Below are 71136 nucleotides of genomic sequence, written 5' to 3'. Positions count from 1 at the left end.
CGCAGGTGCCCGGGATCGAGGCGGCGTCGCCGGGCCACGCGGCTGCCACGGCGGCTAAGGCAGAAGGGGGTGACGCGCGGCCCAGTCTGGCCGAGCGGCTGCGGCTGGGGAGCCTCCTGGAGGACGGGCTCTCGTACAAGGAGAGCTTCATCGTGCGCTGCTACGAGGTGGGCATCAACAAGACGGCCACCGTCGAGACCATCGCCAATCTCCTCCAGGTACGCTCGCGAGCTGGCGCCGTGCTTCCGAAAGTCCGGATTTCTGCTCTCCGGAGGCCAGATTTGTGGCGTGAAACTTATTTATTGGATTCCGGTTATGCCTGGATTCAAGAGGTCGAATGTCTGGATCTGAATTTAGAACGCTCCAAACTTGTGGTACGATCGGAGCTCCTCTTCTGTGCTAGGATCGAATTGTGAAAGAGGAATATTGTTACTCCACAATTCCGTGCCATGTCTTTTGCTTAAGTTAGAGCTAGGGTGTAGCTTAGTTCGTGTTTGGTGGATTAAAATGCTAACTGTCCCGGTCTTGTTAGTGTTGCTAAGTGACAAGTTGCTCACAGAAATTAGCCCCTAGTGTGCATGCAAGTATGCAACAAATTGGGCACTGCAATGCTAAAACCTAGTGCAACTTTCTTTGTTCAGCTCTGGGAGAAGCGATAAGAGCCTTGAATTAGTGTGCCGAAATATCTCATAGGCAATGCCTATGCCTGTAGGCAACTACGAATTAAGTCATGAGGGCTGACTACTGAGAAGAACAGGTGGTTGTCGCCTACTTGCTGTCACCAATTTCCTGGATGTGTTTGCTTTGGCATGCACAAATGAAGTTTCATATAGGGTTCAGATCGCTGGAGTTAGTGGTGGTGAAATTGGTTTGTGATCCAAGTTTAAAATTTTAAATCACACCGAATGGGACAAGGGCAACTCCACGTGTACCCATTTTATCAACTGATTTAAGTAACAATATTACTGCCATTTATATAAGGCATATACTATAAACGAGTGTATCTTTATTATTCATTATTCCCTGTAATTTTCGATATCTTTAATGGTAAGCATTTTCGTAAATTCAGGAGGTAGGATGTAACCATGCACAAAGTGTTGGGTTCTCCACTGATGGCTTCGCCACAACTACTACAATGAGAAAACTTGGACTTATTTGGGTGACGAACCGAATGCACATTGAGATCTACAAGTACCCAGCTTGGTAGTTTTTCAAGCTTACATTGAACCTTTTTTTCCTCACTTTTTCCCTTTTTGGTAAGATTCGATCCTGACTGGTAACTCTGCTACTGGTAGGGGTGATGTTGTTGAGATTGAAACATGGTGCCAAGAAGATGGAAGAATTGGTACTCGTCGTGATTGGATCCTCAAGGACCTGGCTAATGGTGAAGTTATTGGCAGAGCTACCAGGTACTTGCTGAGTGCTTCTTGAGTGTAATGGAGGACCTAGAATTTGTCTGTCACTGTGTCATATTTTTTAGTCTGATAGCATGTTAGCCATCACTTTTCACACCCATTTCTATCTCCTGGCAAAAAACAGAAAAAATCATTCTCACCTCCTTAGGTGGGTGGTGTAGACCTTTAGGTGATCGGTGTGAATCGTAAACTTCTGCCAATATTATCATGCATGTTCCTCTCGGTTGCACTTACCATTCACTTGAATATGCTGGGCATATCTGTCTTGTTGTCTCTACTGAAAGCCTCCTTGATATTTAAGAAGTGGGATCAATTTATGCTGCTTTAGCAGTGCAGCGATGTTGGGACTATCAGATTCTTTATTTGTTATCTTTTAGTTCAAATTTTTGCATATCTTTTATCACGGTGTACAGTACAAGTAACTGAGTCATATTGCTTATTCTGTAGCAAATGGGTCATGATGAACCAAAATACACGGAGACTTCAGCGAGTCAGTGATGACGTGAGGGATGAGGTGTTTATACATTGTCCAAAGACTCCAAGGTAAAGCGACTCACTTTTGTTCTCGACATTCTGCATGGACGTGCACTCTTGTTATTTTCATACAATCCATGCATCGAAAGTGCCCAAGTAGCTCTCTGCCCTTTTGGAACCCAAGTCTATTTGAAGTTTTACACTCAGCTGGGTCATTTAAGTGTTGTTACCTGTAGTTCATTGGATGAATGCATGCTAATCTGAATATATATTCTTTTAGAAGGGACGGCAAAAGCTTTGCCGTGATTTTTATTAGATGAAAAAAAAGAAAACAAGTGTCAGCCCAGTTTTTTTAGTGCAAACCGGGCCCAGAAACTACACTATTAGGGAGAGTGCATCACTCATCCCACCCAACTTTGGCACAACCGCCGAACAACTAACAACTTCATCCACTACTTGCTCAGGTATACTACACCTAGTCGACGTGCCAATAACTACTAAAACTAGCAACAACTACTAAGCTAGCAACTCAACTGAGACCCAGCTAAACTGAGCCAACTTGGTCGGAAAAAAAACGACCCAACTAGCAACTCCACGACATAACAACTATAACAACTCTAGGGTGCCACAACCCTGGAGCACCACCCTGGCCAAATGACAAGAGCGGAACGGCAGAGCGGAGCTGGAAATAAGCCTCACGATGCCTTCAGGAAGGAAACGACGCCAAAGACGCCGACGTCATGAGCCCATCATAGGAAGGTTTTCACCCTCAAAAACCAGTTGGGTAGAAGAGGAAAGGACGCCTCCAAGAGGAAGCGGCGTCCACAGATGTCGCCGTCCAGGCTTTCGCCTCGATCCCTCCCACCCGTCCACAGCGGCCCACCATTGCCCACCGCAGGGGGGACTTCCTTGCAGCAAGGCACCGGTGGCGATCTGCGAGCGTCCCCGTCGACACCTGACACCACCACACGTGCTGTGAGCGTCCCCGTTGCATGCGCAGACACAAGGAGACATCCCCGACCCGTCCAGGGGACCAGACACGGAGAGCCAAGGGAGCCTACCACCACATAGCCACCACGACGACTGGAGCCGCCACGAGGGTCCCGCCGCTATCTCGAGAAAGGACGACAGGCAGCATCAGCCACCTGCCGGCCAGCAGAAGCGCCACAAGCCTGCCGTAGAGGCTGCCCACTACCAGATCGTGCCGAAACTGGCCAACAGCAAGCAGATCTGGCCAACTCCACCATGGCACCGGCCAGAGCAAGGGAGAAGGAAGATGGCAGGGCAGGGAGGAGAGGGCCGGGGAAAGAAAAAGCCCCAGCCGCCTAACCAGCCACCATCCTCACAGCACCGGCCACCAAACCAGCGGATCCGGCCGCCAGCGACGTGGATGTAGTGCCCACGCCGGTCCTGGCCTCACCATGCCCGACAAGGGTGGCGCCGTCGACTGGCCCGCCATCATCGACGCGGGTGAAGGCCAGAACACCTCCACTGAAGATACTCCAGCAAAACGCGTGGGGACGACATATCTAGGCGAGGGGAAGCCGGATCCACCCGCCCAGGCGCCGGATGCACCGCCAGCCGACGCTCCCGCAAAGAACACACCTGATCTGCCCGCACAGGAGTCCCACGGGAGAGAGGGAGGGAGGAAGAAGAACCCAGACGCCGCCATCCTTGCCCTCTGCCAGACCTCTGGCGTCGAGCTCCGGCGGCGGCCGGTTAGAGGGTGCGCGAGGGAGGGTCTGATGGCAGCGGTGTAGGAGAGCCACCCGGGTCGCCCCCTAGGGGAGAGCGACGCGTGGGCTGTGGGAAATGTTAATCTGAATATTTGAAATAGGTTGAACAACTTTTACGGATAACAGTCTAACAGCAATTGTTTTGGTTTTTGAGTTTGTGTAATGATTGTCATGGTATTCTAATACTGTAGTTATGAGTTGTAACAAGTTCTCGTTGTGCAGATTAGCATTCCCAGAGGAAAACAATGGCAGTTTGAAGAAGATTCCGAATCTTTCAGATCCTGCACAATATTCAAGACTTGGACTAGTGGTCAGTTCTCCCCTTCGTGTATCATCCAGTTCTTAGGGCACCAATACTACTATTTCAGTGCTGACAGACGTTGATTTCCAAACTGCAGCCAAGAAGAGCTGATCTGGACATGAACCAACATGTCAATAATGTTACTTACATTGGTTGGGTCCTCGAAGTAAGTGTTTACTAGACTTTTCTTACTTCTGATCCCACTTTTGAAACTTTGGTTTTTGTGGGGATATCTAATCTGAGTAGAGTTTGCAATGACTAGTTCCTTACTATTACTGTTTTCCTTCTAGATGGAAATTAGCATCTTTGTTGATTTGGGGTGATTTCTAATAGTTCTTTGTCTACCTTTCAAATTGCAGAGTATACCTCAAGATATAATTGATACACACGAGTTACAAACAATCACTCTCGACTATAGAAGAGAATGTCAACATGATGACATAGTTGATTCGCTTACTTACATAGAGGAAGGAGAGGAGAAAAGCATGAACGGATCTGCTTCTGCAGCGCCTCACAAAGAGGAGCGGCAGCAGTTCCTGCATTGCTTAAGATTTGCAGCCAATGGGGACGAGATCAACCGTGGCCGTACCGTGTGGAGGAAGCTAGCTAGATAAGAAGTGGTTTTTGGTCATCAATATTCAGCTCCATTTTGCTTCTCACGGCTGGCGACCCTTGTACCACAATTTTGTGATGTATTGTTGCCCTTTGGAATGTACTCTGCCATGTAACAGTGCCGATTTGTGACATTTCTTGCAGTTGTAACGGTCTGTCCGATTTGTACCAGTGAACAATGTTTGTGATATGGAATAATCTGCGTTTCTCCGGCAACTCCCAACTTTGCGTCGACATGAGATGCGATCCATTTATGGTTGCCAATGGGTGTAGACCACACATTCGAGTAATAGATTCAAGTTGCCAATAATCTGTCTTCCCATGAGATGGACCAGTTTTCCTTCCTTTTTTTTCCCGCTTCAACCCCCACCCACCATGTCATGAAAAAGTGCGAGCTTGCAGAATAAAGTATATTAGGGTTGCAATCCTTAGTCTAATATGCAACAAGAAATAAATAAAATGAGTAAGCTTTCCAAACAGACGACAGTGGTATTCTGAGTAAAAGCAGCCATGCAAGTAAAGCAAATTAGAATTTGTTTCACCAAATCAATCATTGAACTCTGTAAGTATCAAATCAAGAACAGTTCGAGCAGTCCCATCTATAGTGCTGGTAATTGGTTTGGTTTATCTCTTTCATTGGTTTATAGCGATCAACATACTCTTCTTTCATGTCCAGCTTAGAAATGTCATGGTCCCCCCACAAAGAATATACTTTACAAAGATTCCCAAACATCATCTCTAATCCGCTGAAATCATAGTGCTTAGTCACGCCTGTTATCTATTTAAACTATCATTAGTGTAGTCGAGTAGCTCTTGTGCATTGTTCAAGTAGTGCCTAGTTCTAGTGTGTAGCTTAGTTATTTTACCATTGCTCATTAGTCTTGACCAAGCGCACAATCTAACAAACTATATTTTATTGATGATAGAAATCAACAAGAAAAATAACAAAAATCAGCCAAAGCCCCTAATTCTGAAGGCAAACCATCTTTCATTCTTTCTATTGAGGCCAACAGCATGACATAATTGCATTATGTTTTCGGCAGCTAAATCATGGGTGATTACAATATGGAGTTATCAGAGGCTGGCAAGGCAAACTAGAAGAAATAATGTAGCAATGCATGGGACTGATAAAAACAGACCTTCGTTTCAGGGTGCTGAACGTGATGTTCAGTTTTGTGCTTCAATGATGCACCGAAACACACAGGTTAAGCAACTGATGCATAAATAGCATGTGCTCTACTACAGCACGGTCATCATCTAGAATGGATTATATATCGAGCATTTCAGCTGAATTATGTTGTCGCAACCTCACAGATAAGTAGCACACATGAAACTGAAATTAAATTAACCCATCCAGGTTCGCATAGAAGTTTAACTAAATTCATAAAATTGGAAATAACTGATCCCAGATTACATGAAAGCTATTGCTGAAAACCCCAGTTTATATGGATCCAAATATAGCTGCACTTCCATGTAAAAATTGGAGAAAGTTCCAAAGATATCAGAAGGAATGGATGTTTAATTATTAAACCAGCTGCAGCAGTTCCATGTCCAAAGGATATCTAGATGGCTTAGCAAAGCTTAGAAGTAATAACTTAACCTGAAATGCAAGGGAGTTACTTTAGTTTATGCCAGAGCAGCATGCAAAGTGAATCATTTACAGTTTATGAATCAGAATGTGAAGGTCACAAGTACTATGAATTGCTGAAGTACCTGTAGAAAGCTATGCCACCACAAAATATAACAAATCAACAGCCACCTGAAACTCGCACAATACAAAAATGCATCAGCATTCAGTACTAAATACATTAAGATGAAAGATCTCATGGTTAAACATATGCTAAAGTGAAGGAGTCAACATAAACTAAGCAGTTGACCTTACTTGGTGAATTTTGCACAAATGTTTTGTTAATACAAAACAAGGGACACTTCATCGAGATAACTAGACATAATATATAAAGTTCAAATCACAGGACAGATAGTTATGATCAAATACTAACAGTTAAAACTTCCATATAGATTAATCTCCTGAAAGCCATCTGAACTAAAGTGCATCTATTTGCAGAGAATAAAGTGGCAGCTAATGGCAGATAGTAAGCTGAACTTTCAAATGACTGAAGCCATCTATCTGGCGGTGTACTAACAACAAAAGCCAATTATTTCTCATATAGCACTTGAATAATCAAGAAGTAATTAATTCTCACCTAGAAAATTTATTGTGTTTGACTGGAGCATCAGATTTGCAATAAGTTTGAAAAATGAACTAAAGACAAACAACAGAGTATTTCTTACTGAAATCTACCAACATTATCAATGACTCAAAATTCAAGATAGTAGCTACAACTTGAGCCCAGTCATTTTGGTACAAAGTCACGATTAGAGAAACTAAACAGCCTAGTTTGTTTACATAAGGGTGAGGTATTAGGAAATATAATTTGCCTCCTGTAAGAAGTAAACATATTTATACCAACATTTGTGGAATTCACAAAGATTTAATATAGTGACTAAATGTATGTTAATATTTAAATAGCATGATCAATAGATTAGAACAGAAGAAAAAACAAAGATAATGAAGAGATCGAAGATTACCCACTAAGTTGCATCAAACACCGTTAAGATGGACATTCTGACCCTCATCTGGTCCAAGCAGAGGCTCCAAGCGCATGAAGAATGGAAACGCAGGACCTCTATGAGGGTCTTCTGGGTTGTTACGGAACACTGTCATCTTCCTGTTTCTCAGATTAAACACAAGAAAGTAGGAATTAGGCTTCCTTATTGACCAGAATTCCATGTAGACATAGCTGACTCTCACTGCCAGTATGCGCAGCCTTTTCATCCATTCATCACGGCGTATCATCTTCATCCAGTCATTCAACAAAGAGATGTTTTTCATGAGCACCCATTCACCTATGCTGTTGCGGCTGCAAGCATTGCTCCTTGCTGGACACGAGGCACAGCCCGCCATGCTCCGGCATGTCAGCCACACAGTAGGACTCCCCTAAGGGAATGGAGCATTGATGATAGACCATTCCATGGTGGTCGTGTCCAGCACCAGGATCCTCTCTACGAGATTATGGTATCTTTCTTTCTTCGTGTTGGATCGCCAGTGCAAGAACCGCCCAGCACGCACGCCGTCACTGTACAACGGGTAAAAACTACGCAGCTCGCGGGATTCCAATCTAGTCCATTTGCTAGTGCGGGAGGAAAAGATGGCTGCGTGATCGTCTATCCCGATGTTCAGGAACGAGCCGTCGGACTCGTCGACAACAATGGCATAACGGACCACGTGCGTCGAATAGCGGAACACATCGAAAACGTGGAGGAAGACGGCTGTCCGCGCGATGGGGTCGTAGACGGCGAGGTCGAGCCCGTCCCGGCCACGGGAGAGGAGTTGAGACCGCCGTCACAGCCGCGAAGGCGCCACTCGTCCCAGTCGTACCCTTCCTCCTCGGCGTCCGAATCGACAGCAGGGAGGTCCTCGAAGAGGAAATCCCCGTCTACGGCCGCCGCGGCCAGATTGGGGTTGCGGGTGCCCCACACGAAGAGCATGTTGGGGGAACGGAGGGGGAAGGGCATATCACCGCGGTCGGTTAGGAGGAACCCGACAAATGGGGGGCGGCGGAGGGCGTCGAAGCGACGGAAGACGGTGGGGTCGGAGGCCACGCCGTGTCAGAGCTTGCAGGTGAGAGCGGCGCTGGCGAGCGACGCCATGTCGGGGAGCCGGAAGAGGATCTCACGGAGGAGGTCGACGCCGAGGGAGGCTACCGGCGGCGCCGGCGACGTCTTAGTCCTCTTGGCGCCAGAGGCACTTGGATTAGGGATTTGGGGCATTGGGGGTCAATTGCCCGGTGGCCGATACTCTATACAGGAGAATTTTTGTAACCATTCGCACCAAAATATTTTTGGTTGGCGCCAAGAAGTAAAGATATTGGATCTTGTATTCCTACCGGGTTGACGCCAAAGTATTCGTATCGAGTTTGCGTCGGCACGATAATGCCCGGCCAACAAATATGAGAGTTTTAGCTTTGTACCGTTAAAAAAGATAGTCTTTTTTATACGCTACTAAAAAGTTCAGGCGCATCAGATGTCATGACACATTTTTTTCCTCTCAAGACATTCCGCCCACCTTTTCATCTAACGGCGTTAATCTACGTTGGAAAAAGTCGCAAATGCCCTCACCTCGCTGACCAAACGAGATGTGTAAAGTTTAACAGGGGGCTATCGGGAAGATTCACATGACACATTATACAGTGAATTTATAAGATAGAAAGGGAAGGGCTAAACTGTAAAGAGATTTTCTTCAACATTCAGCCATGGCCGATTGTGCACTCGTGCAGTAGAGGTGATGCTCCGGCCAGGTAGGGGTGGGCTTGGCTTCGACGACTGGTGGTGCTTGGCCCTGCAGGGGTAGGCAGGCGGTGCGCGGGCGAGCTCCGTCCCGTCCACCGTAGGCGGTCGCGCGAGCGAGCTCCGCCCCGGCCACCACGGGCGGCGCGTACCGGGTGGCTGCCGAGGCGCCCCTCGGCGGGTCGAGGCCCCAGCACGTGAGCACCCCCATCATGGACGGTGCGCACACACGGCCACGACGTCGAAGCTCCCGTCCATGGGCGCGCTAGCAACGACCGGGGTCACCGTGTCGTTCCTGAAGCAACGGATGGAGGCCGACGTCCCTTTGAGGATGTCGCAGACAAAGCCATGGGTGCCGCGCTCGGGATGAAGTACGTGGCGCTCGCCATGGCGCCGGCCCAGGAGCATCGTCTCCGTCGCTAGTGTCGTGGCGCGTGCTCTGCGGCATGGGCCTGCACGCCTACACCGCCTCCAAGCACGCCATCGTGGGTCTCACCAAGAACGTCGCATGCGAGCTCGGCGCGCATGGCATCCGCATCAACTACGTGCCGCCCTTCAAATTTGGACCAAGGGAGACCACGGCGCAGAGGAAGTCTAGACCAAGGCGCAGAGGATGTCGTCCTCGCCGGCTAGTGTGGCGAAGGGGTGTGTCGGGTTTATAAACCCGGGGTCCCTCGAGGACCGGCTTCTGCGTCAAGGCTCGGCCTAAGAGTCTAAAAACAACAAGGCAAAGGGGCGGTCCAGCAACCGACCGGAAGGCCAGGCCTAAGAAGAGCAGCGCCCGCTCGTCAGCTACTTCAGCCCACCTATCCGACCGGAGCGCTCGATTCAGGCTCCAGCCATCTTCGGACGGCCTCTCCGATCAAAAGGCCTGCCCCGAGCCCTACTTCTGACTCCGACCCCGCATCCCTTCGACCGAGGCTCGTAAGAACCATGCTCACCGCTCTTCTCCGACCGGTGCACTCAGAGCCGACTGGAGCCATCCGACCAGGGACGCCCATTCGGTAGGAACCAGAAGGCGTGTGGAGAAAGGTAAGGCAAGGCTCATAAGTCAAAACCACTATACCAGGGACTATACCCTACACGGAACAGTACTCTGTAGCCACCCTGACACAAACAGTATTGTAGGCGCCGACATCTCCCTCTATAGTATTGTAAGGGCCGCTAAAACTTCCATACGATAAGGCCCCCCGCGTGTCTCTGGACATCGATAGCGATATGGGCACCAAGATTTACCGTACCGGGTGAACATAGCGAGACTCCTCACATGACTCTAGGCATCAAACAGTTTTTGTAGGTACCGACGTCCACCATCCCTGAAAAAGGCAGCATGACCTCCTGTGTGCATCTGACATTCTACAGCGACAGCAACAATGTTGTAGGCGCCTATCACTATCTTGTACTCATCGGTGTGGGCAACAAGGCTCAGTAGGTGTGGGCAACAAGGCTCGGCAGCATACGTACCCTCACCCTCTCGCTTGTAAAGCCATCCCCTTCATCTATAAAAGGGGGTGCGCTTCCTCCAACAAAAAGACCGGTCGATCCAAGCTTAGTTCCTTTAGATTCATTAGTCCACCACTGAACTGCCAAGTTCAGACCTCAAGCTCATAGTGGAGTCCCCATCACTATTGGCCCTTCCGACCAGAGCCAATCGGGCCTCTTGTATACCCCATCTTTCTCCTTCTTGTTTATAACCCCACAGCAAACTTTGAGCACCTGGGCTCAGAAATAAAGTCATCGACCGACCCCGACTAGACATAGGGCATGTTGCTTGAACCAGTATAAATCATGTGTCATTGAGTGCTAGGCCACCTCCGATCACAACGTACAGCAAAACTACAAATATTCACTAGTTGGTCACTTTCTGCACTGACAGTTGGCGTCGTCCGTGGGGAAGACGTTGTACGTTCAAAACATTTTTGGTCATCAGATATCCCATTCTTCCGCCACCCCCGCCGTGGTAGGCTCGGGCGATACGATTCACTTCGGCTCGTTGGAGTTCCCCGCACTCTCGGCCGCCGGAATGTGGGTTCCACCCATCTTCAAGACATCCTAGGCCTTCCTCTTCAGAAGCCTGGACTTCGTCGCCGATCGACTCGACGTACTCCACCTCCGCGAGGAGACTCGTGACCCAGCACCCATCGAGGAGACGTCCTCCATCGACTCCGGGACGCATGACTTCGACGGCACGGCATCTGCGCTTCATTCTGAGCAAACTCTCTGCTCAAACCCCGCTGTGAGTAATATACATGCTGTTATTCACTTACTACGTTCTATCCTCCACCAAATACCCGGCAGAACCCCATTATCCCTAATGCAACCACCATATGACCGGTTCCCCTATGGCCTCGCGTCTTCCACATCGTCTATCCCGATGTTCAGGAACGAGCCGTCGGACTCGTCGACAACAATGGCATAACGGACCACGTGCGTCGAATAGCGGAACACATCGAAAACGTGGAGGAAGACGGCTGTCCGCGCGATGGGGTCGTAGACGGCGAGGTCGAGCCCGTCCCGGCCACGGGAGAGGAGTTGAGACCGCCGTCACAGCCGCGAAGGCGCCACTCGTCCCAGTCGTACCCTTCCTCCTCGGCGTCCGAATCGACAGCAGGGAGGTCCTCGAAGAGGAAATCCCCGTCTACGGCCGCCGCGGCCAGATTGGGGTTGCGGGTGCCCCACACGAAGAGCATGTTGGGGGAACGGAGGGGGAAGGGCATATCACCGCGGTCGGTTAGGAGGAACCCGACAAATGGGGGGCGGCGGAGGGCGTCGAAGCGACGGAAGACGGTGGGGTCGGAGGCCACGCCGTGTCAGAGCTTGCAGGTGAGAGCGGCGCTGGCGAGCGACGCCATGTCGGGGAGCCGGAAGAGGATCTCACGGAGGAGGTCGACGCCGAGGGAGGCTACCGGCGGCGCCGGCGACGTCTTAGTCCTCTTGGCGCCAGAGGCACTTGGATTAGGGATTTGGGGCATTGGGGGTCAATTGCCCGGTGGCCGATACTCTATACAGGAGAATTTTTGTAACCATTCGCACCAAAATATTTTTGGTTGGCGCCAAGAAGTAAAGATATTGGATCTTGTATTCCTACCGGGTTGACGCCAAAGTATTCGTATCGAGTTTGCGTCGGCACGATAATGCCCGGCCAACAAATATGAGAGTTTTAGCTTTGTACCGTTAAAAAAGATAGTCTTTTTTATACGCTACTAAAAAGTTCAGGCGCATCAGATGTCATGACACATTTTTTTCCTCTCAAGACATTCCGCCCACCTTTTCATCTAACGGCGTTAATCTACGTTGGAAAAAGTCGCAAATGCCCTCACCTCGCTGACCAAACGAGATGTGTAAAGTTTAACAGGGGGCTATCGGGAAGATTCACATGACACATTATACAGTGAATTTATAAGATAGAAAGGGAAGGGCTAAACTGTAAAGAGATTTTCTTCAACATTCAGCCATGGCCGATTGTGCACTCGTGCAGTAGAGGTGATGCTCCGGCCAGGTAGGGGTGGGCTTGGCTTCGACGACTGGTGGTGCTTGGCCCTGCAGGGGTAGGCAGGCGGTGCGCGGGCGAGCTCCGTCCCGTCCACCGTAGGCGGTCGCGCGAGCGAGCTCCGCCCCGGCCACCACGGGCGGCGCGTACCGGGTGGCTGCCGAGGCGCCCCTCGGCGGGTCGAGGCCCCAGCACGTGAGCACCCCCATCATGGACGGTGCGCACACACGGCCACGACGTCGAAGCTCCCGTCCATGGGCGCGCTAGCAACGACCGGGGTCACCGTGTCGTTCCTGAAGCAACGGATGGAGGCCGACGTCCCTTTGAGGATGTCGCAGACAAAGCCATGGGTGCCGCGCTCGGGATGAAGTACGTGGCGCTCGCCATGGCGCCGGCCCAGGAGCATCGTCTCCGTCGCTAGTGTCGTGGCGCGTGCTCTGCGGCATGGGCCTGCACGCCTACACCGCCTCCAAGCACGCCATCGTGGGTCTCACCAAGAACGTCGCATGCGAGCTCGGCGCGCATGGCATCCGCATCAACTACGTGCCGCCCTTCAAATTTGGACCAAGGGAGACCACGGCGCAGAGGAAGTCTAGACCAAGGCGCAGAGGATGTCGTCCTCGCCGGCTAGTGTGGCGAAGGGGTGTGTCGGGTTTATAAACCCGGGGTCCCTCGAGGACCGGCTTCTGCGTCAAGGCTCGGCCTAAGAGTCTAAAAACAACAAGGCAAAGGGGCGGTCCAGCAACCGACCGGAAGGCCAGGCCTAAGAAGAGCAGCGCCCGCTCGTCAGCTACTTCAGCCCACCTATCCGACCGGAGCGCTCGATTCAGGCTCCAGCCATCTTCGGACGGCCTCTCCGATCAAAAGGCCTGCCCCGAGCCCTACTTCTGACTCCGACCCCGCATCCCTTCGACCGAGGCTCGTAAGAACCATGCTCACCGCTCTTCTCCGACCGGTGCACTCAGAGCCGACTGGAGCCATCCGACCAGGGACGCCCATTCGGTAGGAACCAGAAGGCGTGTGGAGAAAGGTAAGGCAAGGCTCATAAGTCAAAACCACTATACCAGGGACTATACCCTACACGGAACAGTACTCTGTAGCCACCCTGACACAAACAGTATTGTAGGCGCCGACATCTCCCTCTATAGTATTGTAAGGGCCGCTAAAACTTCCATACGATAAGGCCCCCCGCGTGTCTCTGGACATCGATAGCGATATGGGCACCAAGATTTACCGTACCGGGTGAACATAGCGAGACTCCTCACATGACTCTAGGCATCAAACAGTTTTTGTAGGTACCGACGTCCACCATCCCTGAAAAAGGCAGCATGACCTCCTGTGTGCATCTGACATTCTACAGCGACAGCAACAATGTTGTAGGCGCCTATCACTATCTTGTACTCATCGGTGTGGGCAACAAGGCTCAGTAGGTGTGGGCAACAAGGCTCGGCAGCATACGTACCCTCACCCTCTCGCTTGTAAAGCCATCCCCTTCATCTATAAAAGGGGGTGCGCTTCCTCCAACAAAAAGACCGGTCGATCCAAGCTTAGTTCCTTTAGATTCATTAGTCCACCACTGAACTGCCAAGTTCAGACCTCAAGCTCATAGTGGAGTCCCCATCACTATTGGCCCTTCCGACCAGAGCCAATCGGGCCTCTTGTATACCCCATCTTTCTCCTTCTTGTTTATAACCCCACAGCAAACTTTGAGCACCTGGGCTCAGAAATAAAGTCATCGACCGACCCCGACTAGACATAGGGCATGTTGCTTGAACCAGTATAAATCATGTGTCATTGAGTGCTAGGCCACCTCCGATCACAACGTACAGCAAAACTACAAATATTCACTAGTTGGTCACTTTCTGCACTGACAGTTGGCGTCGTCCGTGGGGAAGACGTTGTACGTTCAAAACATTTTTGGTCATCAGATATCCCATTCTTCCGCCACCCCCGCCGTGGTAGGCTCGGGCGATACGATTCACTTCGGCTCGTTGGAGTTCCCCGCACTCTCGGCCGCCGGAATGTGGGTTCCACCCATCTTCAAGACATCCTAGGCCTTCCTCTTCAGAAGCCTGGACTTCGTCGCCGATCGACTCGACGTACTCCACCTCCGCGAGGAGACTCGTGACCCAGCACCCATCGAGGAGACGTCCTCCATCGACTCCGGGACGCATGACTTCGACGGCACGGCATCTGCGCTTCATTCTGAGCAAACTCTCTGCTCAAACCCCGCTGTGAGTAATATACATGCTGTTATTCACTTACTACGTTCTATCCTCCACCAAATACCCGGCAGAACCCCATTATCCCTAATGCAACCACCATATGACCGGTTCCCCTATGGCCTCGCGTCTTCCACGGACGCATATGCCCGAGGACTCCAAAAGGTGCTGGCACCATACCCTCTCATGTCTGAGTTTGTGGGGATGGCGAGATATGCTCCCACCTGTTTCCATGACATCATGGATGACGACATCGGGAGTGATGGCTCCAGCATCGACGACATGGCACCTAGCCACCGTCTATCCTGGGAGTACGCTGTGGCGGACGCTTCGGAACAGCGCCCAGGGGTAACGGAGTCCTTCCGGACCCACGCGCCCGTTGGGCCCTCACGTGCTTGAGCACGGGGATGAACTACGATAACAGTGGCTGCATCAGCCACCGACTGCACTAGCGCGCTCGGTGCACCACACTGCGCTCCGTGCGCATCGACTGACGAACGGCGCTTGGGGTCGCGCCCGCCAGGTCCAGCACAACACCCTGGTTAGGGGGACTGATCCCCCATAGTTTGCTTGAGCCAGTCAGAATATTGCCGCCGCGGGAATGCTCCTATGCGACCTGTCCGAGCCGAACGACCCTCATAAACGGGCGATCCACCATAACCTCCGAGCACTGCTGGAGAATGCCGCCATTCAACAAGCGGAGTGCTTCATATCACAACGCCGACTCGTGACCTCACTCCCCGTCCGGGGAACAGGGACGCAGTAGATGGGGCACTACCCCTATTACCGCAACAGCCATAGAGTGCGGCCCAGGAAGCCATAATGGCACCTCACCTCAACTTGATGATTGCTCCATGACGACCGCCTGTCCACATGTGGCTCGGGCCGAACCGAGATACGCACAGCATCGACCGGAGTCCTAGCCCTGACAGCCTAGGACCACATACCTTTGTCCAACACCTCCAGCAAGCATTGTTCCCACCGCGCTTGAACAGAGGCCACGACAAAGGTAAGGCCAAGCGCCAAGATCAAGAAAAGGGCCCCTCCATGTAGAGGGGAAAAAGAACAGAAAGGATCACTGCCAACCGGCCAACTTCACGTCGGTCGCCGCGGCCGATCACGCGGGCATGTGGCCCCAGCAAGACCCTCCGGGCCACTTCCACGATATCATGGAGAACCCATGCACCAACCATGACTACCTCATCAAACACCTCTACAAGGACTGCCAGCTCCTCAAGTGCCTACTGAGGTAAGCTGGCAGGCCAAAGGAAGAAAAAGGTGAGGAAGCAGCAACCGAAGAAGGGGGCACAACAGACAAGGATCCAGACGACTGAAGGATGAAATGATCCAACCAGACGCCTACTGACTGAAGGACAACAACGATGACGCTCTCTCCGAGCACCTTGGAACAGCTATGTCATTTCTTCTTTTCCTAAGTTTCAGTCTTACCTTTGTTTACTTAGCGAACGCTCCTATAAAAGCACCCCGACCTGAACACTTTTCGCCTCGAGGCACTCGGGGGCTCCACTAGGGGGCTCTACTACCCCTCTGTTTTGTTTTTACTTTAAGTACTCTTTTACTTTCATATGGAGAAACTCCTTCCTACCTGAACAAAAGGGCAGTTCGTTTCTTTGATTTACCTTACGTAGCTTTGCTTTAAAATATTCCGACTGATCGCACCCCCCTTTTCCTACGATTACGACTGGCCGAGCCTCATGGGCCACGCCCTAGACTCACAAAGTTGCAGCCTATGGGACAAACGGGTAGGTACGAGAAAGAAAGAAATAAAAAACAAAATTATGCTAAGGGAAAACTAAGGAATGAAAGGGAACAAGCTTCCCCGAACGGAGCAACTCCATCACAAAAATAAAAACCGATTGCAGTCATTAAAACACACATGAACATTTTACACAGGGGCTCCCCCACAAATTTAAACTTTTTATGTTTACTAACTACTTATATTCTGCAAGCTATGAAACTGGCCCGGCAGCATCTGCTGACGGCGCGACCAACGAAGGCGCAGGGTGCTCACTCCCCGGCAGCACGATGTTTGGCTTGATCAGGGCCAAGGCAATGTTCCCCCCTGAACCAGGCTCCATGCTATCTACAGGCTCAGAGGCATCCTCCCCACGCATGCTTTGGGCCATGTTTTCATGGTGAACATCCATCACCCACTCAGCGGAGACTTGCTCAAACACCAACCGCGCATGCGACAGCAAGCTCTCCCCGATTGACTGGATGTCCTCCATGCTCAGGCCTTCAGCATACCCGCCATAGATAGTGGCAAAGTCTAGATTTGGGTGGTACGTCGCCACCGAGGTCAGCCCCCCGATGCCCCGTAAAACAACCCACTCTTGACAAAGGTCCTTGACCACGTCCAGGACCTCTGCCAGCTAGACAGCAGGCGCGCTAATGCTTGGCACCGACCCGAAGACTTTTGAGACGACGAGCTAGGCAATGTTGCGGATCTGGTCAAGGTCCCCCTCAAGAGCACATCGCTCTTCATGGGACTTGGCTAGCTCCTCCGCATTCCGGCTGAGGGTCACCTTGGTCGTCTCCAGGCCCTGCTCTAGCGTCTTCACCTTTCCATCTAGCTCTAAAGGAGGGGCGACAAGCTCTGGAACAGGCTGAAGAAAGAAACCAACACAACAAAAAAAGAAAGGGGATGTACCAGCATGAGAGTTCTCAAGGGCAGAGAATTCCTCCGCCTGTCGAGTCACCTGCGCGCATAGACGGCCGTTCGCCTCCTCCGTCCCCATCACTCGGCCTTAGAGCATGAGCACCTCCTGGTCCACCTCCGACTGGGCCCTCTGCTTTGCCTCTAGGGCCATCCGCGCTGACTCTAGGGTGACCCGCTCTGACGCCAAAGCGCTCTGCTCCAGCTCAAGGGCCACCAAGGCCTCTTGAAGTGCCGTCTCGATGCTCACCAAAGATGCCCGCAACTCCACCTCAGTCTCTGCCTAGCGGGCTTTAGTCGCCTCGAGCCCTTGCTCGGCGGCAGTCGCCCACTCTGCTGCACGCTGCCCCTCCGCCTGCGCCATGGCCACCTCGGCCACCTAGTCCTAGGACTCACAGCGAGCAGACTCTACCCAATGCTCAAGCTCAGCCATCCGGGCGTGTTCTGCTCGGAGGAAGTAAGACTTGTGGGACGACATCTTCCTTATATCCTACGAAAAACAAGCATGCTAAAGACATGTGACGAAAGATTCAAAGGGCAAGGATGAGTACCAGAAACTCACCTCCACGGTGAGCTGTAGGTCGCCCTCAACCAACTGCCGAGCGAACCAAGACTGCTTCCAGGCGCTTTCAAGCTTCGCGGATAGCTTGGTGAGCTCGGACACCATGACATGCCCTTGCCCCCCAAAAATGTCCTAGAGCTAATGCTCTTAGGAATCCTAGAGGATGAACCGTGCCTTCGATGGGTCCTTAGGGTAGGGCCACTCTAGGTCACCCTTCGGCGAACCGCCAGAGGGCCTAGCCTCCAACTGGACCACCGCTAGCTCCTGCGACGACACTGCCAGCTCCCACAGCGACACCGCCAGCTCCTGAGGCGACACTAGTGGCTTTGCCACGACGTCCACCTCGTCGTCAGATGGGATGTCCACCACCTCATCTGCGTGGAACACCGCCAGGCGTCCCAACTCTGTCTCGACCGCCCTTCCCTTCGACGCCTTCGGCTCCGACGACAAGGTTAAGCCATGCGGTCCTCCACCCGAAGAGATAAGAAGCTCGCCCTCCCTTGTCTCTTCCACCGCGATCAGTGGAGGAGGGGCCACGAGAGTTACCTCTGAGGCAACCCCCGCCATCAGCACTAGGATCACCACCAACACCGATGCCACCACTGCTGCCTTATCAGCAGTCGCCCTAAGGGGCACCATCCCTAGGAGGGAACACTATAGGGTAGGCCTCCAAGTCTCCTGCATGAGGATCGGAGCAACGCTCAACCTTGGCATCCCCCGGTCGCTAAATAGAAAGTACGGGTAAGTCACCCTTCGAAAAAGACTCAACCGGCAAAAGATCGAAGAGCAACAAAGGGAAACATACTGGGAGGTGAGCGGCACGACCCTGAAGGCAGGCCCCGATGACAATGGACCTACGAGATGAGGGCCGCTCCTAGACTATGACTCGTGACCCCTCGCTTCAGACGGGGGTGGAGTCATCCTGACCAGCTCCTGCCCGGCCTACGGGTCACTACGACCTCCGGCTCGGGACTCCCCGACTAGAGCAACGGGTGGAGCGTCCTCCAACTACAAGTCGCGCATCGTCTGGACGCCAGTCTGCTCCTTAGACCACCCAAACTACTCGACAGCACCCACGGTAGGCAGGGCCTCCTCTGGCTATGAGCTAGGGATTGGCACCGGTCCCATCGGCGCACAAATGCCAGTCCGCTCCTCAGACCGCCCGGCTCGCTTAGCCACGTCTGCCACAGGCGACGACGCAATCGACGACGCCACCGAGGGGCACGGTGACCGTGTCTGCTTTGCCACCCATTCGCCGATGATGTCCACACTTGCTGCGCGCTTCCTTGACACAGGAACCTCTACACGCTGCGTGGCCTCCTGCTCCTCACCAACGGACGTCACCGTAGGGTCACGACGCTCCACTGAGGTCACAGTGACCCCCTGACTCTCCTCCTCATCGGAGAAGACCATGTCATCGAAATCTGTAGGATCATCCGACGCGAGTTCTGACTCAACGTCGCTCCTACGTTCTCCGGCCCTCATGCACCGGGTGACCTCCTTCTTCTTCTCTTCCTTCCGCTGAACCTTCCTAGTTCTCTTCTTTTTCCAGGCATCTACTGCCTCCTTCTGGGCGGCCTACCGGGCCCTGCCCTCCGGTCCCTTAGGAAGGTGTGGCCAGGACTTGTACCTTTCAAGCCCCTACAGAACGGATGGCCTAGGATCAAGAAACAAGAAAAGCAGAGGAACAAAACATGAACAAAATAAAGGATCATACCAGGTTAGACATGACCGAGGCATTAAACGGTATGGGTTTCCCCACAACCGTATCCCTGGGCCTCAGCTGCAGCACCTGGCCAAGGCGACTCCAGACCTCGTCGTCTGATAGGTCCTTCGGTGACGCACGGTCTAGGTCTGACCGACCACCATACATCCACATCGGTCACGTCCGCTCCACCAACAGCGCAACCCAGCGGCGGAAGAGGGTGTGGAACACCTGCACCCCATCAAGGCCAAGCCTTATGAGCTTCCGTAGCTCCTCCTCAATGACATCCACCTTGTGCCTCTCCGTGTAGGTGCAACCCCACAACCAACTTTTCTGCTTCACCGGCCTCCCACCAGTGAACGCCGGAAACGGCGCCTCCACCGGATTTTGGATGTAAAACCACTCCCCATGCCATCCCTGGTTGGAGTCACATGGGGAGTACACAAGATACACACCTCCTACACTTGGCTTCTTCTATAGGGTGAACCCCCCCCCCCCACCGGTGCGGTCTCGATTGAATTCCCCGCCGTCATAGCTCTCTTGGAGAAGAAAAGCTAGAAGAGATCCGCGTGCGGCTCCATCCTGAGGAAAGCCTCATAGATGGTGATGAAACTAGCGATGTGCAGCACCCCCATCGGATTGAGGTGCTACAGCTCCAGACCCCACTCGTTGAGGAGCCCACGTAGGAACCAGTGCACAGGGTATCCTAACCACGCTCATGAAAGGTAAGGAAAGAAACACCTCATCAGGGCGAGGTTGCGAGAACTCCTCCCTCCTAGGGACCCACCAGTGCGCCACCTCCCGCGGTGGCAGAAACTCCTTCATGACGAAAGCCTCTAGCATCGACACCCTCATGGTGGACGACCTCCAGTTCGACATTTCAGTGAGTTCCTCTCTTGTCCCTCGCTCTCTCCCCTTCCTTCCCTAGAAACCTCCGCGGCTCTCAGGAACACTCACGGCAAAAAAAGGAAGAGAGAAGGCGACAGTAGATGAAGAACAGATAAAAGAACGAAACTAAAACCCTCTCCCTTCTCCTACTTAAGGAAAAGGGAACAATGGTTAGGGATGGACGCGCCGATCGGGGAAGCCAGAACAACGGAGCGAGAATTTCTCTCTTTTCCATTTAATGCAGATAAGACGTGCCCTGACCGATGAGACGTGCTCTTCCTGATAGAACGGCTCCTGATCAGAAGGGACATGGCCTGGCCATGGCCCACCACTACCGCACAATCAACCACTACCACATGATGGGCATAGGAACCAAAGCGCCACTGCTTGTGGGTGGCTCCCCGCTTCCCTAGGCCAGACCTAGAAGAACCCAAAGCGAAATCTTATGCTAGAAGAAACCATCCAGCCCCCTAAGTCGATCAAATCACTCAATATAGACACCAAATGACAGGTAAGGAAGTGAAGGGGCGCCCCATGTAGGCCATGCCAACTCTGTCACGAACGATGAGCATGGGTCCCAGTCAGACATTTTCGACTGAAGCTCTCTGAACCCCGTCACTTAGGTCATCAAGGTTCTGGTCGGACATTTCTGACCAAAGCTTTCCAAAACCCCATCACTCAGGTTATCAAGGTGAGCATGTGTTCATTAATACAAAAACTATTCACACAAGGACTCACCCATGATTAACAAGCATAGGTCCCGGTCAGACATTTTTGACTGAGGCTCTCTAAGCCCCGTCACTCCAGTCATCAAGGTAAACACTATCAAACCCCCTCTATTTCATTACAATCATTTCATATATCCATACGCGCATTTCATTCCATATGCCCACACCTCCCGGATGATTCGGGCCCTAAACCGCCTGGGGGCTCAGGAACTAAGCATCGCACGTGCAGCAAAATACACTAGAACGCTCCATGTTGCGTCATGAAGCAGCGGTTGCCTCATTCGACATGAGCAAACAATAGAGCCAGGGGAGAAAACCGTAGATGAGCATCGTGCGGCCTTCGCCCGGTCCGGCAAACTGGGTCATCTCAACCTTCTCATTTGATCCTAAACCTCTCGCCAGGCCCACAGAGTCTCCATCGAGGGGAGGCCATTAGGCCACCTGTGTCGGTCTCCAGAATGACCTAGGCATCTGTCGGGTTATAGGTAAAGGAGTAGTGGAATGTCACAAGAGGGCTATGCCGACTCCGTCATGAACGATGGACTCAGATTCTGCTCGATCACATCCATTAGCGAACTCACCGAGCTAGTTTTTGAGCCCGAGCGATTGGGACAAGCGATGAAACTCAGCCCCTCCGGTTGTGAGGAACCAGATGGGGTAACACACACAAACTCACATCGACCCCCATGAAGGCCCAATAGGGCTCGGGGGCACAAGCCAACACCTTGGGACCATGACTCTGAACTTGCGTCGATAGGATCTATGACATCTGGCTATGGCTTGGGACCATGACTCTGAACTCACATCGACAGGATCTATGACATCCGGCTATAGCTTGGGATCATGACTCCAAACTCGCGTAATGGCTTCACTTCTGACTGCGCTCCAAAAATCTAGGGATCATGACTTCGAACTCGCGTAACAGCTTCACTTCCGACTGCGCTCCAAAAAATCTGGGGACCGTGACTCTGAACTCGCATAACAGCTTCACTTCTGACTATGCTCCAAAGTCCAGGGACCGTGACTCTGAACTCACATGAAAACTAACTGAACTAACTACCTCGGTTGCCCAGGCTACACCAAGGCCAAGGATCCACGACACTAGGACCCACGGGCTCGGTCTCGTCCATCCCCTGAACTAACCATTTCAAAACCATGGTGCGCATAGACACTGGGATCAGTGTCGATAGAATATCGTATGTTGATCAGTAGAGGAGCGTGTAATCAAGAACAAGAAGGCAACAGAGACACACAAGTTATACAGGTTCAGGCCATCGGTACGACGTAATACCTTACTCTTATGGTCTATTGGTTTGCATTAGCTATCGTATGATTTGTCATGAATTCATAGGGGGTCCCTGCCCGCCTTATATAGTCTGGGGGTAAGGTTACAAGTCGGTTAGATCTGAGAGATAACCGGAAAGTAATAATAGATTACAAGAAACATGGGATCGTACATATCATATCAGATCTCGTAACATCTTCAGGATATCCTCTTTGTGCCTTGCGGGGTCGCCGAGCAGAATCGTGCCCCACAAGTCTCCTTCTTGTAGGCTGGGCCACCCCTAGAGGCATAGCCCATGTAACCTGCCATGGGTATCCGGGGTTGTACCCCCCACAGCTAGTCCTCGAGCGCCTTGTACCCGTTGTGCAACATCGTCTTTAGACTTACCGAGCAGGTGCGAACCAAAACTGAGTTGTCCAAATCATGATCCGACCACCATAAGGAATTGCCAAGCAGTTGTGAGAAACTGCCGAGCAGCATACAACATCGCTGATGTATGTTCTAAACACGGCTTGTCATAAGGGTGTAAGGAGCTCAAATCCAAAATTAAAAATTCCTGCATGGTTAAGTGAAGTGTGCCCACTTAGAATCCGAAAACAATGGTAAAGATACCTAGTTTATCCTTTGGATGCTCGGAGTCTTTCAGAAAAACAAACACACTCACCACAAGGTAAAGTGTGCCCACTTAGTCCTCGAGCCTGACAGTAGGTGATGTAGTCACATGGTGCTAGGCTCAGAAATTAGTGAACCGTCCGAGCAGGTAGCCAATCCCTAAGCGTAGCCTCGAGACAAAAAATAAGCAGATTCACCGCAAGGTGAAGTGTGCCCACTTAGTCCCTGAGCCTGATAGTAGGTGACGTAGTCACATGGTGCCAGGCTCAGAAATTAGTGAACCATCCGAGCAGGTAGCCAGTCCCCGTGTTTCTAGCGTAGATATCGGATAAATCAAATTGCGGCGAGAAATTTAGAGTAATGGCCGTACAGTATCAGTTACTAAGCCTCATTAAAATGTAGAGAATTCGGAGAATGTGGCGGTGATAAATGAGCGGCGTGGGCTACTGTGATGTGATAACCCATGTTGCGGCCCATTAAACCATTTTGGAGGAATCGATGTAGCGCTGATCGCAGGAACGGTTTCCCAAAAACCCTCAAAGTCAAGGTAGAGTGGGGGAAGTGCTTTATAACCGCACCACCACACACATTGCCTCCTACCTTTGTCAAGCCACCCTGCTTCCTGCCTTCGCAATCCCTATGCTTCACCTTCCGCACCAATCGCGAGCATTCGCCTCCAACCCGAGGACAAACCATAGGAGATGGCGCCGAAAAAAGGAGCCGCAAAGCCAAAGAAAGTGGCCATCGGAGCCAGCCGCGACGAGGAGTGGGTGCCGTCGAAGACATCGGCGGCGGATCTCGATAAGATGGTGGTGGCGGGCGTTCTCCCCGACCGTCTTACTGCTGGATGGCGGCCAGCTAGTGGTGAGCCCTTCCCGACACCACATACTGATGAGGTAGTAGTATTTGAGGATTATTTCTGGCGAGGATTAAGGTTTCATGTCCACCCTTTTTTGAGGGATCTTATGGAGTTTTGGGCGATTAGCCTCTGTAATCTGCACCCCAACACCATTATGCATGTTTCTATCTTTATCCATTTCTACGAGGCATTTCTCGGTGTTCTGCCGCACTTCAACCTCTTCAGGCACTTGTTCTGTCTGAAGAAGAAGGGGGTAGCGGTTCCAAGGTGGTCAGCGGCGTGTACCTACAGCTCAGGGATGGGATGGCCAACGAATATATCAATGTTCCACTGAATACCTCCCTGAAAGGTTGGAACTCTAGATGGTTCTACATCAAACAAAGTCACCCATTGATTCGATGCGACGTCCACCACATCCCGGTTAACCATAGTAACTGGACGGAGAGACCCAACAACGCTGACATGGAGCAAGTAATGGAACTTCTGGAATTGAGTAAAGGCTTGGAGCTTAGGAGTGAACTGGTTGCAGCTAGTTTCATAGTTCGACGCATCCAACCCTACAAAGAGAGGGCCCACCTAGCATTTGACTATAAAGGTGACAACGATGGTACCCGTGAAAACATAGACCGTCTGACGAAGAAGGAAGTGATAGACCGTGCCATGGATCTATTTACTTTGAATGTCTCATTCAGCTGGCCAAAAGGAACGAAGGCTTTCAACTGCACCAACCCGCCTCCTCAGGTAACCATTTCGCTTCGCATCTATCAGGCATTAATTGCCAAGCATAGGACTGACTCACTTATGAAAAGATTCATTCGCAGGCTAGGGCAATATACTTTTCAAACATGCCGAGAGCTGATTGGCCAAAAGGAGTAGATCCTCGGCGGCACTGCAGCATGAAGAGAGTGAGCCAAGCTCCTTGTCGGATAGTCCATCCCTAGTGTCAGAGAAGGTCCGCGGGAAGAGACCAGCAGTAGACGAGTCGGTCCGTCGACATCCAGTCCATAGGTGGTGGGTTTGCTGATGGGCTGAGCGACGCGTAGACCCAGCAACTGGAGGATGACGTTGAGGATGTGGCGAAAGTGCTTGTCGGTGATATAGACCTGTTTGGCGAGACAGAAGCTGTTGGCGAAGCTTAAAGAACTGCTCGGATATTACCGCCTGTAATACTTGATTTGTCTGGCTATGAAAAATCTATGTATTATCAACCCGATGCACTTTTTCCCAATATAAGCTGTGGTCGATCATTTAGTTTTCACTGAACTAGATGCCTTAGTTAGGTCGTGATCCGTAACGCATAACGCGGAGCCCATGCATATGTTGGAGAAATAGGCGTTGTCATAAGACCGTGTCCTACCGCCCAACACGTAGAGCACCGAGCTCATGGTACGTTTGGTGGGATGTTAGAGCCTTGGTGTCCTCTAGAATTACTATTGCGAAAAAACGTTCTACCCAGCAGCCAACTTGAGTAACATGGCGAGAGAAATGGCTAAAGCGGCGTCCGAGCGGTTAGTTCATATCTGAAATCTAGGCCTTGACTAGACCATAGTCCATAACGTCGAGCGCAGAGGCGCTGACACGTGTAGGATGAATAGGCATGGCCAAGGAACCGTAGCCGACCAACCATAACGCAGAGGGTGGAGCCCCTTGAAAGCTCTAGTTTGGTTTTGGTGAATTGATGAAACCCTAAGTGCTAACCTAGTTTATCAAGTGATCATGACATAGGTAGCACACTTCAAGTAGAGAAGCTAATGAAGATCATAGCATGACAATGGTGATGGCATGGCAATGATCAAGGGCTTAAACTTGAAATGAAGAAAGAGAAAAATAAAAAGCTCAAGGCAAAGGTATAAACTATAGGAGCTATTTTTTGATGATCAAGACACTTAGAGAGTATGATCACATTTAGGTTTGATAGCCGTACTATTAAGAGGGGTGAAACTCATATCGGAATACGGTTATCAAAGTGCCACTAGATGCTCTAACTCATTGCATATGCATTTAGGATCTAGTGGAGTGCTAACACCCTTGATAATATTTGTGAAAATATGCTAACTCATGTGCACAAGGTGTTTGTAGGGTTGAGATGGGTTCGACGCTTTTGGAAAAATGAAATGTCTATTTTCTATTGCGCCGGATGCAAAATTCTTGGTGGTTGGCACATTGGAGCAAGGGTGAAGAAGTTAGAGTTAAAATGGAGTTGATCGAATTGATGCTGGCGTCGGTCTACTGACCGGACGCTGGGTCACTCAGCGACCGGACGCTGAAGGGCTGCGTCCGGTCGAGCTGTCAGACAGCACAGTGGGTAGGGTTGAGCACCAAACGCTGGTCTGCGTCCGGTCAAGGTGGATCGGACACGTCCGGTCAAAAAAACATGCCTCGGGGAGCTTACTGGAAATGACCGGACGCTGGGGCTTCAGCGTCCGGTTAGTTTTGATCGGAGTGTCCGGTTAGCTTCGTAGCCGTTGGAATCTGACAAACAACGTTTGAAGGCGATGACACGTGGCGTCCATCGGGCGACCGGACGCTGAGGGCCAGCGTCCGGTCAGTATGACCGGAGCGTCCGGTCAGAGCGCGTTTTGCCCAGTGAAGGGGTATAACGGCTCTATTTGATTGGGGCTCTATTTATAGTCCCATGGCCAGCTCAAGGGAGCTCTCTTGCACATTTTCATTGACATAGCAACCTTGTGAGCCTAGCCAAAGGACTCCCACTCATCTACATCATTGATTTATCATCATAGTGAGATTGGGAGTGATCCAAGTGCATTGCTTGAGTGATTGCATCTAGAGGCACTTAGTGATCATGTTTTGCTATGGGTTTCGCTTGTTACTCTTGGTGGTTGCCGCCACCTAGACGGCTTAGAGCAGCGAGGATCGTCGAGCGGAGGTGGTGATTGTCTCCGGCTCCGATCGTGGTGATTGTGAGGGGTTCTTGACCTTTCCCCGGCGGAGCGCCAAAAGGTACTCTAGTGGATTGCTCATGGCTTGTGTGATCCTCATCTTGTGTTGGTTGTGCGGCACCCTATTGAGGGTTTGGCGTGTGAAGCCAATTAGCGCGTGAACCTCCAAGTGAGTGAATCGCCACAACGAGGACTAGCTTGCCGACAAGCAAGTGAACCTCGGTAAAAATCATTGTGTTCATCATTGATTCCGAGGTGATTGGTCATCATTGTTATTCATCTTCGTGATTGATTGGTTCATTCATCTACACAGCGGTATAACCCTCTTGATCACTCTCTTTACTTTACCACAAACTAGTTGACAAGCTCTTTAGTGTAGCTAGTTGTGAGAGCTTGCATGCTTGGTTGGTGTGGCTCTTTAGTTAGCCTTTGAGAGCACACTAACATAGGGTAGTGTCATTGCTCTTGTGTGAATTGACACTATATAAACTAGAATTGTGGTAGGTGGCTTGCATTTTGAGTAGGCTAGCGCAACACTCGCTTCGCCTCATAATTATCTAACCATTTGGTTAAGTGTTGTTGTAGAAATTTTTATTAGGCTAATCACCCCCCCCTCTAGCCATTAGGACCTTTCACCCCTAAGCACGTGTAGGATGTAGTCTAGGACTGGGACGTTTCCATATAAAACAGAAGGAAAAAAGGTGTGCTATTTGATGATCGGCGGGCTATGTTGCGAAAATTGGAAGTGCAACACCGTCGTTGTTTTTGTAGAAAACCCTACACGACCCGGAGGAAGCATAGTAGGAGATTTTTGGAAAAATCGTGTTCAGTGATTGGGAGTTAATGTGTTCGTCGAATTGGAGATGTCGTGTTTGGCGAATTGGAGAGGTCGTGTTCAGCGAATTGGAGAGGTCGTGTTTGGCGATTTGGAGAAATCGTGCTCGGCGAATTGGACGAATCGTGCTCGGCGATTTGGAGAAATCGTGCTCGGCGAATTGGAGAAATCATGCTCGGCGAATTGGAGTAATCGTGCTCGGCGATTTGGAGAAATCATGCTCGGCGAATTGGAGAAATCGTGCTCGGTGAATTGGAGTAATCGTGCTCGGCGAATTGGAGTAATCGTGCTTGGCGAATTAGAGAAATTGTGCTCGGTGAATTGGAGTAATCGTGCTCGACGAATTGGAGTAATCGTGCTCGGCGAATTGGAGTAATCGTGCTCGGCGAATTGGAGTAATCGTGCTCGGCGATTTGGAGCTATCATGCTCGGCAATTTGGAGTTGCCGTACTAGTCGAGCGTATTGGAGGCCATCATGGAGTGGCTTATATCCCGCTAACGGTAGTTGAAGCTTATGATGAAGGAAAAAATGTAGAGAAATTATGGAGACCCGAACTTTATTAATATTAAAGTAAAGAATACATGTCTATGTTATTTCAGGGGTAGAAACGTATAAGGTGCTCTATGTGCCAGGAGTTGGGAACATCGAGTCCATCTAAGTCGCATAAGCGATAAGACCCTGGTCGAGTAACACCTTTTACGATGTAAGGGCCCTCCCATGGTGAAGACAGCTTGTGAAGCCCTTTGGTTTTTTGTTTCCGACGTAAGATGAGGTCGCCGATCGCGAACGAACGACCTTTGACGTTACGGTTGTAATACCTCCGCAGACCTTTGAGGTACTTGGGTTGTGCAAACGCAAGTAATCAGACGTTCTTGCTCGGCCTGATCAATGTCTTCTGTCCGAACAGCTATGGCTTGGTCTTCATCATAGTTTTCTACTCTGGGTGCTCGGAATGCAATATCTGCTGGAAGTATGGCCTCTGAGCCGTAGACCATAAAATATGGAGATATGCTGGTACTGCGACTAGCTTGAGTGCGCAGTCCCCAGACCACAGCTGGTAGTTCTTTGAGTCATCTGCCCGGGTGCTTTTCTTCTTTCTGATAGAGCCTTTTCTTGAGGGCGTCGAGGATCATACCATTAGCTCGCTCGACCTGACCGTTAGCTCTAGGATGAGCAATGGAAACGTATTTAACAGAGATGCACCTGTCCTCGTAGAAGTCCTAAAAATGATGGCCGGTAAAAGTTGTCCCGAGGTCAGTGATGATGCTGTTCGGGAGACCGAATCTGTGTATGATGTCTTCAAAGAGCCCGACTGCTTTCTTAGCAGTAGCTACGACGAGTGGTTTGTACTCGATCCACTTGGAGAACTTATCAATGGCGACGTACACGTACCGGAAACCTCCTGGCGTAGGTTTGAAAGGTCCAATCATATCCAGTCCCCAGCATGCGAACGGCCAGGAAGCTGGAATGGTCTGTAATTCTTGTGCTGGCATATGTATTTATTTGGCAAAAAATTGACACCCCTCACATCGTCGAACAAGATCTTCTGCATCGGTAATAGCCGTGGGCCAGTAAAAACCTGCCCGGAAAGCTTTGCCGACCAGTGTTCTTGAAGCCGCATGATTGCCACAGGAGCCAGAGTGAATTTCAGATAGTAGCTTCACGTCGTCGTCTTGGATGATGCACTTCTGCAGTATCCCTTCCTTGGCACTTTTCCTCATCAGGCTACCATCCACCAACACGTAGTGCTTACTTCGGCGAATTAATCATTCGGTTTTGATTTTGTCGACGGGTACTTCGCCGTTGGAGAGGTATTTGATGAACTGTTCCCTCCAATTGGTGACCTGCGAAGGTATCATGAGTACCAACTGCTCGGCAGGGGTTACTTCTACAACTTCCTTGTTTTCCTTAATGGATGGTGTCAAGAGGTCCTGAACGAAGACCCCCGGTGGAGCCGTGGTGCAAGAAGATCCTATCTTCGATAGCTGGTCGACTATTTGATTTTGATCCCGTACCACGTGATGGTACTTGATGTCATAGAATTTCCCTTCAATCTTCCTGATTTTGGCGCAGTAAGCATCCATTTTCTCACTGGAGCAGGATCAATCTTTATTAAGTTGATTGACAACCAGCGCGGAATCCCTGTATTCCATGAGGCGTTTTACGCCGAGCTCGATGGCTATTCGGAGGCCATGGAGACATGCTTCGTATTCCATGGCATTATTGGAGACCGCGAAGTGTATGCGAAGAACGTATCTGAGTTTATCCCTTGTCGGTGTAATGAACAGAATGCCTGCACCAGCCCCATTGATATTAAGGGCGCCGTCGAAGTACATCACCTAGTGCTCGGGGCAAGTGGCGGTGATGGGTTCTTGGATTTTGGTCCACTCAGCGATGAAATCAGTGAGCGCCTGTGACTTTACGGTCGGCCTGCTTCTAAAGTCAATGGAGTAGGTGCCAAGCTCAACAGCCCACTTGATGATACGACCATTGGCCTCTTTATTTCGGAGAATGTCTCCCAGAGGGAACTCAGTGACCACGGCGATCTTGTAGTATTTGAAGTAATGTCGGAGCTTGCGTGAGGTGATTAAAATTGTATATAACAGCTTTTGCACCTGAGGATAATGAGTTTTGGGCTCATTAAGTACCTCGCTGATGAAATAGACCGGATGTTGTACCTTGTAGGCGTGTCCAGTTTCCTCGCGTTCGATGACAATAGCCGTACTGACAACTCGAGAAGTGGCAGCGATGTAAACCAGCAGAGTTTCATCTGGTCGTGGCGCTGTCATGATTGGAGGTTTTGTTAAAAACAATTTGAGCTGCTCGAAAGTTGTGTCTACCTCCTTCGACCAAGAAAAAAGCTCGGAGGCCTTGAGGAGCTTGAAGAAAGGTAGCCCTTTTTCACCGAGGTGCGAGATAAATCGGCTTAACGCAGCCATGTAGCCTGTAAGCTTCTGTATATCCTTGACACACGTCGGCCATTTCATGTTGGTGATGGCGGAGACTTTGTCAGGGTTTGGTTCGATGCCCTGAGCGCTGATGATGTAGCCGAGCAGGATACCGGATGGAACTCCGAAGATGCACTTTGAAGGGTTTAGCTTCCATCAGTATTTGCTTAGGTTGGAGAAAGTTTCTTCAAGGTTGGTGATAAGATTGTCGGCGGTTCTAGTCTTGACGACCACGTCGTTGATGTAGGCTTCAATGTTGCGGCTGATCTGTTGGTCGAGGCACGTCTGGATAGCCCTTTGGTAGGTTGCGCCGGCATTCTTTAGTCTGAAGGACATAGTGGTGTAGCAGTATGCACCGAAAGGCATGATGAACGATGTTTTAACTTGGTCTTCCTCCTTGAGGGAGATCTGATGGTAGCCTAAGTAACAGTCGAGAAAGGAGAGCAACTCGTAGCCGGCGGTGGAGTCTACAACCTCGTCTATCCAAGGCAAACCGAAGGGGTCTTTAGGGCAGTGTTTGTTAAGATCAGTATAATCAACACACATTCTCCATTCTTTATTCTTTTTCTTAACAAGAATAGGATTAGCTAACCAATTTGAATGATACCCTTCTTTTATAAATCTGGTAGCTAAAAGCTGTTTTATTTCTACCCTAATAGCCTCCTTTTTGTTCGGCACGAATCGGTGAAGTTTCTGCTTGATTGGCTTAGCAGTCGGCGAGACATTCAAGGAGTGCTCGATCTTCTCCCATGGTACCCCCAGCATGTCTGCAGGTTTCCAAGCAAACACATCGGCATTGGCATGTAGGAAGGAGATGAGCGCACTTTCCTATTTGGGGTCAAGGTGAGCCCCGATTTTCAATGTCTTGGAAGGGTCGTCGAGGCCGAGGCCGATCTCCTTGACTTCCTTGGACTTGGTGGAGGCCCGAGGAGGCTCTGGGATCTCTATGTCATCAGTAGATGCGGTCTTGGCTTCAGCGACCACGCTGGCCATCTAGATGGAGAGGTCGGTGGCTTTGGCGAGGGTGAGACTTTCCGTCTCGTAGGCATAGGTGACGGAGAGGTTGGCCCGTAGAGACAGGACTCCTGCAGGCGAAGGCATCTTCAACACCAGATACGCATAGTGTGGAACGGCCATGAACTTGGTCAGAGCCGGACGCCCTAGTATGGCGTGGTAGACGGTGTCAAAGTTGGCGACATAAAAGTTTATATGCTCCACTCTATAGTTGGTTGCCATGCCGAACTGTACTGGTAGGGTAATTTCCCCAAGTGGTCTAGATGCCCTGACAGGTACCACGCCCTAGAAGGAGGAGTCTGAGGGCATGAGGTCTGTTGTCCTGAGTCTGAGCTCCCTTAAAGCCCCGGCGAAGAGTAGATTCAAAGCGCTCCCACCGTCGACGAGGACTTTTCTGAATAGCACCTTCTGGACAGTCGCGTCAAGGACGAGGGGAAAACGCCCTGTGTAGGGTATGTCTGCCCACTGGTCGGCTCTGCTGAAGGTGATGGAGATTTCAGACCATGTACGATAGCTGGGGTTGGCAGTAGTTTCTTCTAAGACTACGGCGAGCACTCGTCGGGCGGCGAGCTTCCATTCCCTTCTGCTTTCATTGGAGGCAAAACCCCCAAAGATGGTGGCGACCACCTTGTCGTGGTCCTGGAATGCGTTATTATTATCCCCTGGTGGTTGGTGTCCTCCGTTTCCACCATTGTCGTCGTTGTACTTTTTCTCCTGGAACTCCTTAGCCAAACCAAGGCAATCTTTCATCTTGTGTTTGGCGTTTTTGTGCAGGGGGCACGGGTCATCGAGGATCTTCTTGTACTGCTCATCGTAGTTACGCTTTGCGCGTGGCTCATTGACATTGGCAACAAAGTGATCTGGTCGGTGGCGGCGATTCTGACCAGGTTTGAATCCATCTGGCCGATCACGTCCACTGTCCTGGTGGAAACTACGGTCGTCGTAGCGGTGATCATTGTACTATCGGTTGTCATTGCGGTCGTCGTGGTGGCGAATGTTGTGCTATCGGTCGTCGTTCCGGTCGTCGTGGTGGCAAGGCGGGCGATTAGTGCCTGTATCTTCATTAAAACGCACCTTCGCTTCCTCGGCGTCGACGTACTAGTTGGCAGTTGTGATCATCTCGCCGATGCCGGTAGGTGGCTTTCTATTGAACTTAGAACGGAGTTCTCGATGATGAAGTCCTCGGACGAAGGCGGTGATGACTTCGGCTTCCGTGATGTTGGGAATAGAATTCCTCAACTCGGAAAAGCGTCTGATGTAGCTGCGGAGTAGTTCAGACGACTTTTGGTTGATGCGGTTGAGATCATGCTTGGTGCCTGGCCACCTACAAGTGGCCATGTAGTTGTCGGTGAAAACTCTCTTCAGATCTTCCCAAGAGCCGATGGAGTCCGGGGCAAGGCTTGTGAACCAGCTCATGGCGGCTAGCGTGAGCATAACAGGGAGATAGTTTGCCATGATGTTGGTGTCTCCTCCGGCGGCGTGGACGGCGGTGGCATAAGCCTACAGCCACTGAGTTGGGTTCATCCTTCCTTCATAGGGCTCGACTCTGGTGATTTTGAAACCACGAGGCCACTGGAGCATTTGGAGTGCCCTGGTGAACGCAGGGGGCCCTTCCGGGCTGCCGGGACTAACATCGGCAGTATTGTCGGCGATGATCGGCTCCAGAGCTGAGTCCGGGTTGCCGTATTCCTGCTCGTACTCCTGGCGACGTTGTACTTCATCTTCATGGCGCCCGAAACATCCTTGGTCGATACGTCGTCATGCGTCCCGAAGGTTGCTGAGGTGCACTCGGGCGTCCTATTCGACCTCTTGGTCGTGCTGGCAATGATGCTCAGCGCGGTGGCCTCCAACTCCCCCCTGGGGAGGTGGTGACTGGTCGGTGAAGCGGCTTTGACTGGGGCGGCGATTGGATCTAGGACCAACTAATCGATGGATCATGCTTGTGGAGCACGAATGTCTCTGAACTTCTCGGATCTCGTTAACTTGATAGTGTGCTGCTTTAAGCATAGCGGCGACCTTGGCGAGCTTGGGCATCTACGGGAGGTGAGCAAGTTTGTTGGCGGCCACGGCCAAATTAGCGCTCAGAGTCTTGAAAATGTCATGGCTATCAACGCGGAGGAATTCTTCGTTGAGGTTGCGATGGAGGGGCCTTCCTTGTGAATCAAACTGGTTATCACGAGCGGCCTCGGCCATCGCGATGGCGCGTTCGTTATCACGCTATTGTGTGCGGTTGGCGTTCCTATTTTCACGGGCGGCACGTTCCTCGTCTGTTTCGCCGTTCTGGGGGGCTATCGATACTGGCGTTGAAAATCACGCCACCCCGAAAAGGCAGGAGAGGAGGTTGCTTAGTGAAGGTCTCGGCGAGGGGCTCGGTGGATCCTTGAGATTCGGAGTCCAGATTTTCCTCAAGGATAGTTTGGAGAGATGCTCCAAGACCCCAGTCGGCGTGCAGCATGTTGACGGTTGGTGGAAATTGGTCGGCGAGCTGGTCGGCGAATTTGCCCCTCAGGGCGTCCTAATATGTAGTTGCGGTGTTGGCGAGCCCAAAAGGTAGGGCGGCGGGCCTTGGAGTCTGCCGAGCATTGAACGTTGACAGATCGGGATCAGAGGGTGCTTGGTGCTGAACAAGGGTGTCTAGAGCCGACTCAACAATGGAGAGGCAATCAGCGAGTTTTAGGCTGACCCGATCGATAGATTCGATCAGATCATTGTTGTTGACATGCCTCCTCTGGTAGCAAGGAAGCGAGTGGCGGGTGGCTGATGGAGTCGACCTCGGAAGTGGTTCCGAGATTGGATCTACAGTTGTAGGTGCGAGGGTGGTCGGTGCAGAACAGATCTGCACTGGCTCGAGAAGCTCTCCAACTCCGTCGGCGCTGATGACCCACGTGATGGATCCGACCGTGAAGATCTGGTCGGGCTGCGGGAGGGACGAAGAGCCTGCAGAAAAAACCATCTTGTTTGACAAGGAAACAGCACGCACACCCCTACCTGGTGTGCCAATTGTCGATAGAATATCATCGGCAGTCCACCGAGGGGCACCCCGTGATGGTAGATTGATCGGTAGAGGAGCGTGTAATCAAGAACAAGAAGGCAACAGAGACACACGAGTTATACAGGTTTAGGCCGTCGGTACGACGTAATACCTTACTCCTGTGGTCTGTTGGTTTGCATTAGCTCTCGTATGATTTGCCATGAATTCGTAGGGGGTCCTTGCCCGCCTTATATAGTCTAGGGGGGCAAGGTTACAAGTCGGTTAGATCCGAGAGATAACCAGAAAGTAATAACAGATTACAAGAAACATGGGATCGTACATATCCTATCAGATCTCGTAACATCTTTAGGATATCCTCTCCGTGCCTTGCGAGGGTCGCTGAGCAGAATCGTGCCCCACAAGTCTCCTTCTTGCAGGCTAGGCTGCCCCTGGAGGCATAGCCCATGTAACCTGTCGTGGGTATCCGGGGTTGTACCCCCCACAATCAGTAAGTTGAAAAATGCCTCGGCTGCACAACGACGCCTTGGTTGACACCTGCTAAAACAACACCCCCTAGACGGTTCTGCCTGAACCGCCCGGGGGCTCAGGGGCTACACCCACGGGTGCGCTCACGTGCACCCATCGGCAAGACAAAAATTCCCTAGACGATTCTACCCGAATCGCCTGGGGGCTCAGGGGCTTGGGGGCTCCTGTCGGGTTCATAAACCCGGGGTCCATCAGGGATCGGCTTCTGCGCCAAGGCTCGGCCCAAGAGTCTAAAAACAACAGGGCAAAGGAGCGGTCCAGCAACCGATCGAAAGGCCAGGCCCAAGAAGAGCAACGTCCGCTTATCAGCTAATTTGGCCCACCTAACCGACCGGAGCGCTCTATTTAGGTTCCAGCTGTCTTTGGACGGCCTCTCTGATCGAAAGGCCTGCCCTAAGCCCTACTTCCGACTTTGACCCCACGTCCCTCTGACCGAGGCTTGTAAGAACCCTGCTCACCACTCTTCTCCGACCAGCGCACTCAGAGCCGACTGGAGCCATTCGACCGAGGACGCCCGTTCGGTAGGAACCAGAAGGCATGTGGAGAAAGGCAAGGCAAGGCTCACAAGTCAAAACCTTTATACCAGGGACCATACCCTACACAGAACAGTACTCTGCAGCCACCCTGACGCAAACAGTATTGTAGGCGCCGACATCTCCCTCTACAATATTGTAAGGGCCGCTAAAACTCCCATACGATAAGGCCCCCCACGTGTCTCTAGACATCGATAGCGGTATGGGCATTAGGATTTACCATACCAGGTGAACATAGTAAGACTCCTCATATGACTCTAGGCATCAAACAGTATTTGCAGGTACCGATGTCCACCATCCCTGAAAAGGTAGCACGACCTCCCGTGTGCATCTGACATTCTATAGTGACAGCAACATTGTTGTAGGCGTCTATCACTATCTTGTACCCGTCGGTGTGGGCAACAAGGCTCGGTAGGCGTGGGCAACAAGGCTCGGCAGCATACGTACCCTCACCCTCTCACTTGTAAAGCCACCCCCTTCATCTATAAAAGGGGGTGCGCTTCCTCCAACAAAAAGACCGATCAATCCAAGCTCAGTTCCTTTAGATTTATTAGTCCACCACTGAACTGCCAAGTTCAGACCTCAAGCTCATAGTGGAATCCCCATCGCTCTCGGCCCTTCCGACCAGAGCCAACCGGGCCTCTTGTACACCCCATCTTTCTCCTTCTTGTTTGTAACCCCATAGCAAACTTCGAGGACCTAGGCTCAGGAATAAAGTCATTGACTAACCCCGACTAGACGTAGGGCACATTGCCTAAACCAGTATAAATCCTATGTCATTAAGTGCTAGGCCACCTCCGATCACAACGTACAACAAAACTATAAATATTCACTAGTTGGTCACTTTCTGCACCGACAGGGTGTGAGGACGGTTACATCTCCTTGCATGCGTGGTCACGAAGGTGGAGAGCATGGCCGCCGCCGCCGTGGGCCGCCATGTCATGAGCAGCAGGAAGATGAAGAAGGTGGATCTCCGGTGGGCTCAGCGGTACAGGTCTAGCGGGCGCGCGTGCAGGCAACCTCCGCCCCGGCCATGAAGATCTCGCTGGGCAGACCCTCAGCTCACGCTGCTCTTCTTGAGGAGGAAAAAGGTGTTGGGTCGCTGACAGCTTGGCCCCACCGAATAGAGAGGGGATAGGATTGTGAGAGAAGGGTATTTTGGACATTGTCACCGACCGGGTCCACATGTCAGAGCTGTCAAACGGTGGAAATCAAACAGAAGGTGGACGAAATGGCTTGGGAGGCAAAAAAAGTGTCATGTCACCTAGGTGCGTCTAAACTTTTAAATGATTTGTAGGAAAAGACCATCTTTTTTAATGGTACACAGGTAAAACTCTCAACAAACATGGATAACATGACCATATTTTGATGTATATACGAAGGATCTAATGGATCTAGGGCCACAACCACAGTGGAGGCGGATCTCGTCGATAGCAGCTGCCCTAGGGGGTGGCGGATGCTTGGGAGTCTGGGCGGAAGAGGTTATCCTCGACGGTAACAACAAAGAACTCCGACAGAGGCGATAGCCATATTCCAATGACGACGGATGTCCTATGGCGGCGGAGACCTTGGAACCCGACGAAGCGGAAGCGGATCCTATATAATATCCTTCGTGGCTAGCTAATCGGCGACACGTATAATATCCTTCGTGGCTAGCTAAAAATCAATTATCTAAAAAATATATAATATTTATATAAAGAATAGTAAATCAGCATAACAAACAAAATTAGCAAATAAAAAATTAGGAATAGTATCAATTAAACAAACAAGTACTTAATTTGGAAATAGAAACTATCGTTCTGTTCGCTTGAGCTTATAAGCCAGAATCAGCCCTACTTTTCAGCTATGAAATAATATTTTTCTCTCATAATAAATCAACAGCAGGAGCCTATGCTTTGCTTTGCTTGTGCGTCTAGCTAGCTTGCCGCATGTGGCTGCTCTTGCAGACTTGCGGCTACAGACGTGCAGACCTTCTGCTGGCCCGCTGGCCGCTCAGGGGCCGCGGCCCTAGCCCCCCTGATTCTGCCTCTGTGCCCGGGCCCTAAATTTTTTGGAGACATAGTTTTTTTTGGCCCATTAGCTTTCACGGCCCTCTGATTTCCTCCCTCATCACAAATATTGCTTTTCCTTTTTTTTAGCAATTTTTGCCATGTGGCACTATATCCGCTTTCAGGCTTTACATCAGCCACAAGACAGATAAATTGGGCTAATTTGAATGTTTAGGAAGGTAAATCGGACTAGAATTATTTTAAAAACTATCAAAAATAATTTATTTAAAAAATAAAATATTTTACATAAAAAATAATGCAATTAAAAATCCTAAAATCAGGTTTAATCTTATAAAAATAATAGGAATCTTATTTTAGCTCCTAAAATTATGAACTATTTTAAATTTCCCCCCTAAAATCATACTTTATCTAATGGTCTCTAGCTTGAAATTGTTTGAATCTTGATTGACTCATTTTGGTGCTTATTTGCTAGCACGTAGAAACTCTTGTTATCTATTACTCCCTTGGTCCTAAAATATATGCTATTTAAGCACTCAAAAATTATCCCAAATTATAGCACATTTTAGGTGAATTAACTACCCAAAATACCAATCACACGTGTGCCAGTGTCGGCCACCAAACTCAAAACATGGCAAGCACAAGACCTCTATATAGTTTAGTGAGGACTAAATGCGTCATTTGATTTACCAGTAATTTTTTCTAAAATTCCTAGGATTTCTTATATTTCAGGACCGAGAGAGTATAATTAGTCAATGTTGATCATCCAGACCGCATAGAAAGGCGTCATTAGGACCGTATTGGACGCTAGCCTCCTGTCCGGAATAAAATTTGAAAATAGACGTGTTAGCATGTATGCACCCTTTTTTTAAGGGGGAAACCCTACTCTTATAAAGGCACCAAGTCCATGATGTACAGACGAACTAAACCAAAAAAAAAGACACAAAGATAACTACCGGGATACCAACTTACAAGAACACGAACAAAAGCACAGTACCACCCGCCCTGAATCTGGCTGTTAAATAGACAAAGGTAAGACTGCTAAAGGAAACAAACGCCTAAGCCTTCTCCCAGAAGTGGAGAGGAACTTCACAAAATGCCTTCGACTTCTACGTTTTCAGTTCGCTTCCAAAAGTCCCTCAACCATCTCCCCATGCTCTGAATCATGTCGTCCAAGTATTTGGCATCTCTCTTCTTCGACAAGATACACCATTTTTTAAAAAAGAAAAGATTTTATAGAACATGAAAAGTTTTTCTCTATCCCCATCTTATTTCTCATGGTCTATAAGCCCCAAAGCATAATAGAGAACATGAAAAGTTTAATGTGATAATATTTCCCTCCAAGGAGGGTCCAATATTAAAAAACATCCTGAATATTTTGAGGACTCCTATCCCACCCCAACGCTTCTTTGAAAGAGAAGCAGATAGCTCTCGCTACGTGGCAATGAATGCAATTGTGATCGCTAGTTTCATCAATCCCACACATTCCCCGTCCATTCTTTCTTCTTCAGATTTACCCCAGTTTGCAACCTATCTTGAGTCACCAGCCAAACAAAAACTTTTGATCTTATTAGGTAATCTGCTCTTCCACAGTTTTCTGCATTCTTTGGTTGACAGCCCCTCTAAAAGTCATCCTCCTGTACATAGATCTTGTAGTATAATTTCTGGACTTATCTTAACAGCCAAAACAAACTTATCTGCCTCCTCATTCAACCAAAATTCTTCTAAACTGTCCATGAACCTTTCCCATTCCTTCATGTCTTCATCTCCAAAGGCTTTATATTCCAACCATCTCCCTCCCAAGGGATGGCAACGGGTACCCGCGACCTGTTTACCCGCGGGTAAAAACCCTATTAGGGTACGGGTTTGGGGGATTTTGCCCCCACGGGTACGTTACTGGGTGATTACCTCACCCATCGGGTGAAGCGGGTATGGGTGCGTTCTTGTATACTCCAAACCCGTTACCCGATGGGTCCCCCGCTTGAGTATGACACATAGGTCCATCCAGTCATTGAACACTATATAGAGAAGAAAACCCTAGCGTTCCAATTAATCCTCATCATTCAGCAGCGCCGCAACCCAGGCGTCTCCGTGTCTGTTCGCATCCGCTTCCTGTGCCGCATACTTGCATGATCATTCTGAATTTTTGATGATGTTAGCTTTGTGAATTGTGATCTTGTGTTATTGTTAAATGGGGATGGGTCACCCGATGGGTACCCGTTACCCACGCGGGTGATGGGTCTAGGTAAATTTGAGACTCGTCACAGGTGATGGGTACGGGTGACGGGGTGTTTGAACCCTGGTGGGGGCGGGTGTGTTCTTCTGCCCCCCCCCCCACCCACCGGGTTTCTCACCCGTTGCCATCCCTACTCCCAACAGTCACTAACTAGGCAGTCTTTATCAGCACTTAAATTGTACAGAGAAGGAAACCCATCTTCAGTTCCATTCCAAACATCCTCCAAAAATATTGTATTTTGCCCATTATTCACTGTCACATAACAACCCCATTTTAGAACTTCCTTCGTCTTGACCACACCTTTTCAAAACTAGGAGCCTGAAGATTTTTTGCACTGAGTAAAAGTTTTCCTGTTCATGTACTTTTTCTTCATAAGATTATAAAAGATAACATTTTTCTCAGCTTTTAGCATTGTCCACCCCCATTTCCCAATTATAAGGCATCATTAATAATTCTGGTATCCATTTCATAATCTGCATGCACCATTCGTTTAATATATTTAATCAAGTTTTATAAACAATTGGAATTAACTCAATTTCTCCTACAACTAAAAAGAATAAAAGTAAGACTATTTTTTCGTGCGACCTTTTTTGGGGGTCGTCTTCGCTCCGCCTCCCCTGCGATACCTGCCTCCGTCCGCGCAGGTAGCTAAAACGCCGCAATCACCGCCCCCACCCACCCCATCCCCATCTTCACGCTCGTGCACGCCGATGCCTCCTCCCTCTCTCCTTGCCCTCGCGCCGCTGCTCCATCACCGTGCTCGCCCACACCGACGCCTCCTCTCCCTCCCTGCCCTGCACCGGAGACCACTCCGCGCCTGCACTGGCACCTCATCAAGTTGGAAGCTATCGGAGACCCCGACGCGCCATGACTGCCCCCGCCCTCGATCGCCAAACCGCTGCCGCAATGGCTGTGGCAAACGTCGATGCTGCGAACGCAACCCAGCCGTCCCCTCCGTCGACATCTCCTCCCGCGACGCTCACCCGGCCTCCTCTCCGGCACCCTCCCCGACCCAGAAGGCCGCCCGCTACGACCTTGGGCGCATCCCCGACACTAGCGCCTAGGGCACAACCTCCAGCGACTCCGCTGCCGCCTCCTCCTCTTTCGGCCCGCGGCGCCTCCCCCGACCTCCTCTTTGGCGCCCTCCCCAACCCAGAAGGCCATCCCGGGGCCCAAGGCCACAACATCCGCCCGACAGGCCGCCTACAGCGAGGATCTTCTCAACGCCAAGTCCACTGAGGTGTGTTGCTTGTGCTCCTAACCTGCTCACCAAAATGTTTCCTCCAGCAATACTTAGGATACATTTCAAATCTAGCAGGAGTCAAACTCTGAAAACTTCATGTGTTTCAGATAGGGCCTGACCTTTGTAAGGTAGGCAGCTATGATTACCAATACACTTCTAAAAAGAGACATGTGAAAAGGTCGTGAGACATTATTCTTGAAAACATAGAAGATCATGTACCAATCATTAAATCGCTCTAAAACAAGATATTACTTTTACTAGCATAGGCTCAGATAGTAGTATTGAAAAATCTAACGAAGGTACCTTGTAACTTCAAAGCTTAACTGCAGTGAAGCTTTTACCACAAGAAGACATGTCACAAAAATCAAAATGAAAGACCTACAAAACAGTCTATAGTGTCGTCATTTATCAGGTCAGCATAAGTTGGATCAACTGTAAGTGAACACGTACAGATGTTTTGTGCCTGTGGGAATCCACAACTCATGAGCAAACACTGTTTTTTCTTGAACGTCCTAGACTGATCATTGATGTCATTGGTACAACTGAGCCTATTTTTAGATTCGATTTGTTGCTACTAAATAACGCAAAAAAAACAGTTTTAGGTAATTTTCCCCAATGTTAGCAATTGGCAATAGTACTATTTAGCAAGGGAAACTGATCGTGCATCTGTCTTCAGTCTTTTTATGCACTATGTATCTTTTTATGCAACTTGTCTGGAATGCTCTTCGGCTCTTCGTACAACCCCTTTGAACAGGAAGATCAGGTTGTTAAGCAAGCTTTTTTTATAGCCGAAGAAAGTTCTCCAGAGTTCCAACTCATAATCATAATAAAATAATCAATTTCAGTATATACCCTTTGCTTCTTTGATGGTGGTCGTTTAGTACCTGAGGACTCTGCACCATTGTTGCCTAAGTGTATTGTGTCAGCACCAATTTGTTCACTTGCCTAGATATGCAGCAGCACTTATGAGTACTTTTTTTCGTCTAAGCTGTCTGTCCTCCATCTACAATGTTCAAAAGAATACAAACCAAGAGAATTCATTGTTTCTATCATTAATATCTATATATATGACTACATCTACCTCAGCTTGATTTCCGGTCAGATAAATATTTTTGAACTCTGTTTTATTGCTTGTTTTGTTGTTTATGCTAGGGAAGAAGGCCAGGGCTGAGGTGAGAATAGGGCATCCAGGTGGTCATTTAATTTTTTCTTTGTCTTGAGACTTTGTATTAAACCAAAAATGTCACATGCAGTCATATGCTTATTGATGTCAATTTTTTTATAGGCCAATTCAGGAGGTGAGCAGCCGTTAGTATAAGCTACCTATTTCCTAGGTTTATTCAGATACTCCACATATTAATTTTCTTTCCCTATAGTTACTTTGGGTGTAAGACATCATATATATATATATATATATATATATATATATATATATATATATATATATATATATATATATATATATATATATATATGTATGTATGTATATGCATAGCTATCTTGTTCCACCTGTGACTGTTGTGCTAACTTTTAGATGTACAGTATAGGGTATGAATCTTATGAGAATTTTTTTTCTAATCCCCTGATGTGGAGTTGTACCATTGTTTTTAATATACTAAAAGTAGTAGTCTCAGTGTGAAGTTTGGACTTAGGATGACAGCTCTGGTCTTTGAAACGATTAAACGATCATCTCTAGATACAAAACCACAAATTAATAGATGTACTGGTCTGCACTGGTCTGTTAGCTGCAGCCGACACTTCCTATGGATAAGCTGCAGACACCAATGCAACAGCCAACGGCTCTGCATAGGTGTAGATCAATGTAGGAGCTCTAATCTTGCACCATTTTTTTCCTACAAGAAGGAATTCTTAATTATTCTGGAAGGAAAAGAAATAAATTTTAAATTAATGGGTGCTGATTCTTGTTGTGCTTCATATGAGACCAGTGGTTAAATCGTGTTTAACTTTTTTATAATATTTAAAAATATATATGTTATCTTTTATATTCATACTTTTCAACTAACTAATGATTACCGTATGACTCCTGGATAACTAAATACTCCAAAAGGTACACTACAGGCCATTGTGGGTTAATTCAATGGAAAATAGTGGCTTTTCCTGCAGCATTGGGTGACAAGACAAACACTACTAATGGAGGTAAACAAAATAAATCATCCTTTTACTATACACATTTCTAGCAGAACTCTCTACATATTAGACCCTCATCCTTTACCTGATGAATTCAAGATTCAATCACTAAGAAAATGTACAGCCATAATTCAACGGGTTTCTCCTGTCCTAAGTAAAGTCATGGAAGTATCATGCCCTTGGTGGAAAGATGATTTAATCCACTTTGACCATAGAGTTGCAGATGCTGGCCAATTTGACTTAAAGTGGTAACTACTTTTGCAATGGAACCTCCTCCTTTTATATTTTACTATATATATACAATAGTAACAATTTAATGCTTCCTCAGGAAGTCATCTGGTTATAATGTTCTACTTGCCATGTGTGGGTGGAATGGCAAAAGGATAGAAACACCCATTTCCACTGTGAGTATTCTTCTTTGTACATAATTTCCTTTTTTATCACCTACTTACATTTTAACTATATATGTGTATAAAAATCTGGTAGGATGCATATGAAATGAGGAAGCACATCTTGCTACAACTGCTCACATACACGGGGAACCAAAACCAAGCCAACATATCTAAAGGTGTACGAGATTATCTTCGACGTTATATTAGTCTCACAAACGAAAAACAATGAATTGTCGCTTACTTTTCCTCTGTCTTGGTGATGTCAATAACATTGTACTGGTTTTCTTTATTTTAAATAAATTAGTTTGAATTATGTGTTTTAATGTTAATTATTTGTGATGGCATGAGATTTTACATATATTTTTATTTGTGTAGTTGTATGTCATGAGATGTTTTATAAACCCGTAGCAACATGAATTTAGTTTAATATAATAGTCATTTTGTGCACTTTGAATAGATGATGAACATGAATTTAGTTTAATATAATAGTTATTTTGTGCATTTTCATTGGTCAAACAGGTTCAAAATATGTGGATTGAGCAATATTTGTCTGACATATTTGATTGCTTTATTTAGTTTGTAATTTCGGAGACTTCTCGCTGATATAAAATATTATTTTAGCCATATCATGGAAAGGTCTATATAGTAGAGTTTGTGAGCCTGCGGTGCCGTGCTCTTAGTGACTGTTAATTTCATAAACTTTGTTTTTTGAATTAAATGCAGTTTAATGTCTTACATTATTGTTATCTTATTGTGCGATCCGTGTGTCTTTAATACAAAAGTTTAGTTGTCCCGTAGCAACGTACGGACACGCTACCTAGTTAATAGATGAATTATGGAGCATAGTATGAGAGGAAAATCTGGATAGTAGCACACGAGTCATGATGTTTGTATAGATAGGATCAAATGTCACGACCATGATCAAGTGAATTATTAAGTATGATATGGTTTCCACTGTGCAGAAGACCGAAAGTACTGCTACTAACTCCTGAGTACAGATACGATCCACCTGTGCGCTGAACTGCTGATTGAGGAGTAATGGAAGTGACAATCGACATATTTTTAGTTCGCGAAATGAAATTTTTTTGATGTCATATCAATGTGTCGGAAGAATGTCAGAAGAGGTTTTTAGATACTAATAAAAAAACAAATTACAGAACCCATCAGAAAACTGCGAGACAAATCTAATGATACTAATTAATCGGTCATTAGCACGTGTGGGTTACTGTAGCACTTAAGGCTTTTCATGGACTAATTAGACTTAAAAGATTCGTCTCGCGATTTTGCCGAGACCTGTGCAATTAGTTTTTTTTTTCGTCTACATTTAGTACTCCATGCATGTGCCGCAAGATTCAATGTGACACTTTGAGGTGAAAATTTTTAGAAACTAAACAGGGCCTCAATCACTCAAAGTTTAGCAAGCACAAACTTCAAGAACTGATGCAGCAGCTTAACTTGGTATCATGCCATTCAGAAAATGGAATAGCACAACCAAAAGTCTCACACCAATCCTATGCCGATAGCAATGCAAAGCACTCACTTTCTCTTCATTTTCTACTGAGTTTCTCGCCCGCATCAGTGCTTCGATTTTCTCAACGTCCTCAGGTGCATCTACACCATGAGCATCGTGGTCCACTTTGATCACCTACAATTACAGAAACAAAACTCAGTGCTCTAGGATATAAACTACAGACAGTAACCGGTTATGCACCATACAAAAAGATATGCTACTGCACACATTGAAAACATAGTAGCATTCAAACCGTGGCTCATCGTGAACAAACTGCAAAACAGCAGTAACAAACAGGCACTGTCTATCTCATAGATTCTAGAGTTCCATGCCAAAATACCTTCATCCTATAGCCGTTTTCAAGAACTTTCAGTTGCTCTAGGTCCTCTTCCATTTGTAACGGTGTTGGTGGAAGTTCTGGATATATCTTCAAAAACTTTGAATCAAAGCCCTGCGTGAGAGAACAGTCGGTTAATTAATTAGTAAAAAGTCGGTTAATCAAAGGACCATGAAGCAAATATAAATAAATAAACATAAGGTTGATAAAATACCGCAATTCCAAGATGAAGAAGATAAGGGTATTTCGGATTGACATTCCCTGATCTGAAATGGTCAGGGTCAGAAAAATTTCATGTGAAAATATAGCCAATGGAAGAGTTAAAGCAACCATTGGTGTCTCACTTATTGAATGGAATCAGCCCTCTTGAAAAGTATATTGCGTAGCCCTTATTATCCACAACACACTTCACTCGATTTGTATCGAATGCATCTTCTGGTTTCAGTGAAGTAACAGCTGTGCTGAAGACTGCATCAGGAGCTCGCTGCAAGCCACATTTGAAGTACAAGAAAACAAGGTCAATAAAAAGAGATCAAGACATCTGCAAGGCACAAGGTGTTTAGGTTGCACAAGGTCAAGATAAATGTTAAATGTATAGCATGCAACATAATTAGAGTGATGAATGAATTATTTTCAGGAGTAAGCTTAAAGAAAATATATTATTCCCCAGCTACAAATGCTAAGAACTATTTTATTTAACTGAAGAGAAGTACAGGCAACATCAAGACAGTGTTGTGTAATTAACCACCTGCAGTAACATAACTACACCATCTATTATCTCTGGTTCAATAAGAGGCTCATCTCCTTGAATATTGACGACAATATCATAGTGTTTCTCAAGCTTCTTAAGTGCCTCACAGCAGCGTTCAGATCCTATGTTATCAAGCAAATGCCAATAAACACACACCTCCATGAAGAGATAATATAACTACAAAAAAAAAAAACAATCAGTACCATTTTTGCAAGATTCTGATGTCATTATAACATTAGCTCCAAATCCCCGACAACACTCTGCAATTCTCTCATCATTCGTTGCCACAACTAAGGGGGAAAAGGCACAAGTGTGAACATGACAAACAAATGAAACCAATCAGTGATTAATATTAGCCATCTTGGGCTTACCAACATGGTCCAAAGAAGAAGCTAGCATAACTCTTTCCCATGTTCTCTGTAAGTGCGAAACACACAAATTTTTAACTGAACAAGTGAACAAGAAGTAAAATATGTAACAAATCAGAAGAAGCAACGATACACTTTCAGAAGAAATTAGTTCTGTATTCAGTGTAAAAAAGTGTCAGCACAAGGTGCTGTAGGAATTATACATATTGCTGGATTAATCGCAGGCAAGAAATTAAAACTGGCTAAAACTAACAGCTATACCATTTCCCTTCTCCAAAATCCATCAAATTGAAATTCACCCAACTCAAGCTTGACTTTTTAATTGCTGGATAAACATTGAATTGTGAGGAATGAAGCCTGCAAACGATTCACAACATTTCAGTAACCAGCAGAACAGCCACTGTGTAGTTCATTCTAAATGGAAACAGCATAATTCGATTCGACCTCCCCTCGCACTCCCAACCGCGAGTTGCAGGTACAATTTCCCCTATATATTGAGTATCTACCGCAAGCTTCCCATCTCTCTCTAAAAGATGCGATAAGACAAGGTAAGAAGAAGGAGGCGGGCCTGGATCGTGGGCTTGCCGAGGATGTGAACGAGCGGCTTGCCCTCGAATCGCGTGGAGGCGAAGCGCGCGGGTATGATCCCCACCGCGCGGCTGCGGAACCCGCTCGGCCACCGGTACAGGTATGCCGCGGCAGCGGCCGCGGCCGCGGCGCCGAGCGCTAGCCCGTGGAGTACCCACACGCGGGCACCCGAGCCCGACGAGGACGAGGAGTCGGACGACGGCGCGCTGATCGGCATCGCGGCGTCGGCACACGGTCCCCTCCTCTGGATCCGCGCGCTGAGCTCTTTGTGATTATTAGGTTCAGGTATCGCAGGCGCGCGGGCCATTAGTGAGGCGGGCGTGGCCGGCGGCGGGGCGAGAGGCGCGGGCGGGCGCAGCCAAGGCAAGGAGCGAGGGAGGGGATTCACGGACGAGGGAGGCACCTGAGGGCCCACCTGTCGGCGCTGATTCACGTGCGGCGGGGAGGGGCGGCGGCGGCACCGGGGCCCGGGGTAGGGCCGGCTATCCGCACCGCGACCGCTAATGGTGTGTTTGTTTGCCGCATAAGGGCCAGGCTCTCGGGATGCAGCCTACTCATGTTTAGTTCCTGGCCACCCTTCTGAGCCAGGTTTTGCTCGTACAAAAGCTCTCTCCTGACCTGGCTCACGAGGAACGTCCAAATCGGTCGTTTTTCTTCAGCCTGGCTTGCTTCGTGCTCCCGCGAGCTCGCGCGTCTGGCGATTCCATGCGCGGGGAGATGGCGCGAAGATCCTAGGGTTACCTCTCCCGTTCCCGCCATTCACCGCCTATATATCTTCCCTCTCACTGCCTCCCTCTCTTCTTCTTCTTGTCGCTCCCCGTCTGCGTCGTCGGTAAGCTCCATCTCCTCTTCCTCCTCCCTCCGGTGTTCTTGATGGATTCGTGGTCTCCTAATGTCTACCCTCTCTCTCGATTTGTTGCAGGTGCCGTGGATTTGCGTCCTCTCGAAGCAAGTGAATTTTTCTCCTTCTCTTTCTCTATTTTTTCCGTGCGATTTGAAACCCTATGTCACCATTGTTTGTTGATCTCGCTGCAGGCACACCAGTTCTGTTCACTAGCATGGCAGAGGCAGTGAAGGAAGTTGCTGATGCTATTAGGTCGACCAAGGTTGAAGATTCCCACCCTAAGCTGTATGGTGCTGTTATGTTTGTGCCAGGCTTTACTAAAGAAGCATTGATGTGTGCTTATGGTCATCTGCTGGACAACAAGGTCTTGGGTTCAGCTTTTGTCAAGACGTCTGACTCCCACCGTGAGCTGTGGCTAAGGATCTACTTGACCAAGCACTACTACATGTGAAGGCTTCACAGTTTAGGGTTGATCCTTTTGTGTAGTGCCTGCATTATCATGATGGTCTTCTGATGCAGTGCTGTCCCTATGCAGTGGTGGTCTCTTTTGTGCATATCCAACTACAGTTGGTGGATGTGTAGTGGGTTGACCTTCTCTTTTGTGTAGTTGATCTGATCCTGCATAGCTTACTTACTAACACTAACATATAGTTAGTGTCTTAGATAACCCTGCACCTACAACCTAGATCAACCTAGTGGTGGCAATCTGACCATGAGTCCATTGCCAATGATGTGAACCTAATGGTTCTGAACTTGATATGGGCACCAGCCTGTGCCTGTGATTTGCACAATTTTATTCCGAGCACTTGCCTTGTTGTCTGTGACGTTTGTTTTCTTATATCTGAGCACATGTCCATTGCCTGTGATGCTTTATGACTGAACTGAGCACTTATCCATTGCCTGTGATGTTTTTGGATTGATCTGAGCACATGTTCATTGCATGTAATGTTTTTTGATTGATCTAAGCACATACCCATTGCCTGTGATGTTATTTTGATTAATCTGAGCACATATCCATTGCCTGTGTTGTTTTTTAATTGATCTGAGAACATGTTTAGCTATGGCTTGTTATGTTGTTCATGTTGGGAAGGAGTCTAGGGTCTACTCTAGCTGGGGCAAAGCACATGCTCAAGTAGATGGTTTCAAGGAAAACTGCTACAAAAAATACAAAACAAGAAATGAAGCTTTGCTAGCTTTCTATGGTGATCAACCTGAAAATCCACCTCTCCTCCAACCTGTCAGTGCACCTCTACTAGAAAATGATGGAAATGGCAACTTTCGCTTGTGCCATAGTTCATTTATACTTGTAATAGCAGTAGTTATTGCCTTGCTAGTATGTTTTTTTATTTGGAAATTGATGTAATATATGATGTCAACTAGTGGGTGGTAATGTTACCACTACATGCAAGAGGTGACTAGAATTTATTGTATGCAGCCAACCAAACAATGATTCATGTATAGGCTTTTAAAATCTGCAAACACATGCATGTAATCGAACACTGTCTCAGCCTAGCCTAGTTCCATAGATGCATACAACCAAACAACCCTTGTTGCATGCATCTGGTCTGGGCAAATGCAGCCTGGCTACCTGGAGCTGGCCTGGCTGGGCTGGGAAGGGTACCAAACACGCCCTAAACGGCCCGGCACCGCGCGCCTGTAAACCGGTCTGCAGCGTTCTGGCGGCACAGTGCACGTGGAAGTCCAGCGCACGCACAATATACATGCTAAACACTGTAGCGCAGAGAGAGAATTAGTGAGAGAGAAAGGGAGAAGGAGGGAAATAAAATATGGAATAGTAGGTATAGAGTATAGGATATAGATAACACGGGTGCGGGAGAAATAGGTATAGAGTAGAGAATCTCGATGCCTAGGATAGAATATTTCTTTTGAAGATAGAAATAGAGGTAGACGAGGGCTGATAGTTTAGACGGGGCGCCATGGGGTGCTGTATATTTATTTATTTATTTTTATTCTATATTATTAAAGGGTGGGGAGTGACCGTAAGGATGGCAACAGATCGGGTTTAGGGCGGATATCCGCGGGTTTCGGGTTCTGTGGGTTCGGGTTTGGAGATGGTTTTTCACCCACGGTTTTCGGGTTCGGACCCCGAAACCAATCGGGTTCGGTTTCGTGTTTGATTTTCCACCCGTAGATATCCAATGGATATCTGAAATAAATCATTTGGAATTAAAACTCATGTTTTATAATATACTAATAATAATTTGTTTACTTAGATTATTAAATTTATTTAAAGTTGACTCATGAAAATATTTATTATTTGTTGCCTCTTGTTTATACATGTGAATATGTGTATATATATCCGCGGGTTTCGGGTATCCATTCGGGTTTCGGGTATCCGCGGGTTTGGTTTTGGTGATGGATTTTCACCCGAATCGGTTTTCGGGGCAGATTCGGATTTTAATTTCGGGTTTTGATTTTAGGTGCACGGAGACTCCACCCGATCCGAACCCGATCCGTTGCCATACTTAAGTGACCGAGTGAGAATCGGAGAGACCTTCCGCCAGTAGAGGAGTAGAAGCGATATAACTCAGGTTTACCACGCGTGCGCTCTCCCCCTCCCTCTTTTTCTCCTGGCGACGACTGTGCGACCGTCGCCGCCGACCTACGCTAGGTTCCCCTGTTTTCGTCGGGCGCTTCGCCGGCGACGAGCACCCACCAGGTACGCGCAACTCTTCTCTTCCCTTCCTGTTGTGCGAAACCGAGGGCCCAAACCCTAACTTAAGCTATTTGGCTACTTGTCTTCGGATCCGATCTAATTACAACTGAATACATGTATCATGCATACTAACTTCGACTTTTTTTTTTTGCAAAAATTGTCAGGTGTATATTTGTAAACCTATGTCCTTCACTGGTTCCGCCCCTGGTTGATTCCAGCCCTGTTCAGGAGTGATGGGGAAGAAGGTGAAGGCTAAGCCCAAGAACCCGCGGAAAGCGCATGAACGGGATCTTCCAGCCTCATCCTCGGAGGTTGGACCTGGTGATGCAGCATCGCAGGATGCAAGCCACTCAGCAGAGGAAGCAGCTGCTTCAGCTAGTGGCCGGGAGCATTGCGGCCACTACGGGCGTGACAATGCCCACTTGGACAAGGTCCTCCTGGAGATCTTGTCTTCCAAGCACGTTGCGTCATGTGAGCACTGCCGAGAAGATGCCCCAAGAAAGAAAGATGGTGCTGGGGGTAAGCAGAAGAAGAAAGGAGGCACCTCCAAAGGCGCTACCGCCAAGGCGCAGGCAAAGGCGGACAAAAGTGATACGTGGGTCTGCTTGGACTGTGGTCGGCATTTTTGTGGTGGTGCAGTAGAGGATACCAAGCCCTATGGCCATGCCAGACGGCATGCTAAGCAGGACCGGCATTGGTGGGCTGCAAGGTATGATGACCCAACAGTTGCTTATTGTTTGTCATGTGAAAAGGAGGTGTCAATTGAGATGCCCAAATTAGAGACAGTTGTTGCAGCAGCAGTGGATGATAAGGTGGCTGGTGCAGAGGATACTGATTCATGGCGTTTGATTAACCCCGATGCTAATGTGATCAAAGGGCTGCCAAATCTGGGAAATACATGCTTCTTCAATGCAGTGCTGCAGAGCCTCCTCGCGGTTGATAGGCTGCGCAGGAAGATGTTAGGACCAGATGTTCCTACAGGGGCCCTTGCTATGTCACTGAAGAAGCTTTTTGCAGAGACAAGTGCTTCAAATCATGCAGGAGGCGCGCTAAGCCCGAAGAACCTCTTCTCAAGCATTTGCTCAAAATATCCGCAGTTCAGGGGCTACCAGATGCAGGATAGTCATGAATTGCTCCGTTGTTTTCTTGATGGTTTGCGTACAGAGGAAACTGAAGCACGGAAGCTAGCGGAGGAAGCTTCAGATGCAAGGGTTCCCACAATTGTGGATTCCATTTTTGGGGGTCAGCTGTCTAGTACTGTGTCCAGCACAGAATGCTCACACAGTTCCGTTAAACATGATCAATTCCTTGATCTCTCACTACCAGTTCCATCAAGGAAGCCTCCAACCAAGAGTGTTTCATCACCACCAGCAAAGAGGACCAAACAATCCATACGAGATAGGAACAAAAGCCGCAGATACGGGAAGGTTCCAGCTCGAGCATCTCCTTCAGTAGAGAGTAAAGAACAGATCCAAACAATTGCTGAGCGCAACAATTCCCAAATTCCTGGTTCAGAACTCGAACAGGTAGTCAGCGAGAAAGAGGCTGAGCCCTCTGGATGCAGTGAGTCATGTGGTTCTGTGTCTAATCAAGAACAAAATGCCACTACGAATGTGGAGCATAGCATCTGCTGGTTGGATTATGTCGCCGATGCGGATGAAACAAAATCTGAGATTCTTGATTCTGCAGATTCTACTGGAACAGGACAAATTTGGGAATGCAGGGATGCAACAGATGGTCCCTTGCACCCTCAGGATGATGCTCTACCCAAAGAGCAGATCTTGGGTTCTGAGCACTCAGGCGAGAACACTGTTGATGATGATGCCTCCTTACAGACTGTTATCTTACTTCCTTACAAAGAAATTGGTACCACTGCCAAGGAAAGGGATGAAACCATTGAAAATTCGTATAATTCTGAATGTGCAGTTCCTCCTCTAGTTATTTCTCCAGTAACCGAAAATAATACACAACCTGGATATTGTGGAGATGTGGAGCAAGATGACTATGTTGGTCTTGGTGATATGTTCAATGAACCGGAAGTTACTTCTGAAGTCAAGAAAGAAGCTTCTAAAGTAGAAGATATTGATGTAATGGCTTGGAGTAGTAACAGTGCTGATGATGAGGTAGATGATAGTAATGCTCCTGTATCAGTTGAGGGCTGCTTGGCTTTGTATACTGAACCAGAGCTGCTGTCTGAGCCATGGCTGTGTGAGCACTGTACTAATGCTGCACGCGTAAAAGCTGATGAAAGAAAAAATGTCATGGAGATGACGGACGGAGCTAATGAAATAAAGGATGGTGAGGAGATGATGGCAGGTGGTGATGGAAGAAAAGATGGTGAAAAGTTGATCGTGAGCTGCAGCAAGCAGGAGGGCATTGATCAGGTTATGGGAACTGATGGTTGCAAAAAGGACATTGATCAGATTATGGCAACTGGTGATTGCTCTGACAACGTACATTCTGATATGCATTGCAAGGAAGGTAGGTGTGTTAATCCTTCTTTGGCTGACCCTGAACAAAACTGTGATTGTAATTTTCCGGACACAGAAAATACTTCTATGCAGAGATCTGGTGCAGTCTTCACTATGAATGAGACTGAACAGTCAAGCAATCAGACCAGCCACAAGGAACAGTGTATGGATTTGAAAAGCTTAGAAATTGAGTCCTCATCTTTGAATAACCAACAACATGATTCACCTATCCAATATAATGATGGTCATAATGTGGATATAACCGCCAAAGCAGCAAGTGCACCACTGAGTTGTGGTGGTGATTCCGTGTCTTGCAATGCAACTAACAATGTTGAAGCTCAACCTGTTGGTGGTACTGAAGAAGTTGTGTCGAGTAGCCTTCCATCAGATGCACAAAAAACCTTGCTGGGTGCAAAAGATAATGAAGATGCCATCACAAAGAATCAAGGCAGGAGGAAGCGAATGAAGATGGTTGGTAAGGCACAGCTAGTGCAAGATAACCAAAATAAGAAGAAAGAGGATGAGACACAGGTTTTCAGAGCTGCATTGAGAAGAATTCTTATAAACAAGGCTCCACCTGTATTGACGATTAACTTGAACAGATTCAGCCAGGATTCTCATGGTCGATATAAGAAACTGAAAGGACATGTGCGCTTTAAGGAGATGCTTGATATACAACCATTCATGGACCCAAGGTACCATCTACTTCTGAAAACATCTATTTTATCCTTTAATGAGTCAACTGTTTTCTGCTTTGCTGCAATTCAACACTACGGTGACATTATCGTACAAAATGATAGTAAACCATATACGATTATATTGTACACATATTACAGCTCTCTTTTTTCTCGACAATAATGGAAATACACAAGTAAACAGTGACCATCGTGCTGAATTCATGTCTACACGTGCTTATGTTATAACTAAATTCTTTTTTTTATTTTTGCTCGAACACATGTTATAACTAAATTCATGCCATAATGAAACTTTCTGTCAATAATTTATGCAATTTGTGGTGTAAGGTCCAAGTAATAGCTATAATGAACTTGACATGCCGAATGCAAGGTTCTTTCCAAAGGTTCTCTACCATCTGCTGTCCTTACAATGATTTTCTCTGAAACATTGGGCAGTAATGTGAAATCACAAACAATACAGGAATATTACTATATTAGCATAACATGTAACTTGATATGTGTGATCTGCTTTAGGCTATAAGCTTGCTAAAACAGAAGAGTGAATCATGTACTTGTGAAAATCCATCCATAGTGACACGAACAAATTAAAGGGAAAGTTCCAATGATGCTTGGAGTAATCTGGGGTGTTCTTTCTCTAGATAGCTTTAGATTCATTAATAAACTCAACTGACATAGGAGATGCTTTTCCACAATATGAGCTGTCATAGTATGGATACAGCAGCAAAATTTTTCTTTCATTAGTTAAGCAAGATAGCTGTAACCAACTATAATTGTTAAGCACCTGAGAAGGCCACGTATAGTGAAGTTGAAACCAGTGAAAGGATTTGATTGAACTGATTACTACCCAAACAAACAGGTAAGCTGACCTTTTCAGCATGCGAATCAACAAAATATATAACACTATTAATCTGTCGCTACTTTTTTTTCAAGGCACTTATTAGTTATTACAAATATATCCATGTCCATAATAATTCTGCCATATAACTATCAAGCTAGCTAACCAATTAGGTTCAGTTTCGAGTTACCTGAAATATTCACTCTACTGAAAATATGGTGCAAAAAAGGGGTTCAGTTTGGGTTACCCTGCTCAAATGCATGGTTATTAAGGCGCCGTCTGGGCATTTTCCAATCGAGGCGTCATGCCTGCTGTGACCTCCCTGCGTATGGCATCGCCATGGCATGGGACTGACGCTGCAAGAGCGACAAGGTGGCTGCAGGCACAGGGAAAAGTGCGCGGAGCGATGCGTGGGGGGGAGAAAACGAGAGGGAGTTGCGCGCGCAGGGGAAATCACGCGGAAAACAAGAGGGAGCTGCGCATGCAGGGGAAATCACGCGCGGCACCTATACCTTCCGCTGGAACACACCCCACCCTGCAGCACGCCAATTGAGAGGGGAGGGAAAGAGAGGAGATAGGGGAAGAGAAGACGATGGCTGTAGCACCTGGAACTCCCGCCCCTTCTGCTCTGCAGATCTGCGGCTCATGCTTCTGCTCCACGGCCTACAGTTCAAATTGACTAGGAACTTTTGTACTGAAGCTATATAGTCATGTTTGAGGGCATATAATGGCGAAATCTTCTATTGGTGTCCTAATCAATCTAACACATTAAAATTTTCTTGGTCCTTACTACCCAACTTCACTACATTTATTCTTGATGAGGGATATGTTCTGCATAGTTTATTTAGTAGCTAAGCCTTATAATATTTACTCCCTCAGTTCCAAATTATAAGACGTTTTGGCTTTTTTAGATACATTGATTCTATTATGTACCTAGACATAGTGTATATCTAACTGCATAGGAAAAACTATGTATTTGGAAAAGCCAAGGTATCTTGGGTTTTAATATCCATAACCTCTGATGAGGTCTTGATGATCGTGTGATAGAAGTGTGACATGCTTGTGATTTATCAGTAGCAACAGCTCTTTGCAGCGTTGGGATTGGTCTGTTCATCACTGTTTTCTGTTACTTGCAGATGTAAGGAGAACAACACCAGCACCTATCGTCTAGTTGGTGTTGTCGAGCACTTGGGAACCATGACGGGAGGTCATTATATTGCGTACGTGAGAGCTTGCAAGATTGGAGGTCGGCAGCAGCAGAGCACTGGCTCAAAGTCTTGGTTTTATGCGAGCGATGGACAAGTCAGAGAAGCCTCTCTGGAAGAAGTGCTGAACTGTGAGGCTTACATTCTGTTTTATGAGAGGGTGGGCGACTAAGATAAGATCTCTTTCAGCCTACTCATCAGACAGTCACTTATCGTGCAAGATCACTGGGGGTAAACTGGGAGGTGAAGACAACATTTTTTTGGTGGGCATGACTCAATGAGTTTGCATACTAATGTAGCTATCTAGTCCATTTTGTTCCTTCGATTGAGTCGCTCCATGGCCCTAGGTGGCTTCATTACCATTCATTTGCTTGGTCGAAGAGATTTTCACGGACTTGAACAGAACTGTTCATACTCCCCTACAGCCATTTCCTTCTCTTTTTTTCTTTTTGGTCTTTGAAGAACATAGTTGGTGGCCTGGAGATTGGTTAAAATTGGCAGCGTTTTGTTGAAAGGTTCATGGTCAACTTGAAATTTTTCTTTGGTATGTGCATGCCCCCAGATTTTGAGTGATGGGGGCATTGTAACAGGTTTAGGATCTATCCTGTAGTTGCAACTATCACAGCTGTTTTCACACCTCATCACCCGGAGAGATCGTATCTGAGAGATCCTTTTTTTAATACATATATATACTCAGATTCTTTTGTTATTGAGTTCCCGCTTGAAATTTTGGTTTCAGATTTTGCATCCCGTATCATTTCAGCCTGGCAGCTGTTCAAAAACTCTATTGGATTGCAACAGACTGCACGACTACGGTGTCCAGCTTGATTGTTGGCTGGCAACTGCAAAAAGCAAAGTGGAGTGCCGCTGACAGCAAGTATTATAGTCCCTAGTCAGCTGGCTGAGAAGATATCCACGTCATAAAAATCTGATGTGGCAGAGAGAAGAGGAGAGAGAGGGCTGGGCGGGCGCTTCGCTCTTCGCCGGCTGAAACGCAAGAAACAAGGCCAAAAAGCCCATATCCAGCCTGGTGCCGGCGGCAAAACCGACGCTTCATCCTGTCATGGACCACCTCATGATCCTGTGCGCCGGCCACACCGGCAAGGCTGCACAGCTGCCTACAAGCCATCTCGTTCAAATTTACAATGAATCCCAACAATGAATCCCAATTGATAATATACACATTCAAGCATCAAATATTAAAATATTACTATATAACCAACTTAACAGCCTGCTCACTATATGTGTTACTGGCTTAAGTGACGTGGCTTAGTCTTACCGCCGGCTGCTGGCGAAATTATTATCCATGCTCAGCGTAAAGCGCAGCTGGGTTACTGCTGGTGTGCTTGAACCTGCTGCCAGCCAGCGTTGATCCGTCAAAACTACGGCAGAAGCAGGCACAACTGGGCAGGCAGAGCCCAGGGATCCGGTGCTGGACTTTTACGGATGGAGGTAAAAATCCTGGACCTGAACGTCCACCAGCCCCGGTCGACGCAACATTGCAACAACCCGTGCCAAACGCCACAAAAGTAGAGAACCGCTGCCCATCCACGATCCACCAATATGACCTACTGCTAGTACTATCCGTCCGTCCGGAGTCCCATCACACGAGGCAACGGCGGCGCACGACCTCAGCGCTAGTCGGTCCACCGGTAGGTCAGTCTCGGCTCCCGCTGCCGGCTGCTCCCGAGTCCCGGCCCCGTAAAAAAAGCCCGCGCCACACGGTGGAAAACGGGAGCGGCAGGGCCAAACCGTCAGCCGTCGCGGCCCTCCCGTGCGGCCGCGGCTAACGCGACGCGACCGGCCGAGCCCAGCGCGCGCGCGCCCGCCAAGTGGCGCCCGTAATCGGGCGGCTGCTCCCGAGTCTTGCGTGCTATCTCTGTCACGACAACGAGGGCTTAGTTCCGGCGAAATAGTACCGCAGCACTTTCATAGTTATTTGATAATTAATGTCTAATCATAGCTTAATTATGTTTAAAAGGTTCGTCTCGTAAATTTCGTCTAAACTGTGTAATTAGTTTTATTTTTTATTTATATTTAATGTTTCATGCATATGCCCAAAGATTCGATGTGACGAGGAATCTCGAATTTTTTTTTTGAACTAAACAGTACCCAAGAGGAAGCCGGTTGGTTCCCAAAACAAGAACGGGTGCCAGACTGGCACGCGGTATAAACTGGGTAGCGGGTGCGGGTGGCAGTGCCAACAGGCGGCGTCAGCGGGCTCCTCCAGTCCCGAGTTGGTGGCGCGAGCGCGAGGGATGGAGGTCCGGGCGGCGCCGGGGTCACGGCCACGGCCACGGCCGCCGACGCCGCGGCGCGGCGTCACGCTGGCCGAGCAGCTCGCCGCGTCGTCCAACCTCCGCGACCTTCTCAAGCTCCGGGACGACGACGTCGACAACGGCGAAGGAGGAGAAGGCCGCCCCGCCGCGGCGGCGAGGCGCCGCACGCTGCTCGACGCCATCCGGGACGCGGACGAGGGCCACCGCCCTCCTTCCGTCGCCTCCGGCCGCCGCGGCGTTCGCCCCGCCCCCGCGCCTGGAGGCGCGGGCGGCACGGCAACCGCGCCGCCGGGGTCCGCGGCGCGGGCGGAGAGCCAGAGAGTGTCCCTGATGGCGCTGCTGGAGCGGACGGAGCAGCAGCAGCAGTGGACGTGGAAGCGCGCGGGCGGCGCGGAGGAAGCGGCCCCCGTGGAGGAGGAGGAGGAGAAGGGCGGCAGCGTGGGCGGGCGGTGCTGCGTGTGCGTCGCGCGGGGCAAGGGCGCGGCCTTCATCCCCTGCGGCCACACCTTCTGCCGCGCCTGCGCGCGCGAGCTCCGCGCCGGCCGCGGCCGCTGCCCGCTCTGCAACGCCACCATCCGCGAGGTCCTCAACCTCTTCTGACACCCCGGCCTACTGGCTACTGCATTGCATTCTGTGCACGAACCAATCTTTTCCATCGTTTTCGCGTTGATTGGTGATGGATCGACGATCGATTAGGTAAAGCATTCGGTGTGTAGATAAGATCTCTGTTTTTGTTTCTCTTCTTGCTCCATTTTTTTTTGCTTCGCCTCAGAACCATATTCAACACAACACATGTACTACTCGTACCATCATCATCATCCATGCCAAGATGGATGCACGGCACAGGTGAGCATTCAAGATTCATGTCCATGGATCGAATTGAATCCTGCAATCCCCAGGACGCCGTGCTATTGCAGTAAAGATCTCTTGGTCCAAACGAAAGATGTCCAAACCCAGCAGAATATCCTGGCGTCACTGCCCGGAGATTGCGTGACGCTACCACGCCACAGTACGCGCTTACCATCTGAGTCTCGTACGCCGCCAGCCAGCCAGTGCATGGAGTGGAATGATCCATCGAATCGAAGCTCCATCGCGTTCCCTCCTCCGTTCAACGCATCGGCACGTTCAGTCTCAAACTGCAGTCTGTGATGTCACGAGCGGAGAAAGGTAAGCGACGACGAGTCGAACTGTTGAATTGCAGGCCATCTGCATCTGCATCTGCCTGCCCGCCCACCTGAACACGTTAGGCCGATGTTGACTCGGCGGTCCCGTTCGCTTCGCTGAAAAAATAAGCTGAAATACTGTTTCGACTGATTTATTATGAGAAAAAATACTATTCTAACTAAAAAAACAAGATCAAAAAAAGGATTACAGCGCCTTTGTCAAGCAGCCGTAGTGTTGGGCCGAGCGAGCCCTAGCTCACAGACGAACAGTGCGGATCATGATGCCTTCCGAGTTTAGATCTAGGACTAGGACGGACTAGGACTAGGACTAGGAAGGATCGGGCCATTCAGGCGCCGGCACGGCGGCGCCATCTTCGGTCATTTTATACGTGGCACGACGCGCAGATCACCGTCCGTGTAGCCTCGATTTGGATCTTGTTGCGTAAGCTAGGTAAAGTCACCTTTACCATGATGCCACCCACTCCTCAGTCCTCACCGGCTCACCGCCCTATCCAATGGTCCGCCAGCCCAGAACTCAAGAGTGACCATGGCTGCAATCATCCCGCGCGCCGAGCCGAGGGACACATGGCGAGGCGGGATCGGACGTCGGCGAGATACAGTTGTTCTTCTCTCAGGCCCGATCGATGCGGCGACCCCGGCCGGAGCCGGACAGACAGGCTTATCCCGGCGCCGTTTGTCTTTGGGAACGGCGACAGCGCGCATGATTGCGACGGCCTGCTCTGCTGCAGCAGCGACGAGCCACCAGTAGCTACAGAGGTGAGAGGCCAGAGCGGACATGCGCGCATCGCTGGGAGGAATTGCCGTGTAGCTCGGGCTCGCAAGATTACAGGGCCTGTCCGTGGACTGTAGCGCCGGCCGTTGCGGTGTGCCCATTTGCGCGTATTATTGGCTGGGAGAGAATAATTCATAATTGTACTTTACGCGGGAAGTGTCATTATTTAAGGGCCTGCCGCCTGCATGCAGAACGATTCTGCCGCTGTCAGAGCAACTCCAAGAGATCTTTTAAAATAAGAGTCTAAAATTCATGATTTAGCCCTTCTTTAAAATAGAACATCCTTCAAAAGAGTAGAGTAATGCAACAACCTTTCTCAATTTCTCAAAAATCTATTTTTTAAAGCTGACGTGTCAAGCTAAGATTGGTTCGTTTTCCCATTTCCTATACTTCTAGCCACTTGCTTGCACACCACAATGCACAGATGGCGAGCCTTCATGGCATGCTATTTTTTACCCAGCGAGAAGTGCGGAATGAATGACTTGTTATTTTGGAAAACACGATAGAATAGCTGTTGGAGCCGTGATTCTTCTAAAAATGCCTAAAATAATATTTCACGATACAAATGGCTACTCTCTTGGAGTTGCTCTTAGTATCCCATTCCCATACATGACATGGGTATCAGATTACAATGGCTCCAATCCACATCTGTCCATGGCCTAAACTGGGTTACTCTGATTGCATCAAATGGCAATGTAATAAGTTGTTCTGAAGAATACACTGACACTGGCAGTATATCAGCCTGATCGACTGGGCTTATTGCCTTGTAAACGATCGTAAATTTTTAGCCGGAATAGTATCTTTCTTTCACATCAAATCAGCCAGCAGTACTTCTTCACGATTCAGCAACAAACAAGCCCAGCCAAACAAAGGCTGTATATATATAGCGCACACGCACGATCTTAGGTCCGGGAAACCACAGCGCCTATATAGCTAGATCGGTGGTTGAGCTGCACTGTCCATCTGCATGGACTCCGGACCGGAGGCCCCATGGTCCATCACTCACAGCGTTCAGGATTCAGATGGAGATCGCCTCTGTCTGCACGAAAGAAAAGCGACGCCCGATACAGTTCGATCCTATCCACGCCGCCACCCCACGGTCGCCCTGTTTGCTTAGCTTATAAATCGTACTTTTTCAACCAACGAATAATATTTTTCTCTCACAACAAATCAACCAACGGTACTTTCAGTCATGGCTTATCAGCCATGGCTCTTCCACCGGTGTTTTTACCAAGGAGAACTGTTGGGTTCCAAGAACCCGAATCCACTAAGATAGTATATATATACTTGCATTGTCCCGTGATATTAAACCTTGTTTGGACCATTAGCGGCTAATAATTAGCTAGCAAATGGTTCATAACTAATATTAGCTGTTATTAGTTATCTAGCAAATGGTTCATAGTTGATATTGCCTGCTATTAGCTAGTTTAGTTCAACTAATAAAATATTTATTAGTTGGCTATTTAGCTAACAATTAGCTAAACTATTAGCTATGTCTGGTTAGGTAAGGAGAGAATTATTAGTAACTAACTATTAGCTCTACGGATCCATACTGCAGTGTTTACACTAAGCTGAGGCTTGAGCCAGTGCAAATCCTTTTCTGATGAGTGCACTAAACGACTTCCAGAAGCTACGCTGTCGTACTTCACCAAAACAGATTGCGATGCCCGCCCCGGCACGACGAGGAGCTCAGCTGGATGGTCCCGCCGGCTTCGCAGTTGTTGTCACCACGCAGTTACACACAGAAGACTGATAACTGCCGATGTGCCGTGTGCGATACTTAGGAAAGCTCTTCCATTTAGGACAATGCTCACGACTCATGAAGTACAGGCTTGGAATATTTCATCAACGATACTACCATTCTAATGGATGAGTCTATATTCAGTGAGAACTGGAAATGTTTCTCCTGGCTGGCTATCCGTGTATTTGGACTACGGTCCAAACGCATCTCAGAAAGATGGCGACTAGACAGTCCCATATGCAGGGAGAATCGGAAATGTTTCCCTTGGCTTTTCCCTAGGCACTGTGACCCTTCCATTTGGATGACGCTGTGTGCACATCTTGGAGCTCCACTTGGCAGTTGGCGCCAAGATCTGGTCGGCGTAATTGTAAATTAAAAAAAGATCTCTGTCCTGCGGCAAACAAGAAAGAAGGCTTGAGGCTTTCTGCTTGCGCGAATACTCAAGAGGTGGGGACTGTATCGCGTATCGGCTACGGCTTGGATACGAGTATATGTATATGATACATATATGGACTGAATTTGATACGACCCATCCAAGAAAAGCGGCCTTAGACCAACTTCAGCAGGACCCCTACTTAAGCCCTCATAGCTAAATATGAGGGCTCATGTCAAAAATCCAACTCCAGCTGACCCCACTACTACAGACCCAAATTTGTTGGGGGCACTAAAATCCTCCCTCCAAACCTCATTCCGGTTGACCCAACATCCCGGCCCCTATCCTGTCTTTCTCCCCGTGCCCGTACGGAACGCGCGGTCTCCCTCACCCGACAGCCGAGCGACGGCTCCTCCCCTGCTCCGACGAGCGCCCCCCTCCCCTTCTCACTGGCGCGGCTGCCCTTCTCCCTCCCCTTCTCACCGGCCTCCACTTCCCCGCACCGGAGCTGGTCGCGAGGACGCTGGGCCTCCACTCTGGGTTGCAGCGCGGCGAGCGGCCTCTACTTCCCCACGACCGAATTGCGACGACGCACAACTCGCATGCCACTTCCCCGTTGCCCGCTGCGCTCCCCTCGGATCTAGTTGTTTTGGCCGAGTTAGTCTATGGCAACCAGGTCCCACATGTCATTGGTAGTTAAAATGAATTTGGGGGCTCCATTTTAAGGGCCACTGCTGGAGTACAGTCTAAAAAACAGGGTCCCCAAAAGTAGGAGGAGCACCTAAATAAAATGTAGGGGCCCTGTTTTGAGGGCCACTGCTCGAGTTGCTCTTACAGGTTGAAAGGTCTTAATATGACTAGAGGGGGTGAATAGCTTATTTAAAATCTACAAATCAACTAGAGCAATTTGATTAGTATAACAAATAGCAAAAATGTAAACTTGCTCTAGCTCTACAAGGATTGCAAGCCACATATCCAATAATTCTAGTTGTTATGATCGCTAGTCACACAATCTACTAGGTCACTACTCACTAAGAGCTTTCACAATTGCTACACTAAAGAGCTCCACTAGATGAACTTAATTCACAAAGCAAGCTCTCAATTCTAGCTACACTAAAGAGCTTGATATAGCTAGTTTGCGGGAATATAAATGAGTAGGTGATGTGATTATACCGTCACGTAGAGGAGTGAACTGTAACAGAACCGACCAATTATACGAAATTAAGTAAGAAAATCATCCGCCAGAGCAGACGATTTAGCTAACTTAAGCCCGTATAACCCGGTAGTCCGTGAAATCACGAAGGATTTCAAACCAACTTCCATTCCAGCCAAGATCGTAACAAGTTTAGCGGCCACCATCACATATTACATAAAAGTTTGCATCTCAGATACATCAGAGTTAAAACATAGTTATTACAAAACAAGTTTGAATAAAAGTAGCGGAAGTCATTTGTTCAAACCACACACACTCTCACGCGGAGTTCAAATATAGTGCCAGCGAATGATCATCTCCATACAAAAGCATCAGACGAGACGTAAGGAATGACCATGCCCATGGTCCTAAGCATCACCCATCGCAGGATACAGGCAGTTGATACAATAGCCGTAATACATCTGCCCATCTGCAACAAGTGGGAATAAAACCCTAAGTACGAGAAGGTACTCAGCTAGACTTACCCGACATAACCGATAATAAGTGACACCAAGGATTATGAGGGGCTTTATAGTAGGGTAGCTGACTTATTTGTAAAAAGAAGCATTTTTAGCTTTTCAAGAACCTTTCTAAAAGCATTATTGTCAAGTTAATTATTATTAACCTGTCGACTAGATTTGCACCTATACTAGAGTAAACATGTGATTAAGCAGATAATGATAACCAATGATCATTAAACAACTTCCATACTGTCATCTTCATTATAACTGTCCAAGTGTTCCATAAACATTTACTACGATGAAGTAACTCAAGTCAAGTGCTCACTATCCAGGAGCGATGGCGATTCGAATCGATTCTTAACCAGCTGGTGATTTATTCCTTACACAAACCTCACTCACCCGCTAAAGTGAGATATTGATCACCGAGTCAACTTTCCAGGTATCTCGAGTTTGCCAGGAACCACATGTACCCAGGGGCCGACCGATTGCACTTTGGTCTTATCATCTCGCCCTCGTGTCCTACCATACCTGCTTCGACACAGTGCGTTGCGGGCAATCTATTCGGCCCGAAAAATCTCCTAGCTTCGCGGTCGGAAGGTACTTTATCTGGCCAGCTAAATGTAAGGCATGCGTTCAACATGACTCGAGGCCCAACAACGGTCGGTCCTTAATCGACACAGACAGAAACACTACAGTCCAAAACTCTGCAAGTCTCCGTCCGGTCTCAACTTCATTTAACACTTAGTTATACCATGACTTCATAGTCATCCAAGCAGATCCAGGTAACCCCTATAGCTCGCAGGTGACAGAGAATCACCCGACTTCTATCGGTCTAAGCCAGCTAAGCATTGACTCGACTGCGGATACTCGGGTAACAAGGATATAGTATAACAAAGGTAGACAAGGTATAATGCAGCAACGGTTGCAAACAACTCCTGAACATAATGCATCAATTAAAGTAAAGTATTTAATTAAATCATTGCAAACCGAGAGAAAAATGCTCCGGGGCTTGCCTCTCTCGAAGGAGCTCAGACGGTGATCTGGGCACTCCGGAAGTTCCTCAACGTCCTCCTCGTCGGCTTCTGGCACTTCCTGTGGCTACACCTCGAACTGCTCCTCGGGCTCCTCAGGTATGACGACTGGGTTCTCGGTTTGCGATCCTATATGATGCAATGTGCGTAAGTGCTTATGCAATCGGTGCATCGGATGAGATGAATACAAGGGATATGTTTAAATGTAAGGTAGTCAACATCATCCAAGAAAATATACTACAAGCACATGTTATCTACTGCATTCTTTTCTACTACTAATATGTTAAGTCAACATATCTTATGAAATGCTTCAAAGATACACCAAAGCTTTGCTAATTTCTTAAACACATAAAGCAATGCTTAATTAAACCCTAATTAATAATAGGTTTGAATAGCAACTTCTATTTTTCTTGCTTAGAAAAATCTTAGAAAATTACCATAGCACATTACTACCCTAAGTAGTCTATTATCAGATTTTCATGGTATTTGAATGAGTGGATTAGCCTACACAAAAATCACAAGCTATGGCAGGATTATGAACATAAAAATACTTTGAACTGCGAAAAGTGTCAAACGACAGAGTTAGTATTTTTCCTAGGTTCTTCATAGTATACAATGACTGTACAAAAATTATCACATGCATGTTTTATACAAAGTTTGCCCTCTAGCTAAAATAACAAAAATCAGTCATTAAAGGTACTTGAACTACACCTCAAAATTTTCCCACAACACATGCATGAAACATATTTTTCCTAGGAAGTACATGACATAAGAAGATTAACAAACTTGGAAATCATATTTTTCTGAAGCCTATAGATTTTTCTACATATTTTTCAAATTATCAGCAATATACATGATTAAATAAAATTCTACGGAAAAGTATCTCAAAAAGGACATGCAATAATTTTTCCTAGTAGATCTCATGATAAGGAACCTAGACAAATTTATTTCAACAGATTTGGAGCAACTTTGAGTATCCAAACATTTTGTAAACCATTTCTATTTTCAAATAATAAAGAATAAATTAAAAACAATTCCTTCAATCGCTACTGGGCCAGTCCACTGGAATTAGCTGGCCCACGACCGCTTTTGGCCTGCGCGGCCCGAACGCAAGGGAGGGGGAAGACGGCCCAGCAGGGCATCGGCCCACGGCCATTCGGCCTGGCTGGCTGAAGCAGAGGCCATGCCGGCGCTTGCGCTGGCGCGGCGGTGCGGCTCGGCCACGAGGCCGGCGGCCATCTCCGGCCGAGACAAGGCGAGCTAGCGGGCGCATGCGATGCAGGAAGATGGCGAATGCGGTAGGGTAGCTTGGCGGGGTTGGAAAAGAGAAGGAAGGGGCCTTCCATGGCGACCGAGCACGGTGGCGCCATGGCCGACGGTGGCGAGGCTGAGACGGCTCTACCTGAGCTTGGCAGGTGGCGCAAACACAAGCGTGACTTGAAGGAGGGCGAGGCGGAGCTGCGGGCGCGTGATTGTTGGCCGAGGTGGAGGAGCCGCGGCGGATTTTGCCGGCGGGTGCGTGGCGCGGCGAGAGGCAGAGCTACGGGCGCTCGGCTCTGGCGGAGAGGAGAGGTAGCGCGGGAATGAGCCAGCGAGCGCACTGGCTTCGGCAGGTGAAGGCGGGCGCGTGGGCATGGGCGCAGGCCGGCTGCGACACGCGGTGGCGTCGACGGCGCATGACCGCCACACGGTGGGCAAGCTCTGTCGCAGTCGGGCGCACGGCGCGGCGCATCAGCGGGCAGGCGCGCGGAGGCAGGCCGGGCATGGCGTGGCGCTGGGTTGGGCCGAGCGAGGCGAGGCGCGCGCGAGAGGCTGGCTGGGCCGGCTTCGGTCATGGGCCAGAAGCGAGGCGGCGGCCCGTGAAGGAGAAAAAGTCCTTTTCCAAATATATTTTCAAGGAATTTTTACATGCCATCTTTCAAATATTATTTTGAGCAAGAAAATGACATCTTTTGAAAATATACCAAAATAAAAGTTGATTAGAATTTAATTTTCTACAACTTTGCTTTTAGGACCATAGCCAAATTCTTTCTAGATTTTGAATTGTAAGATCAAAGTCCACGTTTAACTCAAAACCCTAATTTTTGGGAATTTATTTTTGAAGCCAAATTTTGAATTAATTCGAATACAAACCTTGCTCCAAAAATTGAACTAAACATTGCTAGATGATTTATAATAGTAGCCAAACATGTTTTACTAACCTAGCAAGCAAAATCAGGGCAAAACAACTCTTAAACAGGTGTATGCAACATTCAGGTTTCACACACGTTTCAAATGTTTCGAAGCAGTGTTTCAATTGTTATTTACATGATTAGGCATATATGATTAGGAGGCTTGATGATGCATGATATGTATGATTTGCAGTGACTAAATGTAGGCATAACACCGAGGTGTTACATGAACCAATCACAAGATGAATACTTTATCAATCACCGGGAGAACACCAAAGGGCAAGAGACAATCAATTTTCTCCCGAGGTTCACGTGCTTGCTAATACGCTACGTCCCCGTTGTGTCGACCAACACTTGATGGTTCGGCGGCTAAGAGGTGTTGCACGAACATCGTCCACACAATTGGACACCGCAAGAACCTACCCACAAGTGAGGTAACTCAATGACACGAGCAATTCACTAGAGTTACCTTTTGGCACTCCGCCAGGGAAGGTACAAATCCCCTCACAATCACCGGAGATGGCCACAAACAATCACTAACTCATGTCAATCCTCCTCCACTGCTCCAAGCCGTCTAGGTGGTGGCAACCACCAAGAGCAACAAGCGAATCCCACAGCAAAAACACGAACACCAAGTGCCTCTAGATGCAATCACTCAAGCAATATACTTGGATTCTCTCCCAATCTCACAAAGATGATGAATCAATGATGTAGATGAGTGGGAGGGCTTTGTTTAAGCTCACAAGGTTGCTATGTCAATGCAAATGGTCAAGAGAGTGAGCTTGAGTCAGCCATGGGGCTTAAATAGAAAGCCCCCACGAATAGAGCCGTTGGGCTCCTCACTGCACTGAACACGGGCCGACCGGACGCACCGGTCAGATTGACCGGACGCTGGACCTCAGCGTCCGATCGCATGATGCACGTCATGTGTCCCCTCTCTTTAAATACTGAGCTCTCAATCCCAACGGTCAAGTGAAGACCGGACGCGCTGCTGTGAAGTGACCGGACACTGGACCTCAGCGTCCGGTCATTTCTAGTAAGCATCCATAAACGAGAAATCACGATCGGACGCGTCCGGATGGTCCGGTCATGCTCGACCGGAGTCACCCAATGTCCGGTCAATCGGCGTCTCCTTTGTGCACTGCCATGTCAGCGGGACTGGACGCAGCCCTCCAGCGTCTGGTCACTAAGTGACCCAGCGTTCGGTCAGAGAGCAACGCCAGCGTCTTCGCTGCTTTTACTGACCGGACATGCTGATCCTTCCGAGACTAGCGTCTGGTCACTTTCAGTGACCTCCATTTTTTCTGTATAGGGCGCCGGTGGCATCATCGGACTGTTCGCACTCTACGGGCGGACACTCTACCGGTAAAGTTTCTAACCCTTGCTCAAATGTGCCAACCACCAAGTGTATCACCTTGTGCACATGTGTTAGCATATTTTCTCAAACATTTTCAAGGGTGTCAACACTCCACTAGATCATAAATGCATATGCACTGAGTTAGAGCATCTAGTGGCACTTTGATAACCACATTTTGATACGAGTTTCACCCCTCTTAATAGTACGGCTATCGATCCTAAATGTGATCACACTCACTAAGTGTCTTGATCACCAAAATAAAATGGCTCCTACCTAAAAGGATCAAGATGCCCAAGAGGGGGGGTGAATTGGGCTAATTCTAAATTCTCTTGCAATAATCAAATCCTACGGATAGCCCAATTAACTCCTTGTGCCTAGAAAAGTGTTTATATCAAACTAATGCACAACAACCTTGCAACCTAAGTTCCAAATTTACTCTAGCAAGCAATTCTATGGATGTAAAACAAGTATTGAATTGCTCAAGGTAAATGCTAAAAGTAAGTGCTCAAAGTAAATAGAGAGAGAAAGGAACGCGGCGATGTTTTGCCAAGGTATCGGAGAGTCGCCACTCCCCACTAGTCCTCGTTGGAGCACCCACGCAAGGGTATAGCTCCCCCTTGATTCGCGCAAGGATCAAGTGCTCTCTACGGGTTGATTCTTCGACACTCCGTCGCGGTGAATCACCTAAAGCCGCTCACAACTTGAGTTGGGTCACCCACAAGCTCTGCCGGGTGAACACCAACCTCCCAATCACCACCAAGCCGTCTAGGTGATGGCAATCACCAAGAGTAACAAGCACGAACTCTCACTTGACCACGCGAAGCCTAATGAGAAGATGGATGCACACTTTGCTACTCTTGATTTGCTAGTGAGGCTACTCTCTTGGATTCTCAAATCACAAACACCTCACTAGGACCTTGCTCTTCTTGGCACTCACAAATGTGTTTCTCAGCTGTTGAAATGAGCAAAAGTTACTCCACTCACGAGTGGAGCCTCTATTTATAAGGCAGCCTGAAAAACGAACCATTATGAGCTTCTGCAGGATGACCGGACGCTTCGATCGTTTTGACCAGACGCTCCGGTCAGTTCAACCCGCGAACAGTTTTCAAATGATGACCGGACGCTGTCAGGGTCTGGTCAGTACCGACCGGACACGTCCGGTCGCTCTTGGATGCTTACTGTAAATGACCGGACGCTAGATACTCAGGGTCCGGTCACCACTGACCGGACGCGTCCGGTCACTCTTTCCCAAGTCTAGACCCTTACTGGAGTCGACCGGACGCTAGCCCTCAGCGTCCGGTCATACGACCTTCCAGCGTCCGGTCACTCCAGACTTGTTCTTCACGGTCAAATGAACTGACCGGACCCTGCGGCCAGCGTCCGGTCGCACCGGAGCCAGCGTCCGGTCAGTGTTTGACCCTCCATTTACTTCCAACATTCAAACATATGTGAATGAAGTTTGCTCTATAGGATCTTAGGCATTCATAGGAGCTACCTAGAGCTAGTTTAAACAAGTGTGCACCACACCTAACTCACTAGACTCAACTAGGTCAAGCTACCCGTTCATACCCCCTTCATAGTACGGCCAAAGGAAAAACAAAGTCCTAAACTACTCTAAGTGTCTCTCCAACTCCAATCGACACTTAGAACTAGTTATCCTTAACCTTGTTGTCCATCCTTTGAAAACCGAAACGATTTCAATCGTAGGGGCATGACAACTTCGATTGCCTAATCGATCTCCATTACCATGACCTAACTTAATTGCCTCTGCAAAACATACGTTAGTCATAGTAATCTTGTATTGACATTAATCACCGAAATCCAACTAGGGGCCTAGATGCTTTCAATCTCCCCCTTTTTGGTGATTGATGACAATACTACCTCGAGTATGTTGTGGAGTGAGGTTTTTGACGGGCTTGGTTCATATAAGCTTTTGTCAATAAGAACAAAAGAGTTAGTCAAGCTTATATGACCCAAGCCAACATAATGTACTCAAAGGATATGAATTAAGCATGAGTACAAATAACAAAGCTCATTTGCTTCGAAGTATAAACGCGGAAGCAAAAGGCAAATGAGCATTACACAAGTGATATGACATATAGATAATGCAAAGTAGAAATCACACATGTCAAATATCACAATCACGTAGATAGCACTATCATATATATATAATAGTATGCATGAAAGTAAACACACGAATGCATAAGTAATAGTGTATCACACAAATAAAACTCCAAATATATATAATAAGCTAATACTAGATAACTAGCTCCCCCTAAGTCTACATACTCAAACCCTCTCCCCCTTTGGCGTCAAACACCAAAACCTAAGGATCGGTCGGTGGGGCTACAGCGGACGAGTCGGACGCTGAAGTACGTGGAGCAAGATGGAACTGGGCGCCATCATCATCGGACCCTAAGCTTTGAACTGACTGACCCTCTGAAGCAGGAAGTGTCGCTAAAGCGGTCTGGGTCTGAGCTGGGGCTGGTGCTGCCTGTGAAGCTGCAAGTATGTCTGTCGTAGGATCTGACGAGGCGACAGACAAGGGGAGCCTCTGAGTAGTCATGATAGCTGGAGCTGCTGCAGACGGACCGGTAGTATGCATGTG

General features: G+C 48.4%; 4 protein-coding genes and 1 pseudogene across 4 annotated transcripts in view; 3 read left to right on the top strand and 2 right to left on the bottom strand.

The window, feature by feature from the left end:
* The window catches only part of LOC136549979 (oleoyl-acyl carrier protein thioesterase 1, chloroplastic-like), a 5187-nt gene extending 426 nt beyond the window's left edge, over nucleotides 1-4761 (top strand). Inside the window, exons 1-7 of the mRNA XM_066541411.1 lie at nucleotides 1-218; nucleotides 1070-1203; nucleotides 1296-1409; nucleotides 1863-1958; nucleotides 3848-3935; nucleotides 4024-4092; nucleotides 4286-4761. The exon at nucleotides 1-218 is cut by the window's left edge and continues 426 nt beyond it. Of these exons, the coding sequence (XP_066397508.1) occupies nucleotides 1-218; nucleotides 1070-1203; nucleotides 1296-1409; nucleotides 1863-1958; nucleotides 3848-3935; nucleotides 4024-4092; nucleotides 4286-4540 (974 nt within the window). The 3' untranslated portion in view covers nucleotides 4541-4761. The remainder of the gene's footprint in view (nucleotides 219-1069; nucleotides 1204-1295; nucleotides 1410-1862; nucleotides 1959-3847; nucleotides 3936-4023; nucleotides 4093-4285) is intronic.
* A 236-nt stretch (nucleotides 4762-4997) lies between these two features.
* On the bottom strand, nucleotides 4998-8455 carry LOC136549980 (uncharacterized; annotated as a pseudogene).
* Nucleotides 8456-45057: 36602 nt separating this feature from the next.
* LOC136552078 (3-deoxy-manno-octulosonate cytidylyltransferase-like) lies at nucleotides 45058-47635 on the bottom strand. Its single transcript, XM_066543623.1, has 8 exons — nucleotides 47221-47635; nucleotides 46656-46701; nucleotides 46488-46574; nucleotides 46282-46406; nucleotides 45878-46017; nucleotides 45748-45799; nucleotides 45537-45647; nucleotides 45058-45331 (listed from the first exon to the last, which is right to left on the bottom strand). Exons 1-8 carry the CDS (start codon nucleotides 47545-47547, stop codon nucleotides 45137-45139), a joined length of 1083 nt encoding a protein of 360 aa, XP_066399720.1. The 5' UTR covers nucleotides 47548-47635; the 3' UTR covers nucleotides 45058-45136.
* Nucleotides 47636-50608: 2973 nt separating this feature from the next.
* On the top strand, nucleotides 50609-56741 carry LOC136549978 (ubiquitin carboxyl-terminal hydrolase 2-like). Its single transcript, XM_066541410.1, has 3 exons — nucleotides 50609-50764; nucleotides 50926-53927; nucleotides 55899-56741. The coding sequence occupies exons 2-3, from the start codon at nucleotides 50995-50997 to the stop codon at nucleotides 56137-56139; spliced, it is 3174 nt and encodes a 1057-aa protein (XP_066397507.1). The 5' UTR covers nucleotides 50609-50764; nucleotides 50926-50994; the 3' UTR covers nucleotides 56140-56741.
* Nucleotides 56742-58137: 1396 nt separating this feature from the next.
* Nucleotides 58138-59169, top strand: LOC136552077 (uncharacterized). The gene has a single exon (XM_066543622.1). The coding sequence runs from the start codon at nucleotides 58226-58228 to the stop codon at nucleotides 58844-58846; it is 621 nt and encodes a 206-aa protein (XP_066399719.1). The 5' UTR covers nucleotides 58138-58225; the 3' UTR covers nucleotides 58847-59169.
* Nucleotides 59170-71136: the final 11967 nt, after the last annotated feature.

Source organism: Miscanthus floridulus, chromosome 4, assembly GCF_019320115.1.
Source record: "Miscanthus floridulus cultivar M001 chromosome 4, ASM1932011v1, whole genome shotgun sequence".
Taxonomy (NCBI): Eukaryota; Viridiplantae; Streptophyta; class Magnoliopsida; order Poales; family Poaceae; genus Miscanthus; species Miscanthus floridulus.
Note: the sequence above shows the minus strand (reverse complement) of the source record. Positions and strands in the feature narration are given on the sequence as shown.

Excerpts from the sequence above, each read along its gene's own strand:
- LOC136552078 (XM_066543623.1), bottom strand. The coding sequence starts at position 47,547 with ATGGCCCGCGCGCCTGCGATACCTGAACCTAATAATCACAAAGAGCTC. Across the intron at positions 46,702-47,220 it reads TCGGCAAGCCCACGATCCAG|AGAACATGGGAAAGAGTTAT; the intron begins GCCCGCCTCCTT and ends TCGCACTTACAG. Across the intron at positions 46,407-46,487 it reads ATCAGAATCTTGCAAAAATG|GATCTGAACGCTGCTGTGAG; the intron begins GTACTGATTGTT and ends TTGATAACATAG.
- LOC136549978 (XM_066541410.1), top strand. The coding sequence starts at position 50,995 with ATGGGGAAGAAGGTGAAGGCTAAGCCCAAGAACCCGCGGAAAGCGCAT. Across the intron at positions 53,928-55,898 it reads CAACCATTCATGGACCCAAG|ATGTAAGGAGAACAACACCA; the intron begins GTACCATCTACT and ends TGTTACTTGCAG.
- LOC136552077 (XM_066543622.1), top strand. The coding sequence starts at position 58,226 with ATGGAGGTCCGGGCGGCGCCGGGGTCACGGCCACGGCCACGGCCGCCG.